At 36.7% G+C, this 72,089-nt stretch overlaps 3 protein-coding genes and 1 non-coding gene across 6 annotated transcripts; 1 reads left to right on the forward strand and 3 right to left on the reverse strand.

Annotated features, from left to right (window-relative positions):
- The first annotated feature begins 4,698 nt into the window (after positions 1–4,698).
- Positions 4,699–11,725, forward strand: LOC145105965 (protein FAR1-RELATED SEQUENCE 5-like). The gene is made up of 8 exons (XM_079043026.1): positions 4,699–5,050; positions 8,726–8,818; positions 8,896–9,473; positions 9,678–9,754; positions 9,829–10,087; positions 10,305–10,852; positions 10,908–10,941; positions 11,267–11,725. The coding sequence occupies exons 1-8, from the start codon at positions 4,699–4,701 to the stop codon at positions 11,723–11,725; spliced, it is 2,400 nt and encodes a 799-aa protein (XP_078899152.1).
- A 1,743-nt stretch (positions 11,726–13,468) lies between these two features.
- On the reverse strand, positions 13,469–40,768 carry LOC145108378 (uncharacterized). Of its 2 annotated transcripts, XM_079045398.1 has the most exons (9): positions 37,055–40,768; positions 18,327–18,436; positions 17,266–17,391; positions 16,617–16,832; positions 16,443–16,541; positions 15,104–16,079; positions 14,568–14,819; positions 13,768–14,337; positions 13,469–13,563 (listed from the first exon to the last, which is right to left on the reverse strand). In XM_079045398.1, exons 2-5 carry the CDS (start codon positions 18,337–18,339, stop codon positions 16,516–16,518), a joined length of 381 nt encoding a protein of 126 aa, XP_078901524.1. In that variant the 5' UTR covers positions 18,340–18,436; positions 37,055–40,768; the 3' UTR covers positions 13,469–13,563; positions 13,768–14,337; positions 14,568–14,819; positions 15,104–16,079; positions 16,443–16,515. The 2 variants fall into 2 exon arrangements, with proteins under 2 accessions (XP_078901524.1, XP_078901523.1); XM_079045397.1 differs by lacking the exons at positions 16,443–16,541; positions 17,266–17,391; positions 18,327–18,436; positions 37,055–40,768 and having other exon boundaries at positions 16,617–16,704.
- Positions 40,769–40,898: 130 nt separating this feature from the next.
- Positions 40,899–51,470, reverse strand: LOC145108377 (U-box domain-containing protein 5-like). 2 transcript variants are annotated; one of them, XM_079045395.1, is made up of 6 exons: positions 51,154–51,470; positions 50,958–51,040; positions 49,439–49,624; positions 49,068–49,175; positions 48,047–48,882; positions 40,900–47,760 (listed from the first exon to the last, which is right to left on the reverse strand). In XM_079045395.1, exons 2-6 carry the CDS (start codon positions 51,009–51,011, stop codon positions 46,968–46,970), a joined length of 1,977 nt encoding a protein of 658 aa, XP_078901521.1. In that variant the 5' UTR covers positions 51,012–51,040; positions 51,154–51,470; the 3' UTR covers positions 40,900–46,967. The 2 variants fall into 2 exon arrangements, with proteins under 2 accessions (XP_078901522.1, XP_078901521.1); XM_079045396.1 differs by lacking the exon at positions 49,439–49,624 and having other exon boundaries at positions 40,899–47,760.
- A 20,366-nt stretch (positions 51,471–71,836) lies between these two features.
- On the reverse strand, positions 71,837–71,943 carry LOC145110156 (small nucleolar RNA R71). Its single transcript, XR_013709535.1, has one exon. It is a non-coding gene; the product is annotated as a small nucleolar RNA R71 (small nucleolar RNA).
- Positions 71,944–72,089: the final 146 nt, after the last annotated feature.

The raw sequence follows: 72,089 nt of genomic DNA on the forward strand, positions 1-72,089 counted from the left end.
CCTTAATAAAACACCCAAATGTAATATTAAGGCTAGGATCCAATCACAATATATTATAACTTAGAAGAGGTATGTCGTAATCCAAGCTATAACATATTTGAAAGGTAGGTGAATGACGATTCACCAATTTCCACCATGAAAAACGAAATATAAATATTAGGTTTTTAATTGGTTCTTAGAAATTCCTAGATTCTTTTGAGATTCAATGAACTTTTCAAAGGCATGTTTCAATCTCGAGTGTGCCCTCCAAGTTTTGTGATTGGGATACCGAGGATCACAAAACGAGGTGTGAAGTAACCATGCAAATCACTTGGTACCCTCAAGGTTTATCACTCAATCGATGTGCCGGTAAACCACACACGCTCCACCGATGCTATGGTAAACCTTAAGTCACTCTTTACCTACCTTGTTAAGTCTAAGTTAGTGTGCCGGTTAACCACACACGCTCCACCAACGACTTAAACAAAGTGTAAAGTGTAATTTCATGGATTAGCACCTTATTCATATTTTCCTAAAGTAACTAAGATTGGGAATTTAATAAAAGCATTTAGTTACTTTATAATATTCATCATACTTTTAATGAGAATTTATCAGTCCTTGTCTTACCCGTTCGGCTAACGACCCTCCACCGATCAAGGAAGCGGTGGGTGAGAGTGGACACCCATTAAGTTGCCATTTTATAGGCAACAACCTTATACCCCCCTTATAGACCGGCTTCGTGAATGAGGCGTACTAGCGGTAAGACGACTTGACGTTATACATATATATATTAGTAACTTATAATATTATAAAGTATAAGGGTTGAATTTTAACTTTTAAAATTCTAAGGGTTGGAACTAAAGTTTTAATCAAGACTTTACATGTTCCAAAACTTGAGGGCAAGTTTTGTAAACTTCCAAAACTTTTCATTTCTTATAACTTATGAATTAATTGAGTAATAAAAATGAAGACTCTTCATTTTTATAACTCTTGTGTTCTTTTAATGGCTTTAATAAAAGTGAGACTTTTGGTTTTTCCATAACTTGAGGACAAGTTATGGACTCCATTAAAACACATTATGATCATGAATTAAACTACCATGAAGGTTACAAACAATTCCTATGATCATCTAATCTTCATAAGTTCAAGAACATGAATATGAACACTTTCAAGAATCAAAAAATTACACTTAAAAAAACTTGTAATTTTAATAATTGCCATTGTAAATGGATTAGCATAAACATTACACCATCTAAAACAAGCTTTAAAACATCAAAACAGTTTAGGGTGATGTTTCTAGTCCATTTCCAGCAACAAATGTGCAAACTTTCATACGAGCAGAAAACAGAAAAACGATTTTTTTCCAAGCTGTTTGCACACAAAAAAAAAACAACAAACAAACCTAGGCTCTGACACCACTTATGGTTTTTGAGCATTCTAACACTTCCTAAGTGTACATGCAACCCTAATAACCTTGGATCTATGTTTGTCTAATAATCATGCAAAGTTGAATTCCAAGGTTATATTCCTATCTAGCATACATGGGGAACATTTATAACTTGAATGAAAGATAGAATAACTTACCTTGTTGTTGATTATGATCCTTGAAACCTTGTGAGCCTAGCACCCCAAGTGTGATGCCTCAAATGCTTCACACAACACCAAATGCAAAGGAGTAAACTTTGAGAGAATCTTACACTTGCAAAATCGGCTCTAGCCCTCTTGTTTTTTTATGTGTAGCCTATTTTGGTGGAGAATGGGTTTCTTATATAGTGTTGACACATCTAGGGTTACACCATGTAAACCCTAATGTGTCATGACTCTTCATTTCCATGACCCATGGGTTTGTAACTCCCATGGAGCATCCTATGGGTGGAACCCAACTTGTTAATCCATGGAGCCTCTTAGCCCACTATATAAGATATGGAAGATTTACATAATCTACCCATATATTTAATTAGTTATCTTTTGATCACTTAATTAATTCTAAATTAATTCTTGATCAAACTAATTAAATAATATTATTAATATATTAGAACTTATAATATATTAATAAACCATAAGTGTTATTTCTCTCATTTTAGTTTATCCAATTGCATGGTGCCATGCAACCCAAATGGACCATGCCGAGTCGGGTCAAGTACATACCAGAAATAGTTATGGACTTAGACACCTTATCCAACAAGTTGCCGGTAAGGCGTGAATGGCAGCACCGACGCGGTGCCCGTTTCCAATGGCGGGTGGTTTTGTGGGTGTGATATAACACTTGGGCTGGTTGTGGTGTTGTTCGTCGGTGCTGCATGTGTGTGTGTGGCCAATCCGCTTACCGGTGGCGTTATCGGAGTTGTTTGTTGTAGGTCGTTTGTGGTTTGGTCAGATGGTGGTAGAGGGTTGTAGTCGGTGTTGTTAAATCCGATGGTGTTAGGAAAAAACGGTGACAGAGGAGGTACAATGTATGGATTGGGTACGCCGCTATTGGGGAATGGTGGTGGAGTCGCGTAGGTCAGCGTGGGTAGTGGTGTTTGGTTCTGGGCTACAACAGACGGCATGGCTGCTGCGAGGGGAGGTGGCGGACCATCAGATGATGGCGCTATTTCAAGAGGAGGTGGCGGACCACCGGATGATGGCGTTGTTGCAAGAAGAGGTGGCGGACCACCAGATGATGGCATTGTTGTAATAGGAGGTGGCGGACCACCGGATGATGGCGTTGTTGCAAGAGGAGGTGGCGGACCACCGGATGATGACGCTGTTGCAAGAGGAGGTGGCGGACCACCGGATGATGGCGCTGCTGGAGTGTTAGCTGCTTCCAACGACACCATCGGATGTATTGGGCTATACGACGGTTCCGATGGCTCGCCAGTCGTCTTTTTTGTCATGTATGGCTAGGTTAAAGAGAAAGAGAAAGGGTTTGCGTATATGTTGTCACACAAACGAATGGCACCAAATGATGCGACATGGCCTCCGACCACCTGAGCGGTGTAAGTAAAGATCACCGGAGGGAAACCTGAAAGGTCATAAGGAAAGAAAACCGCCAACCGCTCTCCGGGAGGAGGTCCCGGAAAACCGCTCTGACGGTCAAGTCAGTGGGATGTATGAGTGTGAGGGTTAAGGATCGGGAAGAATAGCTTACCCATCAAGGCAGGGTGGTCGTCCTTTTATACTGAGGATCCTCCTCGATCCGTACGAGGGACAAGGATTGCGATCCCGACAAGATACGTTGTCCTTATTGGTGGATCGTGTTCCTCGTAGTGTCAGAGCCAACGATTGGTCCACGCGATAATGCTTTGGATGTGCCTCTTGTCGCCTGGACCCCTATCCTTGGACTGTAGCGAAGGACAACGCTTGGCGACGGCGGGACTCTTGCACGGTCGCCCCGCTGGAGTCTCTGCTAGTCAGGGCGGCCGAGTCGGGCTCGGTCGGGCCTCGCTGAGAATTCCTTGCCGGGGGCTTCCTTATTTCTGGCCCGCTCTGAGGGGAATGTCATCATATATATATATATATATATATATATATATATATATATATATATATATATATATATATATATATATATATATATATATATATATATATATATATATATATTATTTTTTTTTCTATTCCCTACTATAAATACCACAACCCCCAAACATTTTTTTAACCCATACCTTCTTACTCTCTCCAAAAAATATTAAGCAAAATGTCATCATCTTCATCATCCGATTCGATGGCTCAAGAGGAGGCTAAGTTTATCGGTTCCGTCATGGCGAAAACGGTTGCATATTTTCAAAACCGACAATTTAAACATCACTTACACGATCTAAACCAAGAAACCCGCCGTTGAGTAGAAATCGCGAAGCCGGACACAATCGTCTTATAGAAGACTACTTTGCAGATGACGCCATCTACGCTGTAAAGTTTCGACGTCGGTTCCGGATGAGGAATGAACTATTTTTACGTATTGTTGGCGATTTGGAAGGCCGTTTTCCATATTTCCAATGGAAAATGGATGCGAGACGGATAAAAGGTTTCTCTCCAATTCAAAAAATGCACGTCTGCAATTCGTTAGTTAGCATACGGCATGAGCGCAGACAAATGAGACGAGTATTTTAGGATGTCAGAGCGTACCGTGCGAGAGTGTGTGTACAACATCTGCAAAGCGACCTGTTTGGCTTATGGGCAACGATATTTGCGTAAACCAACTATGAACGATATCCACCAATTGTACACGGTGCATGAAGGCAAGCATGGATTCCCTGGAATGCTAGGTAGTATCGATTGCATGCATTAGAGTTGGTCATTATGCCCCAACGCATGGCGTGGTCAGTACATGAGAGGCAACCACAAAGAGTCGACGATCATTCTAAAGGCTATCGCATCACATGATCTTTGGATATGACATGCATTCTTTGGTCCAGCTGGTGCAAACAATGACATCAATGTGCTAGACCAGTCGCCGGTATTCAACGATATTTACCTTGGAAAGTCGCACGATGTACCTTTTCAAGAAAATGGGGTAGCATATAAGTGTGGATACTATCTTACTGACGGTATATATCCTCCCTTGTCTGTTTTGTGAAATCGTTTACATGTCCTAACGACCCGAAAAGGAAAAAGTTTAAAGAGGCGCAAGAGTCAGCTAGGAAGGATGTGGAGCGAACATTTGGTGTATTTAAGAGACGTTGGCAAGTACTAGCAGTCGGGGCAAGGTCATATGAAGTGAAAAGGTTACAACACGTAATGTATGCATGTATCATATTGCATAATATGATTCTTGAAGACGAAGGAAGAGCGATATGTCGGTACAACGAAAATGAAGTTTTGTCAAATTTCGAAGGAGTAGCCGTTGGTACACAAGAGTATAGGGCAAATAGAAGAGAAGTACACAATCACGACATTCATCACGCCCTTCGTGCTGATTTGGTGGAACACGTTTATAGGACTTATATTCAGCCGTCGATAGAGTTTTGTCACGATGATTTGTTTGACGAATCAGACGAGGATTTTGATATGTTCGCCGAGAGCGAATATTCTGATGACGAGAGTGACGTTCAGGAGAATGATGAAGACGATGGGGTCGATGACGAGGACGGTGATTCCGAGTGACGTATTTTGGTTTTTTTAATTTATGATATTAATTATGTTTTCTATATTGTGGTTTGTTTGATTTTTTGTTTGTGTGTGTTTTTTTTTTAATTTTCTACTTATTTAAATATTAGGTTTAATGTAATTTTTATTTTAATTAATGAAATGCTTTTTATCTTTAATTAAATTTTATGTTTATTATTAATTTAAAAATTATAAATCATAAAAAAAATTATTTTATTTAAAAAAGTAAAAAAACAAAATAGTGAGAGAAGCTTCACACCTATTCTTTAGGTTTAGGCGAGGGAAACAAAGTGAGAGAAAAAAATGTTGGGGCCATAAAAAGTGAGGGAATTTGGTCCAAGAATGATAGAAGAACAAATCGGGTTGTTTTTTTTGTTTTTTTTTTTTAATAACTTCTCTCTCATTATATATCACGTGCTGGAAGATGTGCTTTGGAGAACACGAGCTTGTTGACTTCTTCAAAATCCACGCGGTTTTGTTGAAACGGCAGCAAATGTTTAGACTATGTTTCCATGACACTAGCCGCTTACTTTTTCAAACAAACTACTCATATGTGCAATTAAAGTCTAGATTATAAACTCATTAATACATCAACACACAATTTCATAGGTTTTTTGTTTTTTGTTTTTTGTTTTTTGTTTTTTTTTTTTTTTTTTTTTTTTTAAGAATTAATGTAATAAAAAGCAAGTATTTTTCTAATATATTTATAAAACAATAGATTATAGGAAAATAATTTAATAATTATATTTTAATATCGATAAAAAAATCATAATATGATAATTTAATAGTAATATAAAAAGTAGAAAATTCTTAGTTGGTCTAACAGGATGATTTGTAAATATTTAAGATCATTGAAAATCATAGACGCTTTTCATGTCATAACAATGTCATATAGGAAAGTGAAAAGATAAAAATACAATTGATGTTGTTATGGCCAAGGTGTGTGAGCTACCATTTTTTTCTGTCAATTTATTGTGATGTTATTTTTTATTCATTATTCTCTCACCTCCTTATTGATAGGAACTAGTCATATATCACTCTTTTATTTTAATAAATATATAAAAACATAATTTAAATTTTATATTAAAAATAATAAAAAGAAAACTATTTCAACAATTAAAAAATTACATAAACGAAATAAAAATTACATGGCTAAAATTCAAACGAAGCTAAAGCATATTAAAATAGTATGTCACACCTCATCGTTGGTCGTATCTTCGTCTGAATCATCTTCAAACGAATATGTTTGAACTCTCATATGTATCGTCGAGCAAATCGTTGCTCGAATTGTCGTCGACGAGATTTAAACGAGTATTGTAAATATATTCCACCAAATCAACATAAAGGTTGTGATGTCCAGTGCAGTTGTATACTTCTCTTCTGCTCGCCATATATTCCGGTGTACCAATACATATTTTTTCAAATATTGTTAAATTTTAATTTTCATTATAGTGGCGAATCATTTTTTCTTCATCTTCTAAAATTATATTATGTAATATGATGCATGCATACATAAAGGTATGTATTCCCATATGCTCGTATAAATGTGTCAGGACTTTGAGTATCTACCAACGTCTCTTAAGAACACCAAAGAGTCATTCGATATCTTTTCTAGTTGGTTCTTGGGCCGTCTTGAACTTTAATTGTTTTCCATCGTTTGGACATGAGAATGATTTCACAAATATAGCTAACTCTAGATATATCACATTAATAAGGTAGTACTCATGCTTGTATGATGTTTCATTCACTTGAAACAACACATCATACGATTTCCGAAGGTAGATGTCGTTATGATTATAAGTTCATTTCATACCGGACCAGACCGGAATAGGACTTATGGATGCAGGGTCTGCAAGTGAAACCCCAAAACCTATATCGACAATTGGTCTAGAACATTGATGATGTTGTTAGCACTCGAAGCACCAAAAGACTGAATGTCATATCCAAAGATCATGTGACACCACTGCTTCAAAAATCATTATTGGTTGTTTCTAATCTCCTGCATTAATTGAACGTGCCACATATTATAGCATATTTCCCACCCCGATCCATGAAGTCAATACTATCAAGTATTTCAAGGAACCCATGCTTGTTTTCATGTGTCATATACAATTTGTGGACGTCGTTAATTATAGGTTTGCATAAATATCAGTCATGTTAGAGGATAATCACCTGAGTCTGCTTCCATGTTGAATGTTAATTGACGAATTGTAGTTGTTTTTTGAAGAGAGAAACCTTGTCTGGTTCTCACATCCCATTTTAGTTGAAAATATGAAAACTGATTCTACATGTCATCAAATATGCGTAGGAATAGTTTTTTCCTCATCTGGAACCGACATTTAAAATTTTTAGTGTATACGACATCATTGGCAAAGTAATCTTATACAAGATGATTGTGTCCAGCTACACAATTTCTCTGTAAAAGGATTTTTTCTTGTTTTTGAACGCTGACTTTCAACTTCATTTTCTTGTAGCTAAGCGAATATTGTTTTTATAACGTTCCCGATAAATATCGATTCACTCAAAGCCAAAAGGTCCGACGAAGTGTAAGAAGATGATGGCATTTTGAATTTGATATATAAAGAATATAAAGGTTTTTGGTGTTTGTGTCATGGATAAAATGGATGGTGTGTTGTTTATTTATTGTGGATGAATAGAAAAAAGAATTGCAGAAATATATATATATATATATATATATATATATATATATATATATATATATATATATATATATATATATATATATATATATAGGAAAAGTTCAATAGAGAACCAATATGGATCAAAGAACCAAGGAACTCATCTTAACCATCTATTTTCATTTAATCTTGCACATTAATCCTTAATTAACCAAAAAAAACACGGAGGGGCATTTTGGTAAGTTCAACGTCTCATTTAATATTCATGTTTGTCTCCGTTAGCGTGTTTTGTTACTGTCCTTCATCTTCTAACACTGATCGATCCAAAATCACGCCTGTTCTTCGAAATGTCAACCTTTTCATCCAATTTACTAATAGTTTCTTCAGATTTCAGCTAATAATCAGGTATTTTTAACATCTATTCATCTTTCGTTTATGATTATTAGGTCAATTATGGACTTTGATTTTACCGTTTTTTTTCCGATGCATTGTTTATCAATCTTATTTTTGTTGTTATTGCAATCGCCTGATTATCAAATTCTCTTGATTTTACCGTTTAATCTTCAGATTGTTATGTTTGTATTGTTAATTTGCTAATTTTATGTCGTATGTTGAATATCCGTTTGATGTTACTATTTTTCATTCGATCGGTTCTGTAATCATTCGTCTGTAATGCATATTCGACATTTAGATAATCAATTATATCTTGTGCATCTTCTGACATTTAAGTTTTTCCAAACTTTTAGTGATTTTGAGAATCTCATCTTATCTTGTGCATATATTTTAAAGTTTTGTGATTATCTTGTTTATTTGTTTCCTTTTTTGTATAATTATCAATTCTAATTTTCTAATATGTATATAAACTCCAGGTTATCGACGATTCATTATGAGTTCTCTGAATTTTTGTTCAGAGTTGCATTCAACTATTAATGAACAATCACGTAAGTTTTTTTTTCTTAATATAAATTTCACATTTTCTATATAATGTAATAAAATAGATGTTTTTTTTGGTTTTGCAGTTCATGATCAATCATCTTCAAATATGAATATTGATCATCCAAATAGCAGTAATTCTTGTTTAGATTTGCATTCAATTATTAATGAAAAATCACGTAAGTTTTTTTTCTTAATATAAATTTCACATTTTATATATAATGTAATAAAATAGATGTTTTGTTTGGTTTTGCAGTTCATGATCAATCATGTTCATGTATGAATATTGATCATTCAAATAGCAATAATTCTCGTTATAGTTTTGATTTTGAGCTCTACAATACTGAAACTTTTAAGCTTGTTCCTTATGATAAGTTGATACATAAGAAGCCTTTCAAAGGATTGTTGTTTGATTCGTTGGACATTGGTCTTGACTTTTACAAGACTTATGGTCAAGAATCTGGTTTTAATGTGAATATGTCAAGTCAAAAAAGATACAATGATGGCACAATTCGTATTAGATATTCGACATGTAGTAGATCTGGTTTCACAGAGTCATTCAAGAATGAAAATATTAATGTGAAATTTTCAGATGTTAAGAGAAGGAGAACTTCTTCTAAGAAGAACGGATGCCCTGCTGTTTCAAAGTTAAAGAGTCTCCGATGTTCTTTAATGTTCTACATTTATGTGTTTGTTGAAGATCACAACCATGAACTTGTTGCTCAAGATCAGTTGCACTTATTAAGGATTAATAGGACAATGGATTTTCTTGATGAATCCTTTATACATAAGGTTGGTACTTGTAACATTGGTGCTTCAAAAGCTTATAACTTGGTGAGTAGTATGAAGGGTGGCTTTGATTCTAGGGGAGGGACTGCAATTGACTTTAAAAATTTTCATAGAGATTTAAATTCTAAAATTGGTGTCAAAGATTCCCAAATGGTTGTGGATATATTGACAAACAGAAAATTGTGTTTCTCTAATTTTTCATTTGAGGTCCAAAAAGATGTTGATGATCATCTTACTGGACTTTTTTAGGGTGATGATACTTCGAAAGCCAACTATAAGGAATTTGGAGATGTACTATATTTTGATGCTACTTATCAAACAAACAAGTAATTCCTAATCCTTATTTGTTCTTTTTATGGTATTTGTTCTTTTTAATAATACTTATAAAAAAAAAATTCAGGTATTCTATGGTATTTGTTCTTTTTACTGGAGTTGACTACCACAAGCGTTGTGTTACTTTTGCTGCTGGTTTACTAGCTCGTGAGACAGCAGATGCATATGTGTGGTTGCTTGAAGTGTTTTGTAAAGCATTTGTCAAGCCACCCATGATGATTGTAACAGATCAGGATTCATCAATGAAGAAACCTGTTAATTTTGTTTTTCCTGAATCGAAGCATAGACTATGCATGTGGCACATCACTCAAAAACTTGAGGAAAAGGTATATTCTTTGTTTCTTGATTCCTATATATGTTTATAACCATATAGATCATAAAGCACATTGTGCATTCACAATGTAAATTTGCATATGATGAAAGGAACAAATCTAAATCATAAATCACACTGTGAATTCATATTGTTAACTAAATGTTATGTTACTATGAATTACATCAAATATTCAACATATGTAATGATTCTTATGCGTTTCTTTTTTTTAGATTCCTATCGATGTTTATAACCATCCGGACTTCCAGAAGACATTTTTTGATATTATATGGAATCTTCAATGTTCTCCACAAGATTTTAAAAGTTCGTGGTCAACAATGTTAGATAAGTTTCATCTAAAAGAAAATGACTGGTTAAGGTCTGTTTTTAAAATAAGGGATTTATGGATTCCGACTTTTATGAGAGATATTGAACTTTCTGGTTTTATGCGAACTACTTCAAGATCAGAGAGTCTGAATTATGCTTTCTCACATTTTTTGCATCATAAATCAAATTTGGTGAAGTTCATGATGTCGTTTGATAGTGCAACGGAGAAGCAAAGGCATCAACAATCTTTATTAGATTATCAGTCGACACCTACTACCCCCAAGCTAAGGACTCCTTTGGCTATTGAAAAGCATGCATCGGAAATTTATACACATAATATTTTCTTGGACATTCAGAAAGAGTTATACAAATATGTGTTTTATTGTGTTCAAGAATTTGTAGTTATTGAAGATGAAAGTGAAGTTTATGTTTTGAGAGATAAGAAGAAAAAAAAGTTGATTGAAAAATGTGAATGAGGATGAAGATTCTGATGATTTTTATCGAAATAGTCTTCCTTCTCATTGTCCTAATACTCGTTACAAGGTATGTCTCTTTGTCCTAATACAGTTTATTAAATATAAAATGTAGTTTAAAAATTCACACTGTGAATGTAGGATGTTTTGCTAATTCACAGTGTGAATTTTTATAGAGTTATAAATTGGTTTGTACTTTTCATTAGATTAGTATGGAATATGTATTTTTTTGTGAATTTGATTTGAAGTACATATTTATATTATAGTATTATGATTTCTAATGTCCTGTTGATTAATAATGTGAATCGATGTTAATTTGTATAATTTTTATCGAATGGTATGATATAGAATTTCTTATTCACATATTAATTTGTTTATTAATGATAATTTTGTAGGTTGTATTTAGTAGAAGGGGTGATAGCATTAGCATCAGTTGTAGCTGCATGCTTTTTGTCCAGGAAGGATTGTTATGTCGTCATATGTTTTTCATATTAAATATGAAAGAGTATGATGAAATTCCATCAAATTTCATTTTGAGGAGATGGGGAAAAGATATCATAGCTGATGGATTGTTGAGAAAAAAGTACTCATATCCTCATAAAGGCAGTAAAAATCAATGTTTGATTCAAGATGCGTATGCTATTCTTCGTTTGCCCATTAACAAGATAGCAAATAATAAGGGTGAGTTGGCTAAATATATAAAGCAAGTTCAGGAGGTTGAGAGTGGTATTCCTTTATGTACCTCATCAAGGGCATCTTCGAGTAGATCAGTTCACATTGAAAAAATTATTGGAGCTGCGGTACCTGATGTTATCAACATTCATAATCCAGAGGGGATCAGATTCAAGGGATGAGCCAGTGGTAAAAGAATCAAGAGCACTAGAGAGAAAGTGATTGAGAAATCTAAAAAGGGTTATAGGTTATGCAGTTTATGTCATAAACCAAATCACAATGCTAGGAGTTGCATTTTGAGGTTAAAGAAGTCTGATTTAGAATCTGAGGTTACAGAAGGCTGATTGTTTCTAATTTTTTCTTTTTAAGACTACTAAAATAAGATTTGATTTTTGTAATGATCATTCAATGGATAGAAATGTTGAAATATTGATGTTAATTTTGATATTCATTGTTTTAGACTTTATTTCTGATAATAAAATATATTTTTTTCAAATTTATTGTTTTTGGTTAAAGATATTTTTTTATTGTTAGTTTTTTGAATCTTTTCTAATAAAAATTTCATGCTAATGATTTCATTTATGTATATTATTGTTAATCTCATATATAAAATTTTCATGTTAAAGATTCTCTTAATGTAATTTAATTCACATTGTGAATCTCAACTATTAATTGTTCTAATGATCTATATGTACCATAATTCACATTGTGAACCTCACATATAAAATATACATGTTATAATATGTACTGTAATTCACAATGTGAATCTGACATATAAAATTTTCACAAGGTTAACATATAAACAATGTAAATTTTGTACATATATTGTAGTGTTATTACATTAACATTTAATCATTTAGACCAAAAGAAATGAAGTAAATGTATGAAATGACAATTTACTTTCAATTCTTTATTCAAAGTAGAAATATAATCACTCCCCCCACCCACCCACCCACCCATACACCAATAGCATATTTTTAATAAAACATGTAATTGTATAACATACATGTAGACATTCACACGAAAATATACACATCTTTTAAGTATTTAGTAAAGTTCATTATATTTGATATATAAACTAACATCAAATTGTGACATAACAAGCATGTATATGTTCTTAAAGAAATTAAAGTGCATCTAAACTTATACTAATTATGAATAGAAAACTAAGTTTTAAGTTTTACACTTCTTTTTCCAATCCTTGAAGTACTATATCCTTTCTCCCCTTTTTTCCCATCCCTTGTTGAGCAAATCTTTTATTTCTTCATTAGTCTTTTTTGCGAACTTAGCTGTTTGTGCAATGATTTTTGACCTGTATGTGTTTGCGTCACTCAATAGTATCTTTGTCAAATACTTAATGTGTAAATCGTTTAACACACTTTGTTATTGTTTTGATTCTTTTGGCAACCCACATGTCCAATTTACTGTTTTATCTCCCATATATGTCTCCATATGACGCATGCAAAAAACTCCACAGTCAACATGATTATCCTCGTGCGCCAATTCATGTTCACCCTTTCTGGTTCAACACCCTCCAAAGTTGAAGCTGATTTGTGATTGACCCTCATCAAGTACCTACTAAAAAGTATTTTCTGCAAAAAAGAAATTGTCATTTTCTATAATTATTATTTTATTTAGATTATCAATCTATTAATACTTATATTTATAATGTAAATTTACTATTCTTACCAATTCATTAGGTGCATCACGATAAGCTCTAGAAAACTTTGCAACTGAATTCCTATTGTCAATGACATCAACCGCTGGTTCCTCTAAGTTTATGCAGATGATGTAAAAGTGATTTTTTTGATGAACTGGTAAAAACACCTGTTTAATAATTTAAATTGTTAAACTTTGTTTAAAATATGTAATATATTCAACAAAAAGAACAGTTTATTACCAAGTGAACTTTTTCAAATGTCAGAAGTTCTTTGTCCTTTTTCATTGCATCTTTGATATTTGACTCAAATTTATCAAATCTTTCATTGAAAGGGATATTTTTGTCAAATATGAACTGTCTCTGCAAAAAAATTTAAATATACATCAAACTTTAAAGAGTAAATTGTTAAATTCACAATAAGGTAAATTTTAAATTTAAAATTATTCACACTGTGAATTATAATGGGATTCACTATGTGAATTTTCTTACTTATTCAGAACTATTGAAAATTTTATTTATTATATTATAAACATTATCATGATATATATTTTGTAATTAACTTACCACCATTGATGTATCAAAGAAATATCGATTCACTGTAGAATTTGATTTAAGCTTTTCTTCGTAGTTCAAAATATTAGTCCAAGCATCAATGACATGTGCATGTACACATAATCCTGGCTGCATTGTTTCAATCATTCCTCTTCCAAGCACATAACCTCTCTTAGTCTGAAATACCTTCTCACTTAATTTGTAATCAAATAAAACAAAAAAGCAATTAATAGAAAATTAATTTGTATTTGTATTTATATACTATTGTAATTAAATAAAAGATAACATGAATTATTACCTGCTATTACCAATTCTGGAAAAAATTCTATCTGATACTTTTACTTCATTTGGATATACAAATTTTGATGCACAAACCTCTTTTTTATTATAAGGAGAAGATAGCTTCAGTGATGGTTTTTTTAATCTTTTTCCTACTTCTCTTTTTTTGTCTTCATCATCTTTAATTCCCAAGATATTATTGTCACATTCTGTTTCTTCTGAATCATAACTTTCTCCTTCATCAAGTTTTTCATCTTTTATTTCTTTCTTCATGTGTTCATCTTCACTGCTTTCATCTCCTTCCTGAAACTCTTGTGTTAGACCAAGACCAAGTCCAAGTGAAAAACTAGGCATTGATGATTTTCTAGTATTTTTTTTCTTTTTTTTATCATCTATTATTGTTTTTTATTTTTTTGTTCTCTAAAACTTTTTACATTTTCAAAATCATCATAATCATCAAAATTTAAAATACATTGAATAGAATCAGCAATCTCATGCACTATTGGATCATTGTACAAATTTCCTGGTGTTACCATGATTGTTTGATTCTTTATTTTATGTTCATTCAAATTCTCATCGCTTTTTTCTTCATCTTCATTCCTGTCACTTTTTGCATCATCTTCATTTTGAGTTTTATAAATGAATTCTTGTTCAAAGACTTTCTTCATATCTTTCAACTCATCGCTTTTTGTGAATTTTGTTGTTGAAAACTCAATTAACTTTCCAAACTTTATTTTACCATTCACTAGTTTTTTGTAATTCTTTTTCTCTTTGAATACCAATTCCTGCGAAATGAGATAAAAAATGTCAATAAAAATGATTTTTTTTTAACTTTTTTCTATAATAAATTATAGTTTCAGAATATGAATGCATTGATGAGGTATCACATTTTTAATGCATTTTAATAAATTACATATTCACTTTGTGAATTTATTATAGAGAAAGTAATAAAATACACTTTTATATTCACAATGTGAATCACTTTATGAATTCATCTTAACTACAATTTTATAACATATATCTGTAATATAACTTCAATTTTTTTTAATTATATAGATTATTAACTTACATCGAGTTTCATATCTTCATTTTCATCGGTGTCGGATTCTTCGTCATTCTCTATAACATCATCATTCCATTCCAAAGTTCCAAAGTCACCACTCTTTAACTCAGCTTTTTCCCTTTTCACCATCATTTCATAATCCCAAAAATGTAGTGCATGTATTTGTCTTTTTTCATTCTTATCATTTCTCATAAACTCCAAATAAGCTAGCTGTTTATGTAAACAAAATTATGATTAATTACTTTTCTTATAATAATATAAATAAAAGTGTTAATTATAAGAATTTTCCTTATTAATAATACAAGAAGTGGCCCACAATAGTAGTTTCCTCTATCAGTTTCATCCCACATCATCTTTGACATTTTCAAGCAATTGGTTATAAAACCACACCAATCAATTTCTCTCATAGGTGTTTTGCCTAACAAATGTGGCAATACTGTTGTCTTACAAGTTCCAAGGTTATTCTGTTCACATATGGTATTAACAAACAGTAATAAAAAGTTTAATCTGAAAATAATCCTTGAATCTGATGATTCTTTAATTCTCTCTTCAACATCTGATGGTCTCATAGCCTTGAAATTGTACTGTTGCTTCCAATCCATTAATTCTTTTCCTTCACATTGATCAGTGTTATATATATCTTTTCCACCTAGAGGAATTCCAAGCAAATCATGAACAAGTTCTGGTGTTATGTCTATCTTTGCATTAGGTAGATGAATTTTCATATCTGATGGATTGAATGAATTCACAACAAAACGTGTCAATTTCCTAGAAATTCCATTGGTTGCAATTCTCAGCAAAGATCCCAATCCTATTTCTCTAACAACTTTTCCTGTTCTTTGTTTAAAGATTTAACAATATCATAAAACTTCTTTGGGCTCATTCTTGTTCTCAAAGATACTCTGTCATTTGGATTTATTGGCACTTTTGCCTTTTTTTTCTTTGACTACTTCCAGAGTCTTTGTTTTTCTTTTTCTTTTTCCTGTTAGTCAATAATTTTCATAAGCTTCTCATAATTTAACATATATACTATAAAATAACTAACAATACAAGAAATTCACATGTGAATTTGTTTTGCAAAATATAATATAATACATAAAATAAACAGGTGAATTTGTTTATAACTTTGTAAATTAAACATGTGAATAGTAATAAACAAACATGTTACTTTTTCATCAAATTCTTTCTTTACAAGGCTATCATCAACTTTAATAGGAGTCACAAATTTTTTGTATTCAATCATTTTAAGTCTTGGACTCTGTCTGATTTCTGTTCATGTTTTAACAAAATTAATAAGAATTAATTTTATAATATCAAATTCAATTATAATTTTATAAATACTAACCTTGAGTTGTTTTCTTTTTAGGTGTCTTGAAAATAGATTTGTCTTGCTTCATCGACTTTTTCGTTTTTGTTTTTTATAATCTTGGACTCTGTTTGATTTCTGTTCATTTTTAAAAAAATTTAAAGATAACTGATTTTATATATTAAAGTAAATTATAATTTTATAAATACTAACCTTGTGTTGTTTTCTTTTCAAGTGTCTTCAAAACAGATTCATCTTGCTTCATCAAGTTTTTTGTTTGCCTTTTTTGAATCTCATCACCTTCAAAACTTTTTTCTTTTTCAACATTTTCATCAATAGTCTTTTCATCTTCATATTTTCTTAATTTATTAACTATTTCCACCACGGTTCTCCTTGCTGTGTGTTTGGTATATTTTTTTGAACCTTCAACTACACAATGTGAAATTTTTAATATCAATGTCAAATATAAGTAGTATTATGAAATACATGTCAAACAATATAAAATTGAACATGTGATGATCAAATTGCAAAAACTTTTTAGAAATTCACATTGCGAATCTGTTAGACTATGAGCTATATCCAAGTTTCACATTGTGAATTTATGCATTTAACAGCAAAAGAGTTTGAGGTTCACCAAGTGATGTACACATACACATGGTGAATTTTTAAAATTATTTTGTGCATAGTGAATACAAACAAAAGTGTTGATTAACTTGAATTTTTTTTAAGAGATTCACATTGTTAATCTGTGTGAATGTGAGACATACATCCAAGATTCACATTGTGAACTACTTTTTTTTAATAAGTGTGTAGTATATGATTAGATAATTAGTTATTTTAATCTGAATGCGAATGTTCTAACCTTTTTTTTTATCTTGAATATCTTCAATTTTTTCACTTGTAGTTGAAGGTAGAACATCTTTTAGATTTCTTGTCAATTTCATTCTGTTCTTATTATCCTTTTTTTCATTGATCTTTTCTTCATTTCCTGTTTTTGATTAACAAATTAATTCAAACATCAATTTCATGGTATGCAAGTTATGATTTATTCATATATTTCACAATGTGAATCTGGATTACAAATGAATTTAACATAATATTTATTCACATTGTGAATTCAGTTTGAATCAAAACATTACCAATGCAACTCTTTATAAATTTACAATGAGAAGCACAATAAGAGATACAATATCAATTAAACATAGATGCACAATGTGAATTTCACAAGATGAAAAAATTAAATGTAAATGATAAATTACCTGTGAATTCACAATTTGAATAAATGATATGTTAAATTGATATATAACCATGATTCACTTTGTGAATTGTCAAATAATGTAATTCTTAGAAACATTGAATCCTTTCAAAATAATCAAATGTAAATCACAAAGCACACGGTGAATTCAAAATGTGAAATTAGTTTTTCAGTTTAATGAATAAACTCAGAAACCACTTCGATTCACAAAGTTTTTAGGAAATTACGGTTTGTAATTTAGATATTCATGATTTCTGTATCGATTTGAAGAAATTTATATCATTAGGTTTTTGGTAATTATACAAATTCTCAAAAGTTCATGAAATTAGGGTTTCGATTTACTTAATAAACTCAGATTCGAGTTAGATTCACAAAGTTTTAGGAAATTTCAGTTTGTAATATAGATATTCATGATTTCTGTATCAATTTCAAGAAATTTAAATCATTAGGTTTTCATTATGTATACAAATTATTAAAAGTTCATCATCTGAGGGTTTCAAATCAGTCTAAAATGATTTTGTTAATAAAATAGTTTATTCACAGATTCATCGAATACATAATGTATCAGATAGTTTAGATTTGTCGTTTTGAAATTTATCAATCGAAAATATATAATGTTGAAAATGCATTAAATGAGATAATTGGAAATGAATAGCAGCCAAATATACCTTCTAGATTCATTTTGATGAACTTTTCGGGATGATTCACTGTGGATATTGACTGAATCGTCGCCGGAGATCCGTTTGAAATCGATGTTCGTCGGTGAAGTAAAAGATCGCTTTCAATGAGAGGGTAAAATCGATTTCATTGATATGTGAAACTGATGAACTAACGTCGTTAATTAACAGTGAGAGTTAATAAGTTTTAGGTTGACGAAAATGCCCCCTTAAGTTACGTGTTTGGTTATAATCAGCTGCACACTATCGTTTTTCATACTTTTACATCTCAAATCCAATGGCTGTTAATTTTTTGATCCAACCATCTTAATAGGTTCCTTGGTTCCTCCACCCATATTGGTTCTCTATTGAACCCCTCCCTATATATATATATATATATATATATATATATATATATATATATATATATATATATATATATATATATATATATTGTGACAACCCGAAAATTTTATCCTATACAATTGATCTTTATATCAATATTAAACTCAAATTTTATTACCTTTTAACTTTGTTTAAGGGTTTGATAAAGCATTCTAAGCCTCGTACAATCAAAGTTAGGGTCCTAGGTGGAGAAATACCAAGTCATAGTTCAAAAACCGGGCCACACACCCTCTCGGGAGGAGTGTACGGCCATACACCTGAATGTGCGGCCGCACACCCACCCTCCAGCCGCACACTCCCCCTTATATATATAAGGAGACCCCTTCACTCATTCCTTTCCTTTGGCTGCACTCTACTTTCTCTCACTACTTTCTCTCTCTAAAAACTTCATCCAAGAACACTCTAAAGGCCTCAAAACGTGAACTACTTCATCATTCAGCTTGTTATATTGGTAAGACACCTGAATCTAAGCCTATAACTCATAGTGTTCTTCGTGTTCTTCATCCTTTGAAGGTGTACGGCCGCACACCTTCATAAGGTGGCCGCACACACCTTAAAGCCCTCCAAAGTGAAGAGTTTGGCCTTCATTCACTAGTAGGACTTGGTATTAGCACAAGAACACCTCAAAATCGACATTTCGGGCACAAATGAGGAGTGTACGGCCGCACACACCCTCTGTACGGCTGCACACTCCTATGTGCAACCGCATACACATGCTGACCGCACACCCTAGCCGCACACACACCCTTTTGGCCGTACACATCCCTTGTTTGATCATATAGGGTCCCGACAAGCATTTCCAAGTCTTTAGGGTGGTTTACCGTCATGTTTAGTCATTAAAACACCCTAATTCTAACACACATATGTGTTATCACATGTTAATAGGATCCACTTGCGTACGAAACATCGGTTGACACTCAGCATTCGTAACCGATCATACACCTAGATCCTACGTCAAACAGCGAGTTCATACGCGTACACTTTTATAAGTTTTATAACGTTTTCAGGGGGGGGGGGAATACAAGCCAAACATAAAGGTTTTCGCAACTTAAAAACTGATGCAATTACAATGGTTTTACGTTAAACATTTAGATACTTTATCCCTTTTGTAATATGCGGAGCATAAGGGACGTTTTCTAAACATAATTGCATAGTTTTCCTAATAGTTCATAAACATAACTTATCAATTAAACTATAATAGGTATAGTTTGGGATTTCATTACCAGTTTTACAGAATCAAACTCCATGCAAGGTCAAACAGAATCAGTTTTCAAAACCAAAGCACGGAACTTGTGAATTTTGTCATAAAATGTGATATTTTGCAAAGGATTCATAGAAAACATAAACATGATTTTTCAGTATTATTACTTGTAAATTTGTTAGGCTAAGTTTTGAGACACGTCCTTGGTAACACTCCACCGGATACGAGAGTGTAGGACTAACCCTTATAACCATAATCTCTTGGAGGGAGAGCGTGACTATTGTGTATAGATCTATATGGGACTGACTATCTCGCACCTTCGCTGCTAGCTACAGCGGGACCATTAGGTTCAGGGGTGACAAAGTCATAAAAGATACTGGCCCCCGTTACGTGCCTTATCCAGTCTAAGTACGGTTATGACACTCACAACTTAGGTAGCAAAAATTTACTTTTGTAATAATGAATCAAGTGAACTAACCTCAAAGTAATAACCGATTTGATTACTAGAGGGCACTAGTAATGCCCTTAGGATCTAGTTCACTACTTATTTATTAGTTTTATTTATGTAATAAGGCTAATACACCTCACTGGGAGCAACCAGGGTTTTAAAAAGGGAACTACATCTAACGATACAAGTATGGTAGATACTTGTACACCTCATTTCAGAATCGATAACCAACTATCAACTTTTATGGAAAATATAGGATTTTCTGGGATAACTCAACCTTTCATAAACAGGCGGTTTAACATATAACTAATGGATAATCAAACATCTTTCATAAGAAAATATAGGATTTTCTTGGGAAACACTTTTCAAAGGATCAAAGAAACATTTCTTTCACCAGAATTAAACGCTTATGAATTCACCAGCTTTATGCTGATATTTAAAAACTGCTTGTATTCTCAGGGCAACAATAGACAGGTACTCTTGCTGACTTTTGGAGAAGACGAAGGATTTTGGAGTCACGTCTTTTACTTTTGTTATATACTGTTATGTATAAACCATGTTTTCAACAATGTAAATATTCATATTATAATGTAATGGTTGTGTTTACTTCGCTTACTATGATACAACTGTTGTGATACTACGCATGACGTCCTCCGCCCCGGAACGTTTCCGCCATCGGTTTCGGGGTGCGACAGATTGGTATCAGAGCTATTGTTTATAGTGAACTAAGTATACCGAACCTTACATGGTATACAACTATAAACACAAAAAGGGGCTGAAGTGCTCTGAACTAAAAGTATACTTTTATAATACAAATATTTTCTCAAAAAGTATACAAGTATACCTACGTACCAGAAACAGTATCATAAGTAGAACAAAACAAAAGTATTTTGGATGTTGAACACTGCGGTTAAACCTAGGCAGTTATGTAATCATGTCTAGGGTCAATATAGCCTGATCAACTATATTTATTCGAGACATGACCAACATGTGCTTGGGAGTGACTTTGGTGTTGCAACAGGCCTAAAACTTACCCAGTATCCATACAACTTAAAATACTATAGGAGTATTTTAGTCAGAGCCGAATACATTGTAGAAATTCATTCTTAGTGTTGCTACCTACTTGTTTATTAGCGATAACTTATTTGCATTGGTAGCTTTCCTCTGTTTATCGCTTAGTAGAACACTCTAGCCATCATATTGAGATACATCTTTATATCTCTTGATTCGATTCTAGAGGACTTACCATCCTCTTCTTCCTGATTGTTTCTAGAACAAGATGCCTCCCCGAAAAAGACCCATCAGAAGAAATGACGACGCTCCACCACCACCACCGCCCCCTCAGTTCGATCCCGTTATGTTCCAAGTAGCTGTTACTGCTGCTGTGGCTGCCGCGATGTCACAGATGAATCCTGGCGGATCTGATGGACAGGGAGGTGGTACGCATCCCCAAAATCATGAAGGTGGTCAGGGACACCAGAAGGAGTGTTCCTATAAGGACTTCATGAGCGCGAAACCCACATCTTTCGACGGAAAAGGAGGGGTTATTGCCCTGACTCAATGGTTCGAGAAAATTGAGTCCATTTTCGAAATATGTTCCTGTTCTGAAACCAACAAAGTAAAATTTGCCGCTTGTACCTTCGCCAACAGGGCACTGACCTGGTGGAATGGTCGGGTCAAATCCCTAACCCTACCAGTGGCAAATGCTATGGGTTGGGAAAGCTTAAAGGAACTCATGATAGCTGAGTCCTGCCCACGGGGCGAGATACAGAAACTAGAGCACGAACTCTAGAACCTAAGGATGAAGGAATCCGACATTGTTGCCTACACTTCTAGGTTTGAAGACCTAGCAATTCTTTGCCCGGGAATGGTCACCCCGGAAAGCAAGAAGATAGAGAGATATATTTGGGGACTGACACAACCCACCAAAGGTAATGTCTTGGCTGCAAGGCCAAACACCTTTGACAGCGCTAAGTGTCTGGCGCAAACTCTCATAGATCACGGAGTTGATCTTGATAAAGTGGCAACCGCTCCTGAGCCAGCAAAAGGGAGTGGTGAGAAAAGAAAGTTCTGGAAGCAGCGGAAGGGCCAGTTTTTGCAGGAGCCCTCAAAGAAACAGCAAACGGTGGCAGTCCATGCTGCTACTACTCCTGTCGCTGCTCCTGCCACTCAAGCACCTACCAGAAAATATGCTGGTACCCTTCCTCGGTGCAACAAGTGTAACTATCATCATAATCCCGGCCCATGCCGAGAAATGTCGTGCACCAGCTGTGGCAAAAAGGGACACACAACTCGAGTTTGCAAAACACCAGTACAACCAGCCAATCAGGCATCTGGAGCAGGCGTCGGTCAATCCTGTTATGGTTGTGGAGAAATCGGGCACTACAACAGAAACTGCCCTAAGGCAACAACAATAGGTGGCACTGGGAGAGTACTGATGATGGGGCAAGAGGAGGCAGTCGCTGATCCCACAGTTGTTTCGGGTACGTTCCTCCTCGACAACTCTTATGCATGCATTCTTTTCGATTCTGGTGCGGAGAGAAGTTTTGTTAGCCATGCATTCAAACATCTTCTTAGGCATAAACCCCAACCACTAACTGAAACATTTACCGTCGAGATGGCTAACGGTGAGAAAGAGAGCACTAATGATATATATGTAGGCTGTACTCTTACCCTAAACGATCATTCTTTTCCCATCGACCTTATGCCAGTCTCCATAAAAAGCTTCGATGTCATCATCGACATGGATTGGTTGAGCCCCAGTCATGCTGATATCCTTTGTTACGAAAAAGCTATTCGCCTCAATCTCTCCTCTGATGAAACTCTCGTGATTTACGGCGATAACTCAGTTCGAACCTCCGTATCATTTCATGCATCCAAGCCCAGAAACTCCTGCGAAAGGAGTGTTATGCATTCCTAGCCCACGTCATTAACGAGAAGCAGGAAGTTAAAGACCTCGAGAGCATCCCCGAAGTCTGCAACTTTCCCGATGTTTTTCCCGAAGATCTCCCGGGAATCCCTCCCGAACGCCAAGTCGAGTTTCGCATCGACTTAGTCCCCGGAGCTACCTCCGTAGCTAAATCCCCATATCGGTTAGCGTCGGCAGAAATGCAGGAGTTAGCCAGTCAGCTAAATGAGATGCTCGGCAAAGGATTCATCAGACCGAGTTCCTTACCCTGGGGAGCCCCGATCTTGTTTGTGAAAAAGAAAGATGGATCCTTTCGGATGTGCATTGACTATCGAGAGCTGAACCAGCTTACAGTCAAAAACCGTTACCCTCTTCCTCGAATCGACGACCTCTTCGATCAACTTCAAGGAGCCAGTTACTTTTCCAAAATAGACCTAAGATCAGGATACCATCAGCTGCGAGTCCATGAGAGTGATGTTCCTAAGACAGCATTTCAGACTCGGTATGGTCACTACGAATTTGTAGTGATGCCCTTCGGTCTAACCAACACACCGGTGTTATTCATGGACCTGATGAATCGGGTGTGCCGTTCTTTCCTGGACAAGTTCGTAATCGTGTTCATCGACGATATACTTGTCTATTCCAGAAGTGAGGAAGATCATCGACAACACTTGAGATCGGTGCTGGAAACCCTAAGGACGGAGAAGCTGTATGCAAAATTCTCAAAGTGCGAATTCTGGATTCGAAAAGTAACCTTCCTAGGTCACGTGGTAAGCGAGGAAGGCATACACGTGGACCCCTCCAAAATCAAAGCGATAGAGAACTGGTCAGCACCGAAGACGCCCACAGAAATCCGTCAATTCTTGGGCCTCGCTGGCTACTATCGCAGATTTATCCAAAATTTCTCCAGAATTGCCAAACCCTTAACCACTCTGACTCAGAAAGGTGTACCCTTCTGTTGGAGTGAAAAGCAAGACACTGCGTTCCAAACATTGAAGCAGGCCCTATGCAGCGTGCCTATCCAGTCTCTGCCCGAAGGGACGGAGGACTTCGTTGTCTACTGTGATGCATCCAATCAGGGCCTAGGCTGTGTGCTCATGCAACGGGGAAAAGTCATTACTTATGCCTCAAGACAGCTGAAAGCACACGAAGTCAACTACACGATGCACGATCTGGAATTGGGAGCAGTAGTCTTCGCACTGAAGATATGGAGACATTATCTCTACGGAACCAAGTGCACTATCTTCACTGACCATAAAAGCCTGCAACATATTTTCGACCAGAAGGAGCTGAACATGAGACAACGGCGATGGGTTGAGCTACTCAGCGATTACGAGTGCGAAATCCGCTACCATCCCGGCAACACCAATGTGGTGGCAGATGCCCTCAACCGGAAGGAGTACTCAAGTCGTAGAGTGAAGGCACTGACCATGACTATCCATTCCCATTTATCCGCACAAATCAAGGAGGCTCAGTTGGAAGCCTTAAGACCAGAGAACATGTCGGGTGAAGCCTTGAGAGGAATGGAAAAGAACCTAGAGATCAAGGGAGATGGAGTCTATTATTTCATGGACCGGATCTGGACCCCAAAGTTCGGTGGTTACAGAGAGGTTGTAATGAACGAAGTTCACAAGACCAGATACTCCGTTCACCCAGGTTCGGACAAGATGTACCTCGATCTCAAGAAACTGTATTGGTGGCCGAACATGAAAGCAGAGATCGCTACCTTCATGGGCAAGTGCCTGACTTGCGCCAAGGTGGAGGTCGAATATCAGAAGCCCTCAGGTCTACTCCACCAGCCGGAAATACCGGAGTGGAAGTGGGAGAGAATTACAATGGATTTTATCACCAAATTACCCAAGTCTCCGAGTGGGCACGACGCCATCTGGGTAATTGTCGACCGACTGACTAAATCCGCCCACTTCCTGCCGATCAAGGAAAACTTCAAAATGGAGAAACTCACGTGGATCTACATCCGAGAGATAGTTCGACTGCATGGTGTGCCTGTGTCCATTATCTCCGATCGAGATAGCAGGTTCAATTCGAGGTTCTGGCAGTCACTGCAGAAAGCTCTTGGAACTAAACTGGATATGAGCACAACTTACCATCCTCAGACTGATGGATAGAGTGAGAGAACAATTCAGACATTGGAAGATATGTTGAGAGTCTGCGTCATCGATTTCGGCGCATCATGGGACGCTCATCTTCCTTTGGTTGAATTTTCCTACAACAACAGTTACCATACCAGCATTAAGGCTGCGTATTTCGAAGCCCTCTATGGTCGTAAGTGCAGATCCCCTCTATGCTGGGCTGAGGTGGGTGACACGCAACTAGCCAAGGGGCAAGTCCCTGACATTACTCTCATTGGTCCATAAATCATCCGCGAAACCACAGAACAGATCGTACAAATCCGAGAACGACTGAAAGCCTCACGAGATAGACAAAAGAGCTATGCCGATAAACAACAAAAACCCTTGGAATTCCAGGTGGGAGACCGTGTTCTGTTGAATGTCTCACCCTGGAAAGGCATGATACGCTTCGGAAAGCGTGGAAAGCTAAACCCGAGGTACATAGGACCCTTCGAGATCCTCGCTAGGACGGTCCCGTAGCCTATAAACTTCGTTTACCGCAAGAACTTAGCAACATTCATCCTGTATTCCACGTTTCGAATCTTAAGAAATGTGTGTCCGACGAAACCCTTACGATTCCTCTCGATGAGATTGAAATCAACGAGAACCTGAATTTCGTGGAAGAACCATTCGAAATCATGGATAGAGAGATCAAACGAACGAAACAAAGTCGCATCCCGATAGTGAAGGTTCGCTGGAATGCCAAGCGAGGACCTGAATTAACTTGGGAGCACGAAGATCAGATGAACCAAAAATATCCTCATCTCTTTCCTAATTCATGATTTGTATTCTATGTTCGAATTTCGGGACGACATTCCCTCTAACGGGGGGATGATGTGACAACCCGAAACTTTTATCCTGTACAATTGATCTTTATATCAATATTAAACTCAAATTTTATTACCTTTTAACGTCGTTTAAGGGTTTGATAAAGCATTCTAAGCCTCGTACAATCAAAGTTTGGGTCCTAGGTCGAGAAATACCAAGTCATAGTTCAAAAACCGGGCCATACACCCTCTCGGGAGGAATGTACGGCCGTACACCTGAGTGTGCGGCCGCACACCCACCCTCCAGCCGCACACTCCCCCTTATATATATAAGGAGACCTCTTCACTCATTCCTTTCCTTTGGCTGCACTCTACTTTCTCTCTCTAAAAACTTCATCCAAGAACACTCTAAAGGCCTCAAAACGTGAACTACTTCATCATTAGCTTGTTATATTGGTAAGACACCTGAATCTAAGCCTAAAACTCATAGTGTTCTTCGTGTTCTTCATCCTTTGAAGGTGTACGGCCGCACACCTTCATAAGGTGACCGCACACACTTTAAAGCTCTCCAAAGTGAAGAGTTTGACCTTTATTCACTAGTAGGACTTGGTATTAGCACAAGAACACCTCAAAATCGACATTTCGGGCACAAATGAGGAGTGTACGGCCGCACACTCCTGTGTACGGCCGCACACACCCTCTGTACGGCTGCACACTCCTGTGTGCAACCGCACACACATGCTGACCGCACACCCTGGCCGCACACATACCCTTTTGGCCGTACACCTCCCTTGTTTGATCATATAGGGTCCCGACAAGCATTTCCAAGTCTTTAGGGTGGTTTCCCGTCATTTTTAGTCATGAAACACCCTAATTCTAACACACATATGTGTTATCACATGTTAATAGGATCTAACTGCGTACGAAACATCGGTTGACACTCAGCATTCGTAACCGATCATACACCCAGATCCTACGTCAAACGGTGAGTTCATACCCCTACGCTTTTATAAGTTTTATAACGTTTTCAGGGGGGGGGGATACAAGCCAAACATAAAGGTTTTCGCAACTTAAAAAGTGATGCTATTACAATGGTTTTACGTTAAACATTTAGATACTTTATCCCTTTTGTAATATGCGGAGCATAAGGGACGTTTTCTAAACATAATTGCATAGTTTTCCTAATAGTTCATAAACATAACTTATCAATTAAACTATAATAGGTATAGTTTGGGGATTTCATTACCAGTTTTACAGAATCAAACTCCATGCAAGGTCAAACAGAATCAGTTTTCAAAACCAAAGCAAGGAACTTGTGAATTTTGTCATAAAATGTGATATTTTGCAAAGGATTCATAGAAAACATAAACAGGATTTTTCAGTATTATTACTTGTAAATTTGTTAGGCTAAGTTTTGAGACACGTCCTTGGTAACACTCCACCGGATACGAGAGTGTAGGACTAACCCTTGTAACCAGAATCTCTTGGAGGGAGAGCGTGACTATTGTGTATAGATCTATATGGGACTGACTATCTCGCACCTTCGCTGCTAGCTACAGCGGGACCATTAGGTTCAGGGGTGACAAAGTCATAAAAGATACTGGCCCCCGTTACGTGCCTTATCCAGTCTAAGTACGGTTATGACACTCACAACTTAGGTAGCAAAAATTTACTTTTGTAATAATGAATCAAGTGAACTAACCTCAAAGTAATAACCGATTTGATTACTAGAGGGCACTAGTAATGCCCTTAGGATCTAGTTCACTACTTATTTATTAGTTTTATTTATGTAATAAGGCTAATACACCTCACTGGGAGCAACCAGGGTTTTAAAAAGGGAACTACATCTAACGATACAAGTATGGTAGATACTTGTACACCTCATTTCAGAATCGATAACCAACTATCAACTTTTATGGAAAATATAGGATTTTCTGGGATAACTCAACCTTTCATAAACAGGCGGTTTAACATATAACTAATGGATAATCAAACATCTTTCATAAGAAAATATAGGATTTTCTTGGGAAACACTTTTCAAAGGATCAAAGAAACATTTCTTTCACCAGAATTAAACGCTTATGAATTCACCAGCTTTATGCTGATATTTAAAAACTGCTTGTATTCTCAGGGCAACAATAGACAGGTACTCTTGCCGACTTTTGGAGAAGACGGAGGATTTTGGAGTCACGTCTTTTACTTTTGTTATATACTGTTATGTATAAACCATGTTTTCAACAATGTAAATATTCATATTATAATGTAATGGTTGTGTTTACTTCGCTTACTATGATACAACTGTTGTGATACTACGCATTTCGTCCTCCGCCCCGGAACGTTTCCGCCATCGGTTTCGGGGTGCGACATATATATATATATATATATATATATATATATATATATATATATATATATATATATATATATATATATATAATGTTTCCAATGACAAATGAAAGAAAGAGTAGGATATGGAGGATTGTCCTCCTGTGGAGGTTTCACCACTTGCTACCTACCGCATGGTGCGGTGAATATACAACTTACAATGTGTCATCCCCATTGTCACGGCCAGAAAAGACCGATTTTGTTTATTCTTTGTTTGAAAATCAGAGTAACATTTTAAATAAAAGTGTTGCGGAATTTGTTCCCAGAAAAACATGATAAATATATTATCAAAGCATTTCCGAAGAAATGTATTTTTATTCATTTTAAAACATTTGGGATGTCATCGTCAATATAGAAACATAAGCAAAAACAGAAATTACATTCATTTACACTAGTGATCTACATCTCTTTTAAATCTCTCAATGTAAAGTAGCTTCATATCGACACCTGTGATAAAAATAAGCTTGAGTGGGTCAGGTTGGGAAACCTGGTGAGTACATAGGGTTTTCAACCCACAATAATATAATCATTATGTTTAATCATCAAACAATCAATCAACCCAATTACCCATCCCCATTATCTTATTTACTATTAAGGATCTACCCTAAGAATCAGCTATTCCTCGTTCATTCATTCCTAAGGATTATCCTAAGGAATAGGCACGAAATCCATCTTTGCTAATGACACATCTGTCAAGCACAGCTACTAATATTATAACTTATGCGCAGCTGCCAGAAATGTGACATTCCTTATGAGGCGCATCTGCCGGTATTGTCTTTTAGGCGCATATGCCGGGGTTATGAGGTTCTCTATTAGGCGCTTCTGCCGATAGAGTCCTTTAGGCGCATTTGCTAGGATTATCTCGTTTATTGACAGTATCGTTTCCGAGAATCCACTCGCAATACATGTCAATGGGTTTTTATCTCGTTTATCGACAGTATCGTTTCCGAGAATCCACTTGCAATACATGTCAATGGGATTTTATGTCGTTTATCGACAGTATCGTTTGTGAGCCTGCTAGTGTTCCACTGGACTGTCTAGAATAGTCCGTGGTTGTCATCCATACTCTGCTAGATGACGGGGCCAACAGTTGGGTAAAAGGCTTCTCTCATGATTCACCTCTCACCTTATCTCATGGTCTATATCACCTCTCATCATTTTATTTTTTTGTCACACAACAACTATTTCATCTACCCATGTTTTACCCAACAGATTTTGTAGATATAAAATACATATACAATTTAAATCATTTAAAACATGTATAAAAATCTTTCACCCAACATAGACGGCAAGTATACAGACAATATGCACACATAGCATGTAATTTATATTAAATACTTCATATCTATGTGTAAGATGAAAGTAACTATGCACTCACTTGAAAAGGTGGTGACTCGGCACTCGGACAGCACTTCGTTACTCTTAACACAATTTTCCTTTGACAAAACCTAGTATCATTCGCACTAGAGTTTAGTCTAATATTCACCGAGACTTATTAATAGTCTTGCTATTATTATTATTATATAAGCATGAAACAATATTTCTCAACCACTATATACAGACAGGGGCCAAACATAAAACACCGGAGGGCAGGACCATTTTTGGCATATAGCACTTCTGAAATCCAACAACCCTATGCGGCCCTTTAAACCAGATTCCCCGTACCGCGTGTGGTTAAAAGATATTATAACGACACTTATATAACTCATAATAATACCCCAAATACTTATTATAAGGTCCAAATAACATTACTATATTAAAATATAAGATATACTAACGATAAGGTAGGCGTAGCTCACTTACAGCGGGTTTTTCGCAAAACCGGGCTTCGCTGGAGCAGCGTTCCCGAGCCGAAAGGATCTTTTCTCGGGGCTTCGGGAGCCTCGGGGCTTCCTTCGGGTGCTAGGGGGTTTACCTAGGCTTAGGGGGTTTTGGGGGCTTAGAGAGAGAAAGTGAAGTTGGGAAGGTGTGAAGAATGAGGGAACCCGACACCTCTATTTATAGGCTGGAATCCTATTTTACTCGTCGAGTAGGAGGTCCTACTCATCGAGTCCATGGCCAGGTGTCACCATCTGGTGGCTTGCCTTAGGGAGAAAGCCTTGGCCCATATTCAGCCACGTCACCCGATTTTGCTCAGCACCCTGCCGACTTCTAAACCCCGTAAGTTTCGCATACGAGCTTCGTTTTTGACGTTATTTATATCCACGCGTAGGTAAAAGCAAGATCTACAACTTTCATTTAGTCTCCGTCAGCTAATTATCGACCTATTTTAAATTTAACAGTAAGAGGAGATTAGACTGTTAAATGACCGCGAAGAATTCGTAACTCCTTCATACGGACTCCGTTTTCGTCTGTCTTTTTATCGTTGAGTTCCTATTAATGAGATCTTCAACTCTCATTTAGGTTGCGTAGGCCAAAAACCGCTCGAACTAAAATTCGAGTTTCGGGTCGTGCACTGCTATGCTAAATCTTAGAAAATTCATAACTTCCTTATACGAAGTCAGATTTGGGCGTTATTTTTTTGTATGTTCTCCGTTTAACGTATACTACAACTTTTTTTTAGATCACTAAGGCTAAAAAGTCCTCTGTCGTAAATTCACTATTTACGTCTCCCGGTGCCGTGCCGGTTTTGCCGAAAAACTTCAACGGGCCATAACTTCTTCGTTATAACTCGGATTTCGGCATTCTTTATATGTACGGAACCCTTGAGACATATTATACAACTTGGTTAAGATTATTTATTCTAAATAATCTTTTGTTGAAAAGTCGTTTTCGACCCCTATTATCTCTAAATTGACTAGCCCGGATCTACGGGCGTTACATACAACCTAAGTAGTTTGTACCAACACCTTGAGCATAGTGTATGTAGTATAATTTGTTTCTTATGTCTTGGACCCGCATGGTAGTCATTGGTTTATCCAATGTTCTAAATAATTTTAGACGTGACTTGGTGACAATGTCAAACTTAAGCTTTTACGATTCGTGGCAAGCCGCGTCGTTTGTAAGACGTGGCTTAAGGCGACAATTTTGTATACAACTAATAATTCTATATATTTTTCTACTATTATTCATTTTATATGCATATATGAATTATGCAGCATTTTGTTAAAGCGTGACGTTAAGTACAAACTTTGGAGTCATGACACACAATAACGAAGCTATGACAAGCTTTTTAGAAACTTATGTTTACCAATTCAACATTTATTGAGTTTCCTTTACTCGAAGCCACTTCTCACAATTGTTACATTATTTATAATAGTAAAGAATCTTTTATACGCATCCGTTATAGATTTGTTATCCAACATTTTGAAGTTGTCAACGTCGTTCAAAACATGGTTTGAAGATTATCTTTGTCCTTTTCTTTTCTGACAATCATTTCAGGGGGAATGACATAAATTAGTTCTCTAAGTATCTGATCATCAATCAAATTAATTTCTTGTTGGCTTCAGAATCACCATCAAATATATAATCGTTGTCGGTGCATGTATACCGAATACTCCTACATCAACACTTAAAACTTGATCTACAACACAAACTAAGGCATTTTGAGCTCCTTTTGCAATTAGATTCCAGATTTGTCCATATTCTAGACCTTCTAGATACAATATCATGTATTTCTTCCATTGAGCAAATTCTTCTCGGATTAAGATTAAATCTTTCGTTCCAGATCCAACACAATTAGCTACATTATAGGTAGGAACTTAATTATAATTCATATTTGCTATTGGATTAATTGATTAAGTTGTTATGAACAAATTGAAATTTTCACAAAGAACAAGTGAAACAAATTCGAGAATAAAAAAACTTCGAAAGAAACAAATATGTGAATTAGAGCAACTCAATAACAAAATAGCTCTGATATCAATTGTTAATCCCTAAATAAAGAAAAACTTATGAAATAAATAAATGATCATGGATCTAGCACACATAATTTGATGCTAAGTGATGTATGAATTTATATAATCAATGGTTTGTAATAAAATTCTCACAAACATTTTCTCTCTTTAGAAATTAAGCTCTCAAGTTACAAATAGATCACAAAGTTGATTTCTAAGGTCTTAAAACCTTTGCCTTATATACCATGTTAGAGAAATAGTCAAGAAGGTTTTGGATAATTAATCTTTTCCATTAATTCTTAGTCATCAACCATTACCATAATTACAATACATGATAGCTAAATATTGACTACCTCGAAAACTAAATATAGAAATAATCTCTAATTGATTACAAAACCATTTCCAACAAATTAATATAGCATGTACATTCCTACAAAAATGTCTAATATTTAACAAACAAGTAATCTACTGTGACAATCCGAAACTTCTACCTGGTTCATCTATTCGATTAATCTATACTAAACTTGTTTTATTTGACTTCTTGCCCTATTTGAGGGTTCGTTTAAGTGAGTATAAGTTTGAGAGTGGCCAAGGTTGAGTCTAGGAATGAGTCAGCAAGTCGTATACTGTCAAAACAAGGCCATACACACCTTTAAAGGGAGTGTACGGCCGTACACATGGGTGTGCGGCCGCACACACATCTCCTGGCAGCACACTCCCTTCTTGATAGGACACCCACCCTACATAAAGGATAGACCCCTTTCCTTTCATTCCTTTAAAACCTTGGCAGCACACAACACCATTTCTCTCAAGCTTCTTCAACCACAAACCTTCCAAGGCTGCAAAAACGTGAGTAATACATCCCTTAACTTATTTTGCTTGAAGAACCACTTGATCTAAGCCTTTAATCATCAAGTCCCGTCATGTTCTTCATCTACTTGAAGGAGTGCGGCCGCACACCCTCATATGGTGGCCGCACACTCCTAAAAGACCCTCCAAAGAGAGAGTTTGACTTCCATATTCGAGATAGACATGCCCCTAGCCTTATTGTACCTTGGAAATGGCATTTTTGACATTTTTGTGTGGAGTATACGACCGCACACACCTGTTTACGACCGCACACACACTTGCGTGGCAGCACACCCAAGTGTGCGACCACACACTCATTCTAGGACCATAAACCCACTTCTAAGACCCTAGGCTTGTACTACAACTAAGTTTGGACCAAGAACACTTCATGGATTGCAAGTATGGACCTTGAAACACCCCAAGAACACCTTCCATCATGGGTGTACGGCCGCACACCCCTTGGGCCGCACACACCTTAAAGGTGGCCATACACTCACCTCATGCAATCCTTTAGGGCTCTAACACTTAGTGCAAGTAGTTCCAAGTCCCTAGAGTGGTTCTCCATCACATTTAGTAAGGAAATACCATCATTTGACTCCTTTATGTGTCATTACATGTTAATTAGGATCAAATCGTGTTCAAGGCTTCACTTAAACATCCCGCTTTCCGTATCGATCTTTCATTCGAATCGCTCGAGGTGAGTTCATACCCCTACATTTTCTGTGTTTTTAATGTTTTCAGGGGGGAATACGAGCCAAACTCAAAGTATTTTATTAAGTTTTAAACTTATTAATACAGTTCAACGATTTCCACGTTTAATAACATAACCGGATATTTTATCTCTTTTCGTAATATGTTGAATATAAGGGAAACTGTTATTTTGGAAATCTAACTTCATAGCTTTCAGAAAGGTTATATAAAACATTTTCCATATCAACTCTAATAAACTATAATGGGTATAGTTTGGGATAACCCTCTATGCAGTCTCTACCAAATCAGATTTCATGGATGAATATATATAAAGTATGGCAAATTTAGTTTATGTTATATATTTTCTCAGGAGTATAAAGTACTATTATTCAAGGATAGTTACTATTTTATACTGTTCTTCTCGCAAGTAAACTAGATTATACAGAATTGTGAGGCGCTACTTCAATACTGTACCCTTAGGTGTACAGGGATAAATCCTATCATAGTATAACACGAGTCTCCTGGAGGGAGAGCGTGAGATTTGTGAATAGATCTATTCGGGACTGACAATCCCACACCCGAACTGCTAGCTACAGTTGGGCAGGCATGCCCAGGGTGACAAATGTCATTTAACTCGACGCCTGAAGAACGTTGGAAAGGTCTCTAGTCATATCAAGTATGGTTATACGACTCACAACTAAGTATAAACTAATTTCGGTTTACGGACTCTATTCTTCGTTAGTTTTATTTTAAGTAATAAAACTACATTTATATATACTGATAAGAAATCAGGGATCTCTAAACTTGCATCTCTACCTCTAGGATGGATAACTTGTTTTTAGGGAAAATATAGGATTTTCCCATGATAACACCGGCTTTTCTAAAACTGATGGTTCACTACTCTACCAGCAGATATTCATTCCATGACTCCTTGAATTATACATGTCATGTATGAATCTGGAAGTCATGGAAGGAATGAGTTTTCAAACATGCTTTTCATAAGAAAATATAGGATTTTCTTGAGGAACACTTTTCAAAAGAATCAAAGAACATTTTTCCACCAAAACTAAATGCTTATGAGCTTACCAGCTTTATGCTGATATTCTTTCAAAACTGCTTGTATTCTCAGGAAATTAGTAGCCAGGTACATCCAGGAGTTTGGAGAAGTCGGAGCATTAGAGTCACGTCTTTCTATTTTACTTTTGATATAAACAAATCTATGTATTAAACAATGTAAACCTTTTTCACATATGTAATCAATGTCTGGTTGTGTTTACTATGCTTGCTATGATACAATTGTTGTGATACTACACATGACGTCCTCCACCCCGGAACGATTCCGCCATCACGGTTTCGGGGTGTGACAGATTGGTATCAGAGCCCTTGTTTATAGCGAACTAAGTATACCGATCCTTACATGGTATACAACTATAAATACTGAGGGGCCTAAGTGCTCTAAACTAAAAGTATACTTTCAAAAATACAAGTATTTTTATAAAAGTATATATGTGTATCCGAGTATCAGAATCCGTGTCATAAGTAGTCGAAACAAAAGTATTTGGATGTTGGACACTACGGTTAAACCTGGGCAGGTATGTAATCATGTCTAGGATCAATATAGCCTGATCAACTATATTCATTCGATACATGACCAACATGTGCTTGGGAGTGACTATAGTGTTACAGCAAGTCTAAAACTTAGCTATATACTAGATGTGTTCTAGAGCCAAACATAAGGATTAAAATACTACAGGAGTATTTTAGGATGCTATAACAACTAAGCCGGAAACTTACCTAGGAAAACCAATTATGTAGCTATAATACATTGGAAGTATTATTAGATTCGATGCCTATTAACTATTCCTTTACCCTCACCTCGCGTAGATAGCATGGCTGGATTCGATCTTCCTAGCGACCCGTATTTTCCCAATCAAGGAGATGGTGGATGGATCGAACCAGAGCCAGAACGAAACGATGAAATCCCTTTTGACGATGGCTTTGCCGAACCACTTCCTGAAGAGACTGAATCGGAACCAGAAGTCAAGAACTTACCCCCAGTGGCCCCAATACCAAATCCGAACCCTCAGCTTGTACGCGAAGGCCCAACGCCTATGTGGGTCGGAAGCCTGGACAGGTGGAGTCACGAACAAGGCTAACCCTGTGACATCCCCATTTTCACGGCCAGAAAAGACCGATTTTGTTTATGCTTTATAAAAATCAGAGTACATCTTTTAATAAAAACGTTGCGGAATTTGTCCCCAGAAAAATATGATAAATACGTTATCAAAGCATTTCCGAAGAAATGTATTTTTATCCATTTTAAAACATTTGGGATGTCATCGTCAATACAGAAACATTAGGATAAACAGATCTTACATTCATTTACACTAGTGATCTACATCTCTTTTAAATCCCTCACTGTAACGTAGCTTCATATCGACACCTGTGATATAAATAAGCTTGAGTGGGTCAGGTTGGGAAACCTGGTGAGTACATAGGGTTTTCAACCCACAATAATTTAATTATTATGTTTAAACATCAAACAATCAACCCAATTACCCATCCCCATTATCTTCCTTACTCTTAAGGATCTACCCTAAGAATCGTCTATCTTGCACTCGTTCATTTCGAAGCCTATTGCTTCCAGGGTTTATATGATAGGCACTAAGTCCATAGCTGTCAATGCTTGTTTGTAAAGCACTAATTCCATAGCTGCTAAAGTTCATTCATCGGGTACTAAATCCATAGCTACCAGTGTTCAGCTAATAGGCACTAAATCCATAGCTACCAACGTTTATTTAACAGGTACTAAGTCCATAGCTACCAACGTTTATCTAACACGTACTAAGTCCATAGCTACCAATGTTTATTCGATAGGCACTAAGTCCATAGCTGCCGATGTTCACTCATATCATCTTTCATCTCTCATCATTCATCTACCCATGTTTTACCCAACATATTTGTAGATATAAAATACATATACAATTTAAATTATTTAAAACATGTATAAAATCGTTCATCCAACATAGAAAGCAAGTCTTCAAATAATATGCACACATAGCACGTAATTTATATAAAATACTTCATATCTATGTGTAAGATGAAAGTAACTATGCACTCACTTGTTAAGGTGGTGATTCCAAACTCAGACAGCGCTTCGCTTCTATTAATTTATTTTCTTTCAACGAAACCTAGTATCATTACCACTAGAGTTTAGTTTAATATTCACCGAGACTAATTAATAGTCTAGCTATTATTACAATTATATAAGCGTTAAACAATACACTTCACCCACTATGTACAGACAGGGGCAAGACATAAAACACCGGAGGGCAGGACCATTTTGGCATATAACACTTCTGAAATCCAACAACCCTATGCGGCCCATTAAACCAGGTTCCCCGTACCGCGAGTGGTTAAAAAGATATTATAACGACACTTATATAACTCATAATAATAGCCCAAATAATTATAAGTTCCTAATAACAATACTATATTTAAATAAAATATATATTTAAAATAGGGTAGGCGTATCTTACCTACGAGGAGGTTTGGCTAGAAGCCGGGCTCTGTAGGGGCAGAACTTCCGAGCCGAAAGCGCTTCGTCTCGGAGCCGTCGAGCGCTCCGGGGCTTTCTTCTAGCGCTAGGGGAGTTTTGGGAGGTTTAGAGAGAGAGAGAGTAGAGAGAGGAGGGTGGAGGTGTGAAGAAATGAGGATGGAAGGTGTTGTATTTATAGGGTGAAATATGGCTTAAATTAGTGCCACATGTCACCATCTGGTGGCAAGCCTTGGGGAGAAAGTAATGGCCAATATTGTGCCACGTCACCCCTTTTGCAGCAGCACCCTGCCGACTTCTAAAAATAAGATCTACAACTATTATTTCGACTCCGTCGGCTAATTCTCGACCGATCTTAAATTTAACAGTACGAGGAGATTATACTGTTAAATGTCCTCGTAAAATTCATAACTTCTACATACGGATTCCGTTTTCGTCTGTATTTTTACCGTTAAGTTCCTATTAATGAGATATTCAATTCTAATTTAGGTCGCATAGGCCAAAAACCGCTCGATCTAAAATTTGAGTTTCGGGCTGTGCACTGTTATGCCAAATCTTAGAAAAATTATAACTTCCTCATACGAAGTCAGATTTGGGCGTTCTTTTTATGCACACTCTCGGTTTAACGTATACTACGACTTTTGTTTAGATCACTTAGGCCAAAAAGTCTTGTATTGTAAATTCACTATTTACGTTGCGCCGTGTCGTGCCGGTTTTGCCGTAAAACTTCGACGGGCCATAACTTCTTAGTTATAACTCAGATTTCGGCGTTCTTTATATGTACGGAACCCTTGTAACATATACTATAAAATGGTTAAGATTAATCCTTTTAAATAATCTTCCATCAAAACTCATTTTTTTGATGCTCATTGTCTCTAAATTGACTAGCCCGGATCTACGGGCGTTACAATTATCTCCCCCTTAGGATGATTACGTCCCAGAATCATCAACAAAACAGTGCTTGTATAATGACTCCATACTTTATCTCTTCATCCTAGGTAATAACCGTAACTTCTATGTTGCTTCGAACGAGTATCTTGGACTCCTTGACTGCAGGCAGTGCTTGATCTTGCATCAGCTCCCTATCTCACGTTAGACTTCAAATTATGACCTTCAAATCACAATCTCGATCCTTACTGGAGACTGCTTCTTCTTCTTAACAAACTTAAGATAAGTTCTTTTATTACTACAATGGGCCGATGTGTCATATTCTAATGACCTATCATCGTATGTTGCAACGCTCAGACTCGGGTCTCTTAGAGTCAAATTCCAGAACAGGCTATACCTTCCTTCATGTTCTAACCACATCTGAAAAGGTAGCATTTGTAGCTACAAGCAACTATCGCGATACCTCTACTGATCGCTTTGATTATCCTTTATTTCAATCTTCCGGCTTAAGTCAGATGCAACATCGAACTTGGTTTTCTGAACCTCGTAACATACTCATCGTAGTCGGACTCAATTTGATATGACCACTAGGGTCGGAATAACAATCATCGTCTTAGTTATTACCGAAACGATGGTAACGACATACTCGAATAAAACAGAATCAATTACTAGCTCCTTGGTAACCTTGTGACTTTCCCCGATCCAAGTGTGAGTCATGTGCTTTCGGTAGTATAGGCCTCTACTACCATTCACACCTACTCATACTCGTCCCAAGTATTGTCTCGCAGCTTTCCAAGTTACTATCACAAAAACAATTTTAACACATAAAAATGTGTCCAATCAATCATAAAATTTTCCCTAGACTCTACTATGACTTCTTCCATGCGTATCTTCAATCATCAATTCTACTTCAACTCGGTTGGTGATGGAAATATCAGACGATGGGATAACTTCATAGATTATACCAAAAATTTTTCTTTCTGCAAATCGAAAGTTTACTTCTCCCGTACTAGACGTATTATTTATTAGATGCATTCTAAAGGCAAGATATCACTCTTATGATATCTTCTGATAAGTACCATTCAATATCGTAAGCCTTCTCATTTCCTCCATTTACTCAATTCACTACAAGTCTTCACCATGATGTTTTGTACACCAAAGCAATCGTTTGGTGTATTGAGACGAGAATAAAGATAGAGGAAGGTTTAGATGCGTATTCCTCCTTATTACCTCGAAAAATTATATGCCAGTTCTAATATCGTAATTAAACGTTTAGAAATTCGAACACATAAAATTTCCAGATCCGGTCGGCAACAGACCATATATCCGATCAAATGATAGCATAAAGCATCACAAATTATTAAACACATAAAAGCATCTTATGCATCTTCCCTAATTAAGCTAGTGCTTATGTCTATTCAGGTGTACTTCCTAAAATATATTAGACACACTCCTCACGATCATCGCTTAGCATTCTAAGTTTAAGTCTAGAAATAAATCCTTATTCCTAGTTCGCTTAAACTAATGCTCTAATACCAACTGTGACATCCCCATTTTCACGGCCAGAAAAGACCGATTTTGTTTATGCTTTATAAAAATTAGAGTACATCTTTTAATAAAAACGTTGCGGAATTTGTCCCCAGAAAAATATGATAAATACGTTATCAAAGCATTTCCGAAGAAATGTATTTTTATCCATTTTAAAACATTTGGGATGTCATCGTCAATACAGAAACATTAGCATAAACAGATCTTACATTCATTTACACTAGTGATCTACATCTCTTTTAAATCCCTCAGTGTAACGTAGCTTCATATTGACACCTGTGATATAAATAAGCTTGAGTGGGTCAGGTTGGGAAACCTGGTGAGTACATAGGGTTTTCAACCCACAATAATTTAATTATTATGTTTAAACATCAAACAATCAACCCAATTACCCATCCCCATTATCTTCCTTACTCTTAAGGATCTACCCTAAGAATCGTCTATCTTGCATTCGTTCATTTCGAAGCCTATTGCTTCCAGGGTTTATATGATAGGCACTAAGTCCATAGCTGTCAATGCTTGTTTGTAAAGCATTAATTCCATAGCTGCTAAAGTTCATTCATCGGGTACTAAATCCATAGCTACCAGTGTTCAGCTAATAGGCACTAAATCCATAACTACCAACGTTTATTTAACAGGTACTAAGTCCATAGCTACCAACGTTTTTCTAACACGTACTAAGTCCATAGCTACCAATGTTTATTCGATAGGCACTAAGTCCATAGTTGCCGATGTTCACTCATATCATCTTTCATCTCTCATCATTCATCTACCCATGTTTTACCCAACATATTTGTAGATATAAAATACATATACAATTTAAATTATTTAAAACATGTATAAAATCGTTCATCCAGCATAGAAAGCAAGTCTTCAAATAATATGCACACATAGCACGTAATTTATATAAAATACTTCATATCTATGTGTAAGATGAAAGTAACTATGCACTCACTTGTTAAGGTGGTGATTCCAAACTCAGACAGCGCTTCGCTTCTATTAATTTATTTTCTTTCAACGAAACCTAGTATCATTACCACTAGAGTTTAGTCTAATATTCACCGAGACTAATTAATAGTCTAGCTATTATTACAATTATATAAGCGTTAAACAATACTCTTCACCCACTATGTACAGACAGGGGCAAGACATAAAACACCGGAGGGCAGGACCATTTTGGCATATAGCACTTCTGAAATCCAACAACCCTATGCGGCCCATTAAACCAGGTTCCCCGTACCGCGAGTGGTTAAAAAGATATTATAACGACACTTATATAACTCATAATAATAGCCCAAATAATTATAAGTTCCTAATAACAATACTATATTTAAATAAAATATATATTTAAAATAGGGTAGGCGTATCTTACCTACGAGGAGGTTTGGCTAGAAGCCGGGCTCTGTAGGGGCAGAACTTCCGAGCCGAAAGCGCTTCGTCTCGGAGCCGTCGAGCGCTCCGGGGCTTTCTTCTAGCGCTAGGGGAGTTTTGGGAGGTTTAGAGAGAGAGAGAGTAGAGAGAGGAGGGTGGAGGTGTGAAGAAATGAGGATGGAAGGTGTTGTATTTATAGGGTGAAATATGGCTTAAATTAGTGCCACATGTCACCATCTGGTGGCAAGCCTTGGGGAGAAAGTAATGGCCAATATTGTGCCACGTCACCCCTTTTGCAGCAGCACCCTGCCGACTTCTAAAAATAAGATCTACAACTATTATTTCGACTCCGTCGGCTAATTCTCGACCGATCTTAAATTTAACAGTACGAGGAGATTATACTGTTAAATGTCCGCGTAAAATTCATAACTTCTACATACGGATTCCGTTTTCGTCTGTATTTTTACCGTTAAGTTCCTATTAATGAGATATTCAATTCTAATTTAGGTCGCATAGGCCAAAAACCGCTCGATCGAAAATTTGAGTTTTGGGCTGTGCACTGTTATGCCAAATCTTAGAAAAATTATAACTTCCTCATACGAAGTCAGATTTGGGCGTTCGTTTTATGCACACTCTCGGTTTAACGTATACTACGACTTTTGTTTAGATCACTTAGGCCAAAAAGTCTTGTATTGTAAATTCACTATTTACGTCGCGCCGTGTCGTGCCGGTTTTGCCGTAAAACTTCGACGGTCCATAACTTCTTCGTTATAACTTAGATTTCGGCGTTCTTTATATGTACGGAACCCTTGTAACATATACTATAAAATGGTTAAGATTAATCCTTTTAAATAATCTTCCATCAAAACTCATTTTTTTGATACTCATTGTCTCTAAATTGACTAGCGCGGATCTACGGGCGTTACAAACCCCGCCCGTATAATGGGGATCGCCGCTTCTACAATGTGGACGGAGGAGGCTCCGCAGATAGAGCCCTTCCAATCATAGTCCGCCGAGTGGCCCGCAATGTCGAAATGAACGTGGCGGCCATTCACCGAACTGTGGAACTCGAGGCAGACTTGGATGCCAAGACAAACCGTATTCACAGTCTGGAGGTTGCTCATAGGAGGATTTTGAGAGACTATGAAGTCCAGCAGCTGGAGCTAGCTGCAACTCGAGCTGAAGTCATAGAGCTCCGAGCACGCCAATCAGTATACGAGAGTCGCCTGCTTAACATGGAGCGCCAGTTGGCTAACTTAAGGATCTGTCCGAGGAGTGTCCGCCGCCAGTAGGAGATATTCTACTCATCCTTCCTTTGGTTTAAAGAATAGCTTTCATACCTATGCTCTAAGTAACTCTTTTCTCTGTAGACATTCCTGTCTTGCAAGTATTGATTCACTAGTTCTTTATGTTGTCAAATTGTTCCTCTGTTGGTATGTTGTAGACCTACTCCTAGGTCAAATTTTCCGAACTCTGTGTAATATCAATGCCAACAATAGTGACTACAATCATATTTCAGTTAAAGATTATCATTGTCAAAAGTATACCTTGGATCGGTAGCATGCAAATTAAGCAACTTTATCAAAGTCACACCACCGTTTCTTCTTAAAAAGCATGTGGCATAGGAAGTACTCTTACCTTAAGACGATCATTCCTTTTACCCATCGATTTCAGATCAATTTCCATAAAAGCTTTGATATCCTAATCGGCACGGGATAGTTAAGCCCCAAATCGTGCTGATATCCTTTGCTTCAAGAAAGCGATTCGTCTCAATCTTTCCCTCTGACGAGGTCCTCACTGGTTATAGTGATAGAATTTGTTCGAACCTTCGTGTCATTTTCTGCGCCAAAGCCCAGAAGTATCTGCGAAGGAGATGCCATGCATTCCTCGCTCAGGTGGTTGATGAGACACAAAGAGTTAAAGACCTCGAGAGCATCTCCGAAGTTTGCAACTTTCCTGAATGTCTTCCCCAAGGACATTCCAGGGATTTCTTTCGAGTGTCAGGTTGAATCCCGTATCGACTTGATCTCCAGAGCTACCCTTATAGCTAACCCTTCATATCATCTAGAGCCGACGAAAGTGTGAGAGTATTCCAGCCAGCTCAATGAGCTGAGCAACCAGGAGTTCGTAAATTTATTGTATGTGAATTCTACTGTGTTCAGAGCGTTTTCTATTCTTGCTAAGACCATATCATGGGGATGTGGGTCGAATCAATGAGAGTCAGATAGGAATGCGGAAAATCCCAATGCATAGATGAACATTTAGGATACATCCAGAGGCAACCATTGTTGCTAACAAGCTTCTTTTTTTGACATGTAGCAGAATCATGCCTCCGAAGGAACGTACCCAACCCACCAATAAGACACCAGTCCTTCAGATGGACTCAACTACATTCCAAGCTACTGTCACAGCAGCCGTAGCAGCCGCCCTAGCTGTTCTTAACGCTAACAACCCAAGTGGGAATGGGAACAATTTCCACATCTCGAACTATAGCAACACATCAGGAAACCAACAAGGGCTTATCCAGGAGGACACTCCAACTCCCAAACCTAAGAGCGCCAAACGAAAATTCTGGAACAAGAGGGAGCGCAAGTTGTCTCAGAAACTTGCCAAGAGACAACAACCCGTGATAACTCCTACAACCACAACATCCACCAGACCGGTGCCAACACCAGTGCAACGATATGCTGGAAAACTTCCAAATTGCGAGGAATGCAACTTCCACCACGTAGGAAAATGTTGTGAATCGAAATGTAAGAACTGCAACAGGCAAGGACACACCGCTTGTTACTGCAGAGCACTAGCACCGTCAAACGCTTTGATTTCTGGGGAAAAGGTGGGTCAGGTTTGCTACAATTGTGGCGAACCCGGATATTTCAAAAGAAATTGTCCAGGGGCTAAGGATGGTCAGAAAGCTCGCTTCGCAAAAACCCCGACTCAACACATCACTTCCACTACCGACGCTAGCATAGTTCAAGTGTGTGGTACATGTGGTGAAATGGGACACTTCACAATAGACTGCCCAACAGAAAAGAACAATGAGGAAACCGGAGGAGTCTGACCTTAGTGAAGGAGGAAGCATCGAAGGGCCCTGCTTTGTTTCGGTACGTTTTCGAAAACCCCAATAATTGTTCATAATTGCGATTACTTTCTCGTCCAGATTGAATCACGTAATCCTCATAAGGTTTAAAGCCCTAATAAGCAAATCATGATAGCTTAAGTGAATACGCTAGGGGCAGTGGTAGTTATACATGACTTGTATGCACCAAACCCTTTGTCTTAAATCGTTCGATCGCAAAACTCCCGCCACTCGTAACAATAAATTGGATGTGAACTTAGAAAAATTCATCACTCTTCGAAAACCCGAAAGTATTCATATGAGGAGTATCACCCACAAAGAAATGGACAGAGTAAGAGGGCTATCCGGACGATTGGAAATACGTCGTGGGACACTCATTTACCCTTAATTGAACTTTCTTGCAACGACGGTGACCTCCCCAGTATCAAGGTTGCACCGGTCGAAGCCCTCTATAGTCGTAAGTACAGATCCCCTATGTGCTAGGCTGATATGGGCGACACGCAATTAGTTAAGACTCAATTCCCCAACAACACTTGCACGAGTTCTGAAATCATCCGAGAAACGACTGGAAAGATCGAACGAAAGGGCTACGCCGATGAGAGTCAAAAACCCTTGAAGTTCCAGATTGGTGGACGTGTCCGTTTGCAGGTCACACCCTGGAAAAGCCCGATACGCTTCGGAAGGCGTTAAAAGCTAAAATCAGGATACGTTGGACCGACCGAGATCCTTGCTAGGAAGGGTCCCGTAGCGTGCAAACTCCAGTTACCCCAAGAACTCAGCAAAGCCCGTCTCGTCTTCCTCGCGTCGAAACAAAATGAGTGTCCGTCCGATGAGACACCTACGAATTCCCCTCGACAACCTCGAGTTAGACTTGAGTCCACTGAGCTCACAGATCGAGAAGTCAAGCGAACGAAATAACGTCACATCCCGATAGCAAAGGTCCACTGGAACGTCAAATAGGAACTTGGATTCACTTGGGAGCACGAGAGTCCCATGAACCCTAAGTACCTCCATCAATTCCAAGACCATGAGTTATATTCTTATTCTTAAATTTCGGGACGAAATTCCCTCTAACGGGGGGATGATGTGACAATCCGAAAATTCTACCTGGTTCATCTATTCGGTTAATCTATACTAAACTTGTTTTATTTGACTTCTTGCCCTGTTTGAGGGTTCGTTTAAGTGAGTATAAGCTTGAGAGTGGCCAAGGTTGAGTCTAGGAATGAGTCAGCAAGTCGTATACTGTCAAAACAAGGCCATACACACCTTTAAAGGGAGTGTACGGCCGTACACATGGGTGTGCGGCCGCACACACATCTCCTGGCAGCACACTCCCTTCTTGATAGGACACCCACCCTACATAAAGGATAGACCCCTTTCCTTTCATTCCTTTAAAACCTTGGCAGCACACAACACCATTTCTCTCAAGCTTCTTCAACCACAAACCTTCCAAGGCTGCAAAAACGTGAGTAATCCATCCCTTAACTTATTTTGCTTGAAGAACCACTTGATCTAAGCCTTTAATCATCAAGTCCCGTCATGTTCTTCATCTACTTGAAGGAATGCGGCCGCACACCCTCATATGGTGGCCGCACACTCCTAAAAGACCCTCCAAAGAGAGAGTTTGACTTCCATATTCGAGATAGACATGCCCCTAGCCTTGTTGTACCATGGAAATGGCATTTTTGACATTTTTGTGTGGAGTGTACGACCGCACACACTTGTGTACGATCGCACACACCTGTGTACGACCGCACACACACTTGCGTGGCAGCACACCCAAGTGTGCGACCACACACTCATTCTAGGACCATAAACCCACTTCTAAGACCCTAGGCTTGTACTACAACTAAGTTTGGACCAAGAACACTTCATGGATTGCAAGTATGGACCTTGAAACACCCCAAGAACACCTTCCATCATGGGTGTACGGCTGCACACCCCTTGGGCCGCCTGAAGAACGTTGGAAAGGTCTCTAGTCATATCAAGTATGGTTATACGACTCACAACTAAGTATAAACTAATTTTGGTTTACAGACTCTATTCTTCGTTAGTTTTATTTTAATTAATAAAACTACATTTATATATACTGATAAGAAATCAGGGATCTCTAAACTTGCATCTCTACCTCTAGGATGGGTAACTTGTTTTTAGGGAAAATATAGGATTTTACCGTGATAACACCGGCTTTTCTAAAACTGATGGTTCACTACTCTACCAACGGATATTCATTCCATGACTCCTTGAATTATACATGTCATGTATGAATCAAAGAACATTTTTCCACCAAAACTAAATGCTTATGAACTCACCAGCTTTATGCTGATATTCTTTCAAAACTGCTTGTATTCTCAGGAAATTAGTAGCCAGGTACATCCAGGAGTTTGGAGAAGTCGGAGCATAAGAGTCACGTCTTTCTATTTTACTTTTGATATAAACAAATCTATGTATTAAACAATGTAAACCTTTTTCACATATGTAATCAATGTCTAGTTGTGTTTACTATGGTTGGTATAATACAATTGTTGTGATACTACGCATGACGTCCTCCACCCCGGAACGATTCCGCCATCACGGTTTCGGGGTGTGACATCTACCTAACTGACTTTCTAAATTTTGCTTTTAGCTTTCCAAACAACCCCAACTTAGAACACGACTTCTTCGGTTTTAGGTCACCACTTGTGGGTTGTGATGAATCTATACCTTGCTTCAAGTTACCATTTGTGCTTTGAGAGGTATCACTAAAACTACATCCTAATGAATTATCATCCGGAACATTATTCAATAACCGCAATAACTCAACCGCAATCAACTTCCCCTGACAACTCCCATTTTTCGAAATGTGTGCCAACGATGAAATAATCCCATCAATTTGCATCAAAATTTCATGCAACTCTTCCCTTTGGTAATACAATGAGATCAAAATATCAAGTGCATGTTCTTGTTCTTCTTCCTTTCCAACTTCAAGAAGCTCCCCAATCGACTCGATACATCTTTCATTTTCAAGAAAATCAGCAGCTGCTTCATCGATAGCACAAAGGCTCCGGAAGATTTTGATGCAAAGGCCAGACAACAAAATCTCATCCAAAAAGGGCACTAGGTCTTGAATGAATCCTAGGTATATAAGGTGGTTTCCTAAATCGTTGTGATTTGAAAGATTGGAAAGCACTCTTAATGCAACATTGTGGTGTTTGCTTTTCTTTGGGGTTTTTATGAGTTCTTGAAGAAATGTTAGAATCCTAGATGCCACAATTTCAGAATTGTAATGATCTTGGGAAGAGAGGATTTCTAATATTTGTAAGGCCTCTTCGGTTATTTCTGAATCTGAATCAAGAAATGTAAACAAGTCGTAGATTGCATCTTTTGGTAAAGGTGGCATGTCATTTCTGTTAAATGTCACAAAAAATACAATTAGAAGAAGTTTACAAAAAATAGTAAAAGGGTAAAACCATAATTTTAGCAACCAAAAGTTAAAGAACAAAAGGAACATAGCACTAGAATTAGATACTATGCATATTAAAGGATCAAAGGGTTGTTTCTTTTTCTTTTTCTCTCGTATCGCTGTAAGGTAAAGTGACCAATTAGTAAATGACCATTTTACCCTTATATTTTTTTTTTCACAATATTTTGGGAGGGGAGAAAAAGGGTTGCATTCAAAACGAGAAGCATTACCTGCATTCTTTCAAGAACATCAAAAGCAACTCAGCTCCATTTCTTTTAGCTCCCGAATCATTTAATCTATGAGCTTCTTTCAAAAACTTAAAAACGGGTTTTATATAACTTGTAGACATGAACCCGTGAGACCCATTTTGGTCATTTTTCAACTGGTCTTTCACATCTTCCACTGCTTTTCTCCTCGATTGCCATGGAAGTACAGAAAGCTTCACAAGGATAAACAAATTTGTCCCATTATCATTACTCTGAACACAATCAAATCTCTCAGATTTTTCTTGAATCTCAAAATCCGAAACATAATCCACACTATTTGTATCCGAAGATCGAAATGACACATGATCAACTTGAAGCTTTAATTCCCCTAAAGAACTGTTGAAACTGGGCACTGAGCTTGAAGAAGAAAGTGTACTTAATTTACGATTTTTAAAATTCACAGGTGGTTGATGTGAATCAAAAACATCCATGTCATCATTTTGTGGATCTTCGGTTTTTTTATTAGTGTCACTTTGTGTTTGCGATTCTTCTGGTTTGATTAATTTTCCGTATTTTCTTGCGAGATACAACAAATAGTTCAAGATTTTTCTTTTTGCAGGGTCGGAATCGGATTTTGTTAGTAGCTTTCTTATGGATCGTTTTTCAATCATGAGAGCTAATGGGGATGTGATTTGTAGCCTAAAAGCTGCAAATTTGAAAGCTTTGATTTCTTCAAGATTATCGGATTTTGATGCTGCTATGTCTCGATGGAGTAAAGATAGTAAAACTTTCCCAGCTTCATCTTCATAGGAATCCAAAGTAAATGTGACGCTTTTGATATAATCGACAATTTGGGACATCTGAAATAACAACCAATTTGGAATTTAAGAAATTAAAACAAAAGTATTACAAGAAAAATGAGCGTTAGTGAAAGAAATCAATTTCTACCCTTTAGCGACAAACTGTCACAAAAGGTTGTTTTTTAGCAACAGAAAATAATATGAAAAAAAATGGTCGTTAAATGATGACATCGAGAAAAACTAACCTGAGCAGCCAATGTGGGCTCCACCATGTTTTGAAGTAGACTCAAATATGACTCTAAACAATTCTGGATCCTTTCACACCTCAAAATTATTCCCTCTCCACTTATTGCCTATAAAAAGTGTCATATATTTCTACAAAAGTTATTTTTCCAGTAAGGTCAGTAAGGCCGCACTGTCACTAAAGCAGCATAAACATATGTAATGTAAATTAGATACAAAGTGATATGTTAGGTGGGACCTAGTTGTAGCCTAGAAGGAGCAAAATCCACTTTGGATTTGAGAATCCCATACTTTGGTTGTTAACAATCAAACCCTTGTCTATTTCCGCAAATACAATTATGAAATCAAGAAATATAATTTGGGAGATATTTACCAAGTAAAGTTTACTGGATTCGGAACAGTGTCGAAGAAGTAACTTGCATTTTTGCATGTAATGATGTAATGAACACAAAAGTTGTAATCCTGACTTGCATCGTGGTCGAGCTGACTCAAGCGCTGTAAATATCTCAGCGATTTTGTCCATAATTTTTTTAACTTCCAAGCATGCAGAACGATGCACCTGTTTATATTTACATATAAATATCTTTGTAAAGGAATATTATAACACCAAATTTGATGTTATACTATTCATTTATGTTGTGTTTGGTTTTAAACTTTCATGTGTAGGATTTGGTCCTTTAAATTTGAATTTATATGTTTGAAGTTAATTTAATTGTGTAGATATATTTTTAAATGTAATATTTTTGTTAGTTGTAATATTATGTTATAGATTAAATTGATATTAAAAGATCGTATCTATTAAATTTAATCTTTATGTTACAAATGTAACTTTTCTTTAATTAATAATATGTTTGTTTAAATAATATAATAATTAATCAAGTTAATTATATATGAACAATAAATTTAGTTATAACTGTTTAATAATATAATTTATGAAGTTATTGTAAAAAAAATCAAGACAAATTTGTAACAATCTAATAAATAGAAGCGTATTTTCAAAAATCTACATGAATTAGAAAAAAAAAATAATTGGAATATTATACCAGAAAATGTGTAGGAGATAATCTTGAATACTAAAATTTGATATCGTGTGTAAGGAAAGGAACTGTGTAGTACAACTCTCGCAACACAAAAGTCTATATTTTTTTATTTTTTGAGCTAAGTAAAAAAGTCAGGATTGTCATTTTAGATTATTTTCATATGTTGCTATAATTGTATAAATGACAAAATTGCATCGATGGATGACTAAATGAGAGTCATTAAAAGTTTCATGGGCTCCATAGCCACTATCCCAAAAGGAAATATCAGCTCATTGTCAATTACTCAATTATTGATTTGAATTATTTCAAGATAAACAAACCAGTTAGAATCCATTTATTTTTTTTTTCATATATAAGGTGTCCATTTAGGTTTTGTCACTAAGAAACACATGGTGTATTATTCTTGAAGTTGACATGTTCAACTTTTATACTAAAGGGCTAAATACGAGGAAAAAGTAATATACTTTTATATATTTGTTTATTATGATATTTCATTTTCATTTCTTTCTATTACAAGATTACAACATCCTATATTCTTTTTTCTTTATTAAAACATTGTACTTTATACAATATATCCAACTACAACATTATACATTTAAATTTTCTTATCAAGACACTATACTTTGAAAACACTACCGAGTTTACGAGTTACAATAGCATTAATTGGTTTGTATTTAGGTAGACTTTGTTATAAAATGGTTAGATTTTTAAAGATACAATGTTCTACTAGAAAGAAATTACACTATGATGCTATCAACTCTATCTTTCACTAAATTCGAATGTAAAGTATTCAATATTATTTGCAGGGTGTATATTTGAGCTCATAAGGGATGTAGAGAATCGAATGCTTACTTTCCATGTACTTAGAGATCGATATTCCACAAGTTCAAGAGCAATACTCTCCATCTTTCAAAAAAGGTTATCCCTGATTGATCCTGAATTAAAACACAACAAGTTAAGATTAAAGAAACACAAAGATCCAGATGAAATTCAGTCCAAACTATCCAAAGTAACCAAAACCCCAAATGCATTAAACACTGTAACTCACAGACAAGTAGAGAGCACAGTCGATCAAGTTGCTGGTAAGTTCTTCGGAGTTACTGTAAGATGGAGGAGAAAACCGGTGCAAAAACCATGGTTAGTGAGCTGGAGCTCGCCATTGATTCACTGAAGAAGCTCAACGACAATCATAAGACAGAAACCCACTTAGGATATCGAATGTTTTGAATGGTTTATAAGGAGAAGGAGTCAATGAGAGGAGTTCAATGGTCCCAATTTATTACGACGACGGCAATGGGTACGTCAAAGTGTGTAAAAGTAAAGTGAGGCTGCCTTTCAACTACTACCACTACCATGGAATCTTTCAGTAGATGAAATACTTTGATAAAAGGACCCGATTGGGAAGACCGGGTCAACCTTCCGAACGTCTTGTAGAAGTTTTACGGATTCGTTTTTCATATTTTTTAACCTGTTGAGGTTCGGTTTGGAGCTTGACTTTCCTGTCCACTTCTATCTCATTAGATTCTCGAACTTGAATAGAGACAAAGGGTCAACTGTTAGCAGTTTTTCAATAAAAAGTTATCTTTTTGTTTATATCAATTTTTATTTTAGAAAATAATTTAGGAGGGTATCAAATTATATTTTTATTTATATTAGTTGTTAGACTCGTATAATATACTAGTTGATTAAAACAAAATGTTAGATACGAATGAGTGGACATAAAGTTTATTTTAATTTGAAACTTGAAATAAGTGAAAATTATGAGAAAAAATTAAAAAAAAACATGCGAAAAAAATAAATTAAAATTACGTGTTTAGTTATCAGACTCGTATATTAAACATGTTTATTATAACAAAATGTCAATTACAAAGGTTTAAACTAAATTTATTAGAAATTAAAATTAAATATGAAGTTTGAAATTTGAAATTAATATAGTTATTATGATACGTTTAATTTATGAAAACTATATTAATGATTTATCGGAAAATAAAAAATGAAATAAATATAAATAGAAAACAAATATTTTAAAATTATGAAAAAATGACATGTGCTAAATGCAATGAGATCATAACATTCGACAAAAATGATTTTGATTTATTAGGATATATTTTAGCTACTTTCTTTTATTTTACACAATTTACCAGTGAGTTTTTAAATTTTGTTCAAAAAAATAACTTGATCAGTAATAACTTGTATTGTTGGTTTTATCTACCCGAATCGCGTGAAAATATTATGTGGCTCATTACACGGACCATTATGTGGAATACAATCGACTTACACCCAAACACATAAAACCCCAACCCACTACGGCCGATTAGAGTTTAATCACACTTAATCTTAACTCGTTTTCTTATTCCATAAAATTAATACATATACCGAGGAAACATGTGGTATAATACTATTTTTTTTAGTGTTGTGGTGTTTTAAAAATGATATTGGTTTTGCTAGTGATTTCGTATAACTATCACAATATAAACTCCTATAATTTTATATTTGATGATTATACCCTTTTTTATCTCATAATTATCTAGTGTGTATATATATATATATATATATATATATATATATATATATATATATATATATATATATATATATATATATATATACTCTAATTATGGTTAATTTGAAAACTAGATATTTGAGCAGAGTAATGATTAGTTACAGTGTATATCCCTGTATTTGACCAACATTATTTATAGGTACTATGTTATCCTAGGAAATTAACCATTATAAAATTTAGGTAATATCTCTTCCTAGATTATTGGGCATCATAACTCTTAGGCATAATATCATAGCTTACAACTAGGTATAGTATCTATAACTACATTATCATAAGATTTCATGTTTTATATAACGATTAAAATTTATAGATATAAATATATTTTTATAAAGCAGTTTGATAAGCATGTATCCCCCCCCCTAAAACTTTTAAAATAGTAAAATGGGGTCGTGAACTCACTCTAGTCACGTGAGACCGTTGGTGTAGGCTTGAATCAGGCTCGGGACTCTAGGATCGCCTAGGACGGCTACCACTTCGAGAGATGCAGAGAGAGATGTGTAGAATGGTGTGCCAAAATGATCTGTATTGCCTTCTATTTATAGGCATGCAATTTGGGTGTGCGTGGCGCAAATATCTGTACACATCGTGCATGATCATCGTGGCTCCATCCAGAGAAGGCCACGTGTCACTACCCTAATTAGCCACGTCACTCGCAATCTGCTCGAATCCGGTGTCAGGTGCGCGACGGGCATAGGCGCGCACCTCTCGCGCACGAAATGATTTTGTAAAAATCATAATTTCTTCGTGCAAGTTCCGATCTAAGCCCTATTTATATCTATGTCATGATCTCATGGAGCACAACAACTCTCATTTAGGTTGATTTAGCTAGTTTTGACTTTCATTTTTGTGCCTAACGGGGGTAAAAATAAATGATTTTACAAAAATCATATCTCTCTCATACGAATATCGTTTTTCGCATTGTTTGCCCTAAATTTTTTTTATCTTAAGGAGTACTACAAATTTCCTTTTTGCACTTTTTGTCAAAACTCAACCATCTCTAAGTACAATTTTGACGTAATTAATTTTAATTACGTGGTTGATTTTTATTTTTATAAAATCCATAACTATTTCCTTTGGAGTCAGATATTTACGAATCTTATGTCTTTGGGATCACATTAACGAGTACTTTCTAAGTATTTTAACCAGCTTAGAAGACGATACAACTTTTTGGATGCTTATTTTCGAGCCTAACAATTGTTTTAACTATAAATGTAACGACACATTTGAATTTTATTATCTCAAAATCAAATATTACAATATTAAGTTATTACATCTATTTTCCTACTCTCTCCTAAAGGTGATCAGTGATGAAATCCTCTCAGTTGTCACATTTTCCCCCCTGTTTAGGAAATTTCATCCCGAAATTTTATCTTGTCGTGGGGATTCCTTCAAACAAGTGAGGGTACTTGTCTTTCATTTGGTCCTCTCATTCCCATGTGTACTTTGTCCTCGCTTAGAGTTCAGTCATACTTTGACAATGGGAATCTGACTCTGCTTGAGTCGTTTGACCTTTTTGTCCATGATTTCGACTGGCTCTTCGATGAAGTTCAGTTCGGGGTTAATCTGAATTTCATCAAGTGGGCCGATAATCTTATCATCAGAAAGTTACTTTTTAAGATTAGACACATGGAAGACATCATGCACGTTATTAAGCTCTTAGGGTAACTTAAGTCGATAGGCAACTAGACCTATCGTGTCAAGGATTTTGAATGGTCCTATGTACCTCAGATTCAGTTTACCCTGCTTTCCGAACCTTATAACTCCTTTATAAGGAGATACATTGAGCATCACCCTATCTCCGACTTGGAACTATAGGGGTTTGTGCCTTACATCGGCATAACACTGTCACACCCCCGAACCAGACAGCGGAAACGTCCGAGGGATCGTGTGACTATCAATTGAAATATCATCACAATGAATATACATGAAACATAACACATTCATCACCAAACATTACATATTACAACTGGTATTGTTCACATCAAGTACATTGTCATAGATTACATAAATTCAAAGTATTAATAGTACGATGAGTGACATTACGTAAAATAAATCCATACACACTTGAAAATCCTTCTGCTTAACGATTACCTGAGAATACAAGTTATTTTGAAAACGGTCAACATATATAATGTTGGTGAGTTCATAAGCATGTTTGAATGAAAGTCTTTGTATTGTTTGTAAAACCCACAACATATATAGTGTCATTTTCAGCCCCAAATCTCGTTTATTCTCATTTTTGGCTCAAGTTTTGATTAAATGACATTTTAATCCCCAAAAATTGATATTTTTGCAATTTGGGTCCAAAAGCCGTGAGGCCCACATTAAGGCCCAAAATGCCAAATTTTACACTTTTGACCCTTAGGAAAATATGGTTGTTATAAAAACTCATTTTTAAGCTAATATTACCCTTTTGGTCCCTATAAAACCGTAGGTGTCACTCTTGTCCCAAACTTTTGTTTATTTGCCAAAAATGATCCTTATACAAGATTTTGTTTAGTTTTTCACAACTTAGGCATTTATAACACTTTCAACTTTGTAGTATGGTGTCTAGAATGTTTTTGTTTATGAATCTCACCTATTTTTGTTGAAGTTTCATGGATCCATCGAGTTTATCACACAAACACAACATAGACCAAAAAAGTCACACACAACATGCAATAATACATAGATCTACACATGAACACTTGTATTCTCCCCCAAAAAGAAGTAAAAACCGAAAACAAGGTGGTATGAACTCACCTTGCTTGTTTGTTCTCGGTTTGGTGAAGAAAAGATGGAGGATTCGGCCCTAGCAAGCTTTGCTTGAGTAGATCTTAAACTTATGGGGTTTTCTACGAGTATGATCACAAACAATGTTTAGATGGAGTGATCTAGCATAATAATGAAGTTACTTAGCTTGGATGTGTGATGACTTACCTAATATTGATGATCTTTGGTGAAGATCTTATTGAAACACTTAGAAATCTCAAAAATTTGGATGGAAGGAAGGAGGATGTTGTTGAGTGTTTGAGAGAGTTTTCTTGAAAGATTTTTGAGAGAATGAGGGTGGTGTGAGGTGTTTCGGCCGAGAAGAAGAAGGGAGAAGAAAGAGAGTGAAGTGATGTGCATGGAGATCCACCATGCAATAAACATGTGTCTAATTCTCATTAATCGTCCTAATTTCCTTTTATTTTATTTTTTTACTCATTGGGCCGAGAATGGGCCTAGTGGGATGAAGAAAATGGTGTTGGGCCCAAACTCTTGGCTTTGATCGAATTTTATAGGCCCAATATTATTTTTAGGCCCATTGGGCTCATTAGATGGTTCACGACCCATTTGAATGAGAGAAAGGGAGTTTATGGCCCATTAAGGCCTATTAGGGTTAGAATGAATCATTTTAGGCCCAAATGATCCAAAATGTTATAGATTTATGAGTTGGGTCCATTTAGAATCCAAATAGGGTTTCTAAGCCCAATATAGTTGAATTGAATGCTTATTGATCCATTAGGACCAATAAGGAAATCCTAGCCCATAATGAACTTGAACGTGGATCTCTAAGGTATTCAACTCCCCAATTGACTTTCTGAAATGTTTTGCATAGAGTTTGAATTTCAATAGTAAATCTTGACTAAGTTTGTGGTCATAGAATGAACATAGTGTATGATATGAAGTTAGAGTTACAAGTATTATCATAGATGACGTTTACATGATCACATAATTTCCTGGTAAAAATACCAGTTGTGACATCATCCCCCCGTTAGAGGGAATTTCGTCCCGAAATTCTTTTAAAAACTAGGATTATGAAGGAGAGAATAAGTGAAGGTACTTCTGCTTCATTTAGTCTTCGCGTTCCCATGTGAATTCCGATCCACGCTTGGCGTTCCATCGAACCTTCACAATCGGAATGCGGCTTTACTTCGTACACTTCACTTCCCTATCCAATATCTTGACTGGTTCTTTGACGAACAAGAGATTCTCGTTGATCTCGATCTCCTTTAGAGAAATGACAAGAGTTTCATCTGATAGGCACTTTTTCAGATTCGAGATGTGAAACACGGGGTGTATGTTGCAGAGCTCGGCAGGTAGCTATAGCTTGTAAGCCACCGGACCAATCCGGGCTAGAATCTCGAACGGTCCAATGTATCGCGGGTTCAGCTTTCCCCGTTTCCCAAAGCGGATCATTCCTTTCCAAGGAGAGACCTTTAATAACACGCGATCCCCGACTTGAAATTCTAATGGCTTTCGCCGCTTGTCAGCATAGCTCTTTTGTCGGTCTCGCGATGCTTGGAGTCGAGCCTTGATTTGGATTATCTTCTCCGTCGTCTCACGAATAATTTCTGGTCCTGTTAAAGTATTGTTCGATTATTTCCCTTTTGCTAGTTGGGTGTCACCCACCTCGGCCCAGCATAGGGGTGATCTGCATTTATGTCCATAAAGAGCCTCGAAAGGAGCAACCTTGATGCTCGTGTGGTAACTGTTGTATGAGAATTCGATCAGAGGCAAGTGGGCATCCCATGACTTGCTGAAGTCAATTACGCAAGCTCGGAGCATGTCCTCAAGTGTCTGGATGGTACGCTCGCTCTGACCATCCGTCTGTGGGTGATGGGCAGTGCTCATATCTAGCTTTGTTCCCATTGCCTTCTGAAGAGATTGCCAGAATCTTGAAGTGAACCTACTATCTCGATCCGAGATAATAGACAATGGCACTCCATGGAGTCTCACGATCTCTTTGATGTATGTTCGGGTCAGCTTTTCCATTTTGTAGGATTCTTTTATTGGTAGGAAATGAGCGGATTTTGTTAACCTATCGACGATTACCCAGATAGCATCCAATCCGTCTGCTGTCTTTGATAATTTTGTGAACCCAAATTCTATTTCTCTGAATCCCCTAATCTTGGGAACCCAGATTCTATTCATGAAGTAGTGAGTTTCCTCTTCTTTAACTTCAAGTCCCTTATCCATTCTACGCAGTGATTCACTAACGACATTCTCCAGTTTCAATGCATCCAATTGCGCTTCCTTGATCTGTGAGGTTAGGTGAGATTGCACGGTGATTGATAGAGTCTTTACACGACGACTTGAATACTCCTTTCGGCCCAGGGCATCGGCTACCACGTTAGCCTTGCCTGGATCGTACTTGATCTCACACTCGTAATCATTTAGCAGCTTAACCCATCTCCGCTGCCTCATGTTCAGTTCTTTTTGATTTAAAATGTGCTGGAGGCTTTTATGATCGGTGAAAATGGTGCACTTGGTACCATAAAGGTAGCGCCTCCAAATTTTCAAGGCGAAGACCACCGCCCCCAGTTCGAGATCATGGGTGGAGTAATTCACTTCATGAGTTTTTAGTTGCCTGGACGCATATGCAATTACCTTCCCGCGTTGCATAAGGACACAACCTAAACCTTGATTTGAAGCATCACAGTAGACTACGAAGTCTTCGGTTCCCTCCGGTAAGGATAGCACTGGAGCACTACAGAGGGCTTGCTTCAAGGTTTGGAAGGAAATCTCTTGCTTCTCAGTCCAGTTGAAAGGTACGCCTTTTTGTGTCAATGTGGTGAGGGGTTTGGCTATCTTGGAAAAGTTCTAAATGAACCTTCGGTAGTAGCCTGCACGACCCAAGAATTGGCGAATTTCCGTTGGTGTCGTCGGATTTGCCCAACCTTTAATGGCTTTGACCTTGGAAGGGTCTACATGAATTCCTTCCTTGCTGACAACGTGACCCAAGAAATTTACACTGCGGATCCAAAACTCACATTTGGAGAGTTTCACATACAACTTTTTAGCCCGCAGAGTGTCTAAGATTTGTCGGAGATGTTGGCTATGATCTTCTTCGCTTCGAGAGTATAAGAGAATATCATCGATGAAAACGATTACGAAATTGTCAAGGAATGGGTGGAAGACTCGATTCATGAGGTCCATAAATGCAGCGGGGGCATTTGTCAGACCGAAGGGCATCACGACAAATTCGTAATGTCCGTAGCGAGTTCGGAAAGCAGTCTTAGGAATGTCCTCATCTTGAACTTTGAGTTGATGATAACCGGATCTCAGATCTATCTTCGAAAAGTAACTATCCCCTTGAAGCTGCTCAAATAGATCATCAATTCGTGGAAGTGGATACCAGTTTTTGATGGTGAGTTTATTTAGTTCCCTATAGTCAATGCACATCCTGAAGGATCCGTCTTTCTTTTTAACGAAAAGAACCGGAGCGCCCCATGGAGAGAAGCTTGGTCTTATGAATCATTTATCCAGAAGTTCACTCAGTTGGCTTGATAATTCTTGCATTTCAGCGGGAGCCAACCTATAGGGTGATTTGACGATCGGAGTGGCTCCAGGCACGAGGTCGATTCGGAATTCGACTTGCCTTTCTGGAGGTATTCCTGGAAGATCTTCAGGAAATACATCTGGAAAGTCGCACGCCACTAGGATGTTATGAATGTTTAGCTCTTCCTTGGTTTTATCTACGACATGAGCGAGGAATGCGTAGTTCTTCTTGTGTAGACACTTTTGTGCCTTGATACACGAGATAAGGCGAAGGTTTGTGTCGGGTTTATCTCCATAGATTATTAGGGTTTCATTATTGGGAAGATGAAGGCGAACGGCCTTCTCGTGACACATAATATCAGCATGATGGGGGCTTAACCAATCCATGCCAATTATCACATTAAAACTCCTAACATTTACAGGCATCAAATCTATTTGAGAAGAGTGGTTATTTAGTGTTAACGTGCATCCTATATAGATATCTTTAGTTGATTCAGTCTTCCCTTTATCCATTTCCACCGTGAAGGTTTCATTGAGCTTCTGGGGTCGTTGTTTTAGTAAATGTTTAAACTTGTTACTAACGAAACTTCGCTCTGCTCCACTGTCGAATAAGATGCATGCATATGTGTTGTTAAGTAGGAATGTACCAGTGACAACGGTAGGGTCCTAGACTACTTCACCCTATCCCAAAGTCAAAACTTTTCCTGATCCTCCAGCTCCTTGATTGTTAACATTGGGGCAATTACGCCTGAAATGCCCGGTTCTCCCACATCCGTAACAGGTATGACTGGCCCCAACATTGGTGTTGTTGTTGTGGTTGTTATTGTTGTTGTTGTTGTTGTTGTTGTTTTGCATCTGATTATGTTGAAGCTGAGCCCTACAATACTTTGCTGCATGGCCTTTCCGGTTGCACCTTGTGCAAATCATCTCTATGCATTCCCCATGATGGTGGAAGTTTCATTTGTTACATTTGGGGAGATTTCCTGAGTACTGCTTTAGAGCATTTGGCGTGGACGAGGCTGGAGCATGTGGTGTGGTGGTAGCTTGAGTTGCATCATGGACAGTCACAGTTTGTTGTGTCTTTGATGATTCGGAGTTCTGATTTCCCTTTCGCTTGTTGTTTTTCCCTTTCTTGATCTCACCTTCTTTCTTATCCTCTGCTTCTACTGTTTTGGCACCCTTTTTGTTGCCATGATCATACAATTTCTTAGCCAGCCTCTTGGCACTGTCGAACGTCTCAGGGTTTGCCGCAATGACATTCCCTTGGATAGGTGCAGTCAATCCCCATATAAACCTCTCAATATTTTTCCCTTCTGAGGTGATCATTCCGGGACACAAGAGAGATAATTCACTAAACTTGGTTATGTATGCATCGATATCGGAGTTTTGAACCGCGAGGTTCCACAATTCTTGTTCCATCTTCTGAATTTCACCTCTTGGACAATATTCAGCCAACATCATTTCTTTAAGCTCTTCCCATGGAAACGCGTTCGCCACCGGGAGTGTCATGGACTCTATGTGGCCATTCCACCAGGAGAGAGATTGATCAGTGAATGTGCAGGCCGCAAACTTGACCTTGCACCCATCCGGACACCCGCAAATTTAGAAAAATGATTCCACCTTCTCAATCCATCTTTTCAGGGCTATCACACCTCCTGTTCCATTGAAGGTTTGAGGTTTGGCGTTGGTGAAGTCGTTGTAGGTGCATGTTCGTGTGGCTCCGTGGTTTGTTCCTTGATTTGTGCTTTCGGTTCCTTGTCTGTTGCCTTCTCCGTTGTTTCCATTGCGAATCTGCGCAAGTGCTGCAGTGACCGCAGCGTACACTGCTGCTCGGAATGCAACCGAGTTTATTTCCGACGGGGTTGGTGTTGCGTTGTTTCCATGGTAGGTTCTTTGAGGTATCTTTCTGTCAAAGAACGGAAAGATGTTGAGTACATATCGTATTCCGAGTTTAGAAATTCATAGACCCAGCGTATCAAGTGTGCATTTAGGTGATCCCATGCATTAACATAAATCAAGGAAATAAAACACATAGCAGATAACAACGTCACGATATAAACATAAGGCATTTCCATTAACACTAATTGTTTTTAATACATGAAAATTTTCCAGAAGGCATACAATACATAGGAAAACATATAATTCATCAGCATGACGGCCCTATGAGTAGTGTAGTCACTTAAACATAAGGTCGATAGTACATAAAGTAGCATACATATAAAGGGAAACATAATGATACTAGTAAGTGAGGGAGTAAATCCTAATCATGAAGAAATGCGTCTAACAGCAATAGCGATATCATATTACAAAATGCTGTGCTACTAAAGTAGCCATCTCGGTCATTTCTCTAATGACCTCATCTCTTTCCTGTTCCGCTTGCACAACTCGCGTCTCCATTGCCAGTAGCTGTTGTCGAAGTGCGGCGATTTCTTCTTCTGGAGAGCGGGTTCCATTAATGGGGCCCCTTGGCGGTATAGGGTGGTCCTGATGCACTTTTGTTGTAGGAGGCTCGTCGGAAACTTCGTCAGTGTTCTTATCGTCCTCTTCGTCATCATCGGTCTCATCAAACTCGTAGTCCATGTCTGTATACTCCTCTTCCTCAAGGTCAGAGGATGCCACGGGTCCTACCACGGGGTCTTCTTCAATCTATCCGTGAGCCACTAGGTTTTGGTGGAAAAGAATGCCCTGATGCGCTCCATCCATTGTGGCTGCGTGAGAAGCTGGGAGTGAGAAGTGTGAAAAAGTGTGTAAGACGTAAAAAAAATTCATGTATGCATATAGTATTTCCAAAATACTCCTATAGTATTTTAATTATTTATGTTTGAATTCCTGAGAAGTTTTGGATATGAGGTAAGTTTCTAGGTCAATATCCCGCCACAATTACCCCCAAACATATGTTGGTCATATTTTGAATAAATATAGTTGATCAGACTATATTTACCCCCAATATAACTACATAACTGCCCGGGTTTAATCACAGAGTTCCATTTCCTCTAGAGACTTTTAATGTTATTGTTTTAATGTATACACTTTATTAAGAGTGTTTTAGTCCCATTGCATTTATAGTTGCATATCAAGTATGGTTAGATATGTTAGTTCACTATAAACAATGCTCTGATACCAACCTGTCACACCCCCAAACCAGACGGCGGAAACGTCCGAGGGATCGTGTGACTATCAATTGAAATATCATCACAATGAATATACATGAAACATAACACATTCATCACCAAACATTACATATTACAACTGGTATTGTTCACATCAAGTACATTGTCATAGATTACATAAATTCAAAGTATTAATAGTACGATGAGTGACATTACATAAAATAAATCCATACACACTTGAAAATCCTTCTGCTTAACGATTACCTGAGAATACAAGTTATTTTGAAACGGTAAACATATATAATGTTGGTGAGTTCATAAGCATGTTTGAATGAAAGTCTTTGTATTGTTTGTAAAACCCAGAAAATCCGATATTTTCTGTAAAAAGTCTGAAAAATGATGTGAAAATCGAGTATAATGCATGTGTGAATTTCATAGTAGTAACATATAGGAATGCAGTTCGAATTTTTTTGTATTCTTTCTGTTGTAAGTAAGTGGTATTTGAATAATAGTATTTCCCCAGAAAATCCGATATTTTCTGATTTGTAAAAATGTCACGGTCTTTGCACTGTCGAAATGTTTTGTATCAATATGACTTACGAGTTTTTAATTTTCCGTAACGTCGTGATGGGAATGGAACTTTATATGAGTCGTTATAACCATACATGATAGTGACTGATTTGCTTGTCTTGGCATTTTTCCAAACGCTGAATTTTCGATCAAGGTTTTGTCACCCTAGACTGGCCTAGTCTAACTGTAGCGAACAACTCAGGTGTGGGGGAGTCACCCCCGTATAGATCTATACACAAACTCTCGCTCTTCCTGTAGGAGACTCTGATTATAACTACAAGCTACGGCCATACACTCAGTGATGTCAACCGACACATCTCACTAGATCCCATTTGTTTCCACATGAATTTGTATAATGTTATATGTATTTAGAAGTTCGAACACTAGATGATGCATGAAATGAAAAGATAAGGCCCAACAAACATGAAGAAAAGGCAACTATGGCCCATTAGACGTGTAAGTTATTTCCAGGCTAAATTAGCATGTAAATGGGCCATTAAGGCCCAATAACATGTAAATGCTAAATTAGGCCCATTTAGCATGTAATTGGGTCACTAAGGCCCAATAGACATGTGATGAATACATTGGGCCCAATAAACATGTAAATGAATCACGAAGGTCCAATAAACATGTATAGCAAATACTAGGCCCAATTATCGCACCATTGTATTTCGTTTATTTGCTATAGTATATTTCGTTTAGTCGAATTATTTATCCTTAACGTTATAAAAAGTCCAATGTTTTGTTAGAATGCTATTTTTAGTTTGATACGTCAAAATTCTACAATTAGAACCCGTGTTTATTAAAAATTTCACTTTAGGTCCCTCAAGAATTAATTTGAACATTTAAAGGCTTATTCTTACATAAAATGTCATTTTGGTCTATTTTAAATTAAAAATAACATTTTAGCCCATAAATTTATAAAAACTTATATTTTCGCCCCAAATGTTTAGTAAATGACGGGGTTGGCCCAAAAATACATGTAACGACGTTTTCAGCCCATTTTTGCAGAAAATTACAATTTCAGCCCTTATTTGAATAAAATAACATTTTCAACCCAATTTTTATAAAATTAACATTTTTGGTCCAAATCTTGAGATAGTGTCATTTTCAGCCCCTAATCTCGTTTATTCTCATTTTTGGCTCAAGTTTTGATTAAATGACATTTTAATCCCCAAAAATTAATATTTTTGCAATTTGGGTCCAAAAGCCGTTGAGGCCCACATTAAGGCCTAAAATGCCAAATTTTACACTTTTGACCCTTAGGAAAATATGGTTGTTATAAAAACTCATTTTTAAGCTAATATTACCCTTTTGGTCCCTATAAAACCGTAGGTGTCACTCTTGTCCCAAACTTTTGTTTATTTGCCAAAAATGATCCTTATACAAGATTTTGTTTAGTTTTTCACAACTTAGGCATTTATAACACTTTCAACTTTGTAGTATGGTGTCTAGAATGTTTTTGTTTATGAATCTCACCTATTTTTGTTGAAGTTTCATGGATCCATCGAGTTTATCACACAAACACAACATAGACCAAAAAAGTCACACACAACATGCAATAATACATAGATCTACACATGAACACTTGTATTCTCCCCCAAAAAGAAGTAAAAACCGAAAACAAGGTGGTATGAACTCACCTTGCTTGTTTGAATGAGAGAAAGGGAGTTTATGGCCCATTAAGGCCCATTAGGGTTAGAATGAATCATTCTAGGCCCAAATGATCCAAAATATTATAGATTTATGAGTTGGGTCCATTTAGAATCCAAATAGGGTTTCTAAGCCCAATATAGTTGAATTGAATGCTTATGGTCCATTAGGCCCAATAAGGAAATCCTAGCCCATAATGAACTTGAACTTGGATCTCTAAGGTATTCAACTCCCCAATTGAATTTCTGAAATGTTTTGCACAGAGTTTGAATTTCAATAGTAAATATTGACTAACTTTGTGGTCATAGAATGAACATAGTGTATGATATCAAGTTACAGTTACAAGTATTATCATAGATGACGTTTACACGATCACATAATTTCCTGGTAAAAATACCAGTTGTGACAAACACTTCTAATGGTCACGTGCTGCTTTCATGCTTTCTCGTATTTGCACTATCTTTTCATTCGTCTCATGGATAATCTATATGCCTGTTCGTAGGGTATGCCTTATGAATTTATTGGCCAGTTGGGTATCGCCAACTTCTATCCAACAAATAGGAGATCAACATTTTTGGTCGTATAGTGCTTCGAACGATGCTGCTTTAATGCTCGTGTGATAGCTATATGAGAACTCAACCAGAGGAAGGTGAGTATCCCATGAAGTTTTGAAATCTATCACACATGCTCTGAGCATGTATTATAGCGTTTGGATGGTCCTTTCACTTTGGCCACCGGTTTGAGGATGGTATGTTGTACTCATATCCAGGAAAGTACCAAGGGACTTTTGCAAACTTTTCCAGAAGCGAGAGGTAAATCTAATATCTCTGTCAGAGATAATAGATGAGAGTACCCCATGCAATCTGACGATTTCTCTAAGGTACGTCCTGGTCAGCATCTCCATCTTATCCATCTCTTTTATTGGTATGAAGTGAGCAAAGTTGGTTAATCTATCGACAATTACCCAAATTGTGTCGTAACCAGCAGTAGTGTTTGGAAATTTGGTAACAAAGTCCATTGCAATCTACTCCCACTTCCACTTAGGAATCTCTATTTGCTGCAACAATCCTGAGGGTCGTTGATGTTCTTCCTTGAACTTGGAACATGTTAGACAGTTACTTACATAGGTCACAATCTAATCCTTCATGTTTGGCAACCAATAAAGTGCTTTTAGGTCCAGATACATCTTGTCTGCTCCAGGATGGATGGAATATCTAGTCCTATGGGCCTCATTTAGAACTAGCTCTTGGACTTCTCTAAATTTCGGAACCCATATTCGGTTCATGAACTATCTCGTTCCATCATCCTTAATCTTTAGTTATCTTTCCATTCCTCCGAGGCCTTCTTCTTTAACGTTTTCTTCCGTTAAAGTCTCGATTTGAGCACTTATAATATGTGATATTACGTTCGACTAAATAGTCATCGTAAGTGCTTTGACTCTACGAGGTTTAACTCGTTCTTTCTGGCTCAAGGCGTTATCTACGGCGTTAGCTTTCCCTAGATGATAATGAATCTCACAATCATAGTCGTTTAACAACTCTAACCATATTCTTCATGTTGAGCTCTTCCTGGTCGAAGATGTGTTTCAGACTCTTGTGGTCCGTGTAGACTATACACTTTGTTCCGTAAAGGTAATGACGCCAAATAATCAGGGAAAAACTATCGCTCTCAACTCTAAGTCGTAGGTGGTGTAGTTATTCTCATGCACCTTGAGTTGTGTTGAGGCGTAGGCTACGACCTTCACCCTTTGCATTAATACACATCCCAACCCCTATTGCATAACATTGCAATATACTACGAAATCATCACTACCTTCTAGAAGGGATAATATCGGTGCACTACACAATATTTCCTTCAGCTTTTGGAAAGCTGTTTCCTGGTGGTCTCCCCAAACAAATTTTATTTCCTTTTGGGTTACTGTTGTGAGGGGTTTAGCTATACGAGAGAAATTTTCTATAAATCTCCGGCAATAGCTAGCCAGTCCCAAAAATTAACGAACCTCTGTTGGGGTCTTGTGTCACACCCCTGAACCAGACGGCGGAAACGTCCGGGGGCTTGGGTGACTTCATTTTTGCAGTATCATCACAGTGTATATAATTGAAACAAAACATCATCATCATCACACATGAAATATTACAACTGTCATTGTTTACATCGAGTTTTGTATTTTAATATTACATGCCAAAATATCCAAATATGGTAATAACAAAACACAACAAAATATCCACGTATTCTTGCTGATCAACCTGCTCAACGATTTCCTGAGAATACAAGTTAATTTGAAAATGTCAACATATATAATGTTGGTGAGTTCATAAGCATGTTTGAGTAAAATGTTTTATATTGCTTTGTAAACACCAGAAAATCCGATATTTTCTGAAAAACGGTTTGAAATGTTTGTGTCAGATCTTGTATTAATGCATGTGTGTTAATGTTTGTGAGCATATGAAGCCAATGATTCCAGACAACCCGATGTTGTTCGTTTCTAAAAAGACTTTGTGATCTCAATACCCTAAAACTGAATACCAATGCGTGTGAGTTCCCGTGTTATCAACAGATGTTGTATTCCGTAAATTTTATAATGGCGTTAATTCCTCTAAGTGAGTCGTTATAACCATACTTGATAATGACAATTTCGTCTGTCATGACGTTTTTGGGACGCCGATGGGTTTACGGTAAGGATTGTCACCCTAGACTGGTCTAGTCTAACTGTAGCGAACAGCTCAGGTGTGGGGTGTCACCCCTGTATAGATCCATACACAAACTCTCGCTCTCCCTCCAGGAGACTCTGGTTGTAACTACAGGCTACGGTTGTACACTCAATAGGTGCCAAAGGAAATGTCTCAAAAGATCCTTAACCAAATTTACGGGAATATGAAGTTGCACAGAGTATATTGTTTTCGTGTAAGTATTTAGTTTTCAAAGCCCAACGTGTACGTTTGTGAATGTGTGAAGTTAACAAGCATGTAGATGGACCCCGAAGGCCCAATAAACATGTAAGATATATTCCAGGCCCAAATAAACATGTAAAAGGACAACTAAGGTCCACTAAACATGTAAATTTTATTCCAGGCCCAATAAGCATGCAAGGTATATTCCAAGCCCAATAAACATGTAAAAGGACAACTAAGGCCCACTAAACATGTAAATTATATTCCAGGCCCAATAAACATGTAAAATGACAACTACCACTAAACATGTAAATTATATTCCAGGCCCAATAAACATGTAAAAGGACAACTAAGGCCCATTAAACTTGTAAATTATATTCTAGGCCCAATAAGCATGGAAGTGACGTAATTGATCCGTTTGTTGTTACGTTGCTTGTTAAGTTTAGTTGTTTACCAAAATGACATAGAAGGCCCACTTTTTGTAAAAAGAAATTTTTGGTCCTTAAAACTGAAAATTTACAATTAAGGCACATTTTTGGTAAAAATGACACTTTAGGTCCTTTAAGGCCAAAAGTTTTCATTTACGGCTAGTTTTAAGTAAAAATAACATTTTAAACCCACTTTTGTCAAAAATATCATTTTTGGCTTAATTTTATGAAAATGTACATTCTCGGCCCCATTTATAAATAAATTTATCTTTTTGGCCCAAGATTTAATAAATTTACATTTTCAGCCCTTTTTATCGAAAATTTACATTTTTGGCTCAACTTTGTTTAAAATGACACTTAAGCCCACAAAAGTCCAAAAATTTACAATTTTGGCCCAAAAGCCGTGAAAGCCCAAATGAGGCCCATTTGTGATAATTTACACTTTTAGCCCCTTTAAAATCATAAATACCATAAAGATTCATATTTATCAAAATAAGGCCTTTTTGGTCCCTTAAAGTCGTGATATATATATATATATATATATATATATATATATATATATATATATATATATATATATATATATATATATAATAACCTCATTTTGATTTTTTTGTCATTTTTGGCCATCGCATGTAATTTTCTTAGTTTTAAACAACTTTGAAGTGTTTTAAACCTTTTCTTTGCATAATAAGTTGTAATAGGTGTTGTGTTCTATAAATATCCTCATATTTTAGCATACTTTCTAGTTTATGAAGTTTAAAACACATAATCACACCTATATCATGAAAAACACACAAAATCATGCATATACACATAGATCTACGCAAAATAACTTGTATTCTCCCCCAAAACATAGTAAAAACCGAAAATAGGGGGTATGAACTCACATTGGTTTGAAGATTTCGGTTTTTGATGAAGAATGAGAAGGATCTCGGCCCTAGCAAGCTTCTTGAGTGGTGTTTTCGAATCTAAGATGGATCTAAGAGCATGGATCACGAAATGATGTGTTAAGGAGGGAAGGATTAACATAAAATGAAGTTAATCATCAAACTTAGAGAGTAGCTTACCAAATGAGTAGATTGTTGTTGAAGTATCCTTGGATTTACACTCTAGCACACACGAATTTTGGAAGATGAAGATGAGAGAACTTTAGATGGCTTTGAGAGAAGTTTTGTAGTGTTTGAAGTTTGATTGGAGAGTGGTGAGTGAAGAGAAGCTTAGCCGAGAATAAGAATGGAGAAGGAAGAGAGAAGAGAAAGAGGAGAAAGGATGTGCAAGGGTGTATGAGATTGGCCTAGATACATGAGATTGGTTGCTTGGTTATCCTCTAAACATTAGTGAGGTGGCAACTCCCTAATTATCCCATTGTTTTTTTTATTATAGCCGAAAATGAGGGGGAAGGAAAAGAGAAGGAAGAGTTTGGGCCTTTTCTTGGTTATGTTCGAAATCATGTGGCCCAACATGAAAGTTTTCGGCCCATTGGGCCCATATGAGAGTTTACGGCACATTAAGGTTCAAGAAAGCATTCACGACCCATTAAGGCCCATGAAAACAAAGTGAGATATTTTAGGCCCAATAAGGCCCATGAGAAGTCTTATGGCCCAAAATGCTATTGTTTAATGAATGTGGGTCTATTTAAGGCCCAAATAGGGTTACTTGACAAAAAATAACCAAATTAAGAGTTTACTGGCCCATTAGGCCTAATAAGAGGATCCTGGTCCATTTTGAGTTTGAACTGTGATATTAGGGTTTCAAACCCATAGTTGAGTATATGAGATGTATTGAATTAAGTTTTGAACTTCACTCATGACTTTCGATTCGAATGGTTGATTTTGAATGACCATAGTACATGACATCAATTTAGATTACAAACTATACAAGAGTTGATTTTACATGAAGACAAAATTTCCTAGCTAAAAAATGCTAGTTGTGACATCTTGGGTACCTCCCAATTATTTACCGCTTCGATCCTGAAAGGGTCGACATGAATACCTCTGCTGCTTACGACATGCCCAAGAAAGTGTACTTCCCTTATCCAAAATCCACACTTAGAGAATTTTGTGTACAACTTTTCTTTTTTTAAAAGCTCTAGGATCACTTGAAGATGTTGCCCATTGATATGTGCATAAGTAAGTATTTATTTAATGCGTATTTCTATAACTTTTAGCTATAATTATGTTTAATATGGAACAAAAGATACTTAATAGGTTTTAATTTTGTTTTGTAGCTGCAAAGACCTGCTCGGGATAAAAAGGAAGCATACGAGGAGCTATAAGCAGGAAACAGGAGCAAAGACAAAAGAAAAGAAGAAAAGATCTGAAGACCACGTCGTGGTGCCTTAACCGCGGTGTGGTGATTAGAAGAATCTGACCCTGATGTTGACATGTTAATTACGGGATTTACTCAAAAACCACATCGTGTTGGCGGTCAACCACGACGTGGTGGTTAGATTTCCACAAATATAAAATCTCGGTCATTAGGTTGAATTTGGGGGGATACATTCGGTTCTCTGAGGTTATTTACGACTAATAAACCCTTAGAAACCCAGAGGAAGTTGAAATTCAAGTGAAGCTGAAGGATTAAAGAAGATTTAGAAGATATTCAACATTGATCTAGTTGGTTTGCTTATTAAACTTATGTCTAGGTTATTTTACTCAGATCTAGTGTGTTTTCTACTATAATGAGAGGCTAATCACCTTTTACTTGTGTTTGGTGAAGATCGGTTTGATACTTATGTTTTCATTTCAATTATTGGATAATTATTATTGTTTTTACTTGTTTTTGATATATATAAACCCTAGCATGCTTTGGTTCTAGTTTATATTGCTTATAAATCAGATTTTGTGTGTTAATTGACCATATTAATTGCATGAATCTATCTCCTAATTGTTTATGACCATTAAGTAGTTAGATCTAGGATTAATCACATCTTAGTTAAAAGTAATTAAAGTTAATAACTTTAACTATGTTAGAGAGCATAATTAGTATTAATTTGTGTTTGGTTGCTCAACTTGACCATAGAAGAGTAACTAATATCATTCATAGTTCAGTTGTGCTATTATCAATTTAGTGTTTAACTTGAGCATGACCATTGCCTTGTCATACATAAATCGATTGGCCTAGTAATTTGACCATAAGACGTAGATAATTGGTAATCAATATAATATATCCACTAGAAATCGACCATAGGAGAAAGTGAAATCAGATCTAGAAAAAAGTATTCTTTTAATTCTTAAAGTTTTTTTGTTTTTGTTGCTTGCTTCTTTTTTGGTTGATAGTAAGTTATTTGGATCTTGCAAAATCAATAAAAAACCCAATCATAGTTTGTTTAATAGATACACTGCATATTGGTGCATAGTTAGTAAAAGTTTGTTAGGTTATACATTTAAAACTAAATAGGTACTTAAGTGCACATCAAAGTTTTTGGCGCCATTTCCGGGGAACGACTTATTTGATTTATATTTTAATTGTTTTTGGTTATTCGATCCTTTTTTATGGGGTAAAAACCACAAAAAGTTACTTTGGTTGCATTTGTTTATTTTAGTTTTTCACTGAAACCCAACCACGTCGTGGTCTCGCTTCTGTTAGATATTTAATTATTGATATTTATTCCTTTTATGCATTCTTGTTTTGTTTTTGTTTTATTTCATTGATTTATGAACAGAGCATCTAAAACTCCTATTGTTCTTCTACTTCAAGACCCAAAATCCGCTTTCCATAAGAAGAAAGACAAGAAAGCCAACGAGTTAACAAGTACTTCTCAATCAAATAGAGGATTTGAAAGATTTGAGAGGACGGCTGATAAAAAGGGAATTGGATACGAGCTAGAATCATCTACCGAAGGAAGTTCAGACAAGGAAGAGATAAAGGTTTAGGTTGACGAAATGGCGGATATTATGAGAATTACGATAGGAGACTACAAGAAAAGGATATGTGAAGAACATGGACCAGGTCTAGTTCCACTTGAGATGCCAGCCGAGAGAAGTTTTGAGCTCAAAGGACACATTCTATCCATGCTCAAGGACATACCTTTCTCCTAGAAAGAATATGAAGATGATTGTAAGCACATTGATGAGGTCAAAGACATTTCCAACTACTTTCATGTTCCTAATGTGCCAAGGAATCTATTTTACAAAGGATACTTCCGGTCACATTTACCGGTGAGGCTAAGGTGTGGTTGAAATCTCTTGCACCCGGATCCATCACTATATGGGCTAATCTTCGTGATGCTTTCATTTAGCAATTTAGTCCACCTTCGAAGATCTCAAAGCTCAAAAATAAGATTGCTAACTTCTAATAAGGGGTGGGAGAGTCATTGTATGAAGCTTGGGAAAGATACAAGGGCTTGTTAAGAAGTTTCCCTCAACATGACTTGAATGTTCAACAAGAAGTTTCCATCTGCTATGATGGAGTGAATGTAACTACTAGACAACTTCTTCACTCACAAGGGCCTATGGAAAAGAAGGAGTCGGTAACTATTAAAGAATTGATTGAAGAGTTTGAAAAACACTCACGAGAGT

Source organism: Lactuca virosa, chromosome 4, assembly GCF_052849685.1.
Source record: "Lactuca virosa cultivar CGN04683 chromosome 4, Lactuca_virosa_CGN04683_v6, whole genome shotgun sequence".
Classification (NCBI taxonomy): Eukaryota; Viridiplantae; Streptophyta; class Magnoliopsida; order Asterales; family Asteraceae; genus Lactuca; species Lactuca virosa.

Bases quoted from the DNA above. Each gene is read 5' to 3' on its own strand.
- LOC145105965 (XM_079043026.1), top strand. From the start codon at position 4,699: ATGTATGCATGTATCATATTGCATAATATGATTCTTGAAGACGAAGGA. The intron at 5,051-8,725 runs GTGATTCCGAGT...TTGGTTTTGCAG, and splicing joins TGGGGTCGATGACGAGGACG to TTCATGATCAATCATCTTCA. The intron at 10,853-10,907 runs GTTGATTGAAAA...TTATCGAAATAG, and splicing joins AGAGATAAGAAGAAAAAAAA to TCTTCCTTCTCATTGTCCTA.
- LOC145108378 (XM_079045397.1), bottom strand. From the start codon at position 15,289: ATGAGAAATGATAAGAATGAAAAAAGACAAATACATGCACTACATTTT. The intron at 14,820-15,103 runs GTAAGTTAATAA...CTCATTTCGCAG, and splicing joins ATGAAGATATGAAACTCGAT to GAATTGGTATTCAAAGAGAA. The intron at 14,338-14,567 runs GTAACACCAGGA...CAAGAGTTTCAG, and splicing joins TAAAGAATCAAACAATCATG to GAAGGAGATGAAAGCAGTGA.
- LOC145108377 (XM_079045395.1), bottom strand. From the start codon at position 51,011: ATGGAGAGTATTGCTCTTGAACTTGTGGAATATCGATCTCTAAGTACA. The intron at 49,625-50,957 runs GTAAGCATTCGA...AAATATAAACAG, and splicing joins GATCTCTAAGTACATGGAAA to GTGCATCGTTCTGCATGCTT. The intron at 47,761-48,046 runs GTAATGCTTCTC...GACATTTAACAG, and splicing joins ATGTTCTTGAAAGAATGCAG to AAATGACATGCCACCTTTAC.